The sequence below is a fragment of the Arvicanthis niloticus genome, chromosome 10 (genome assembly GCF_011762505.2).
Source record: "Arvicanthis niloticus isolate mArvNil1 chromosome 10, mArvNil1.pat.X, whole genome shotgun sequence".
Classification (NCBI taxonomy): domain Eukaryota; kingdom Metazoa; phylum Chordata; class Mammalia; order Rodentia; family Muridae; genus Arvicanthis; species Arvicanthis niloticus.
In genome coordinates this window covers 51495209-51567297 of record NC_047667.1, presented here as the reverse complement: position 1 = coordinate 51567297, position 72089 = coordinate 51495209, and the positions used below count along the sequence as shown (strand labels likewise).

General features: G+C 41.4%; 1 protein-coding gene across 1 annotated transcript; it reads right to left on the bottom strand.

The window, feature by feature from the left end:
• Positions 1–27927: 27927 nt before the first annotated feature.
• Positions 27928–57009, bottom strand: Dpt (dermatopontin). The gene is made up of 4 exons (XM_034513687.2): positions 56643–57009; positions 44161–44286; positions 32067–32174; positions 27928–29058 (listed from the first exon to the last, which is right to left on the bottom strand). The coding sequence occupies exons 1-4, from the start codon at positions 56945–56947 to the stop codon at positions 28992–28994; spliced, it is 606 nt and encodes a 201-aa protein (XP_034369578.1). The 5' UTR covers positions 56948–57009; the 3' UTR covers positions 27928–28991.
• Between the last annotated feature and the right edge of the window lie 15080 nt (positions 57010–72089).

The window sequence follows — 72089 nt, the reverse complement described above, 5'->3', positions numbered from 1 at the left end:
TCATGTTCAATACCATTACTGCCAATTAATTTTTCTTACTGTTAATACGTGGGTAAAATAGCTGCAGAAGGGACTCGAGAGAGGGTTCAGTGGGTAAAGTGTCTGCTGTTCAAGCATGAGGACCCAAGTTCAAATCCTTACCACCTATGTAAATGTATGGGTATGCATACCTGCACACACATGTGCACATCCACATAAATACACACATGTGTGCGCACACAGAGACACACACACAGACACACAAACACAAACACACAGACACACACAGACACAAACACACACACAGACACAGACACACAGACACACAGACACACAAACACACAGACACACACAGACACAAAAACACACACAGACACAGACACACAGACACACAAACACACAGACACACACACAGACACAGATGCACACAGACACACAAACACACACACACACACACACACACACACACACACACACACACACACGGAGCAACTGACAAGATACTGTGTCTGACATTCTGTCATCTCCTGGATCCATTCTGTTGCTGAAGCTTTTCATGGAGCTTTTGTTAGTTTGTTACAAACTTTTCATTTCCTGTATTTCGGACTGATTTGTTTTCCATTTTCTATTTGGTGTCTGTCTGGGGATGCAGAGTGTGCTGTGCCTTGTGGGGAGGTGTCAGAGGACAGTGCAGGAGCCAGTCCTTCCCCCCACTGTGTAATTTCAAAGGTTGAAGCCAGGTCATCTTGCTTGGCATTGCTGTCTTTCCCTACTGAGTCATCTCGCCAGCTCTCTTTACTGAATCTCATTTTCAAATCATGTATTGAATTTATTTCATTCAGCTGTTTGTTCATAATCTTTTGAATCTATTTGGGAGTTTAAACGCATCCTCTGATTTCTTTGAACACATTTTTTAATTAAAAATAATTTTGTGTATGGGTGAATGCATATTTGCGTGTGTATGTGTATGGTGTGTTTGTGTGGTGTGTGTGTGGGTATGGGGTGTTTGTGGTGTGTGTGGTATGTGTATGTGTTCATATGTGTGTGATTGTGTGGTATGTGTGGGGTATGTATGGTATGTGTGGTGTGTGTTTGTGTCATGTATGTCTGTGTAGTATGTATATGTCTGTCTATGTGTATGCATATGTGTGTATGATGTATGCGTGAGTGTGCTATGTGTCTGTGTGGTGTGTGTGGTATGCATGTGTGTGTGGAGTGTGGTGTGTGTTTATGTGGTGTGTGGTTTGTGTGTGGTGTCTGTATGTGTGTATGTGAGTGTGTGTGTGTGCTGAGTATTGGAATTAAGTCATCTGGTCATTGATTAGATTGTTTTCTAATTACCATTATTCTTTCATCGTATATGTTTGCAATCTTCAAGGGAAGGGCTTTGGAAGGGTTGAGTTAGAATTATGATTTCTTTTCTTATGGGCTGGGTTATGGCGTAGTAGCTGGACCTTGAGCCACATTCCCAGTCTCAGTCTCCAGCTCTACCTTAAAAGCAGAACACTGTCTGCAGGGACTATCACGACCCACATGTAGGCCCTTTCTGGAGATCTAGTCATCATCAATGAAAGATGATTTAGGGTATAGGGGAACACTGACCGTACTGTGCACATTGAGATCTTAGTTATGGATGGTGTGAGTGGAGAAGCAAGAAGCAGGACTACTGGTTAGCATTCGGAGGACAAGAAAAAAAAAAAAAAAAAAAAACAGAGGAGGAGAAAGATAGAAGTGCGTGCACGAGGGCCAAAGGGCGGGAGATGAGGTGGTTGTGGCCGAAGTCAGAATGAAAAGACAGAGGTAAAGAAATACCAGCAGAGGCCCTAAAACAACCCCGGTTCTCAGGAGACCAAAGCAGGGAGACCACAAAAGCCAGACCAGACTGTTTTCTTTGGGAAAGTGTATCAAAAGGGAAATGAAAAGATTAGAAGCGAAATGGGGGAAATAGAATGAGAACAGAGCAGGGCCAGGTTGGCTTACTAAGTGTATTGAGTATCAAATAGGGAGGACCGAAGGTAAGTAACCTGGGTGGGGTGAGAAGCCTGCGTGGAGAGCGGAGTCTGAGCATGATCTCCACCTGGGTACTGGTCTCCTCTTTGTCTTTATTCCTTTGCTGGCCTACTGGTGCCAGTCGCAGCCCTGGGTAATCTTTTGCAGCTCTCGGGAAAATGCTGTCCCTGCTGCCGGTAACCTTTCACTGGCTCCTGCTCCTGGATAATCCCTCCCAGTGGTGGGCACATGTGTAGAACCCATGTCTGTGTTCCTCGGTGGGTTGTGACTCAGATCACTCTTCCATTTACTTGATGCTTCTGACTCCGTTTCTCCCCTACTGTCTAAATTGACTTTTGCAGGTCAGCTTTCAAAGTGGTCCTATGACACTTGCTTTGAGCTCTGAGAATGTGGCCCAGGGAGGGTCCAGACTCACCAAACTGATGACCCCCTTTTCTTCTGCCAGTGTCACTGCCTGTCTTGCTGGTCTCTGCTCTGCTCCTGAAAGTCCACTAAGGACTCCCTGAGGCTGTGAGCTATGGTTCTCATACTGTCTGCTGTCCCAGACCCTCTCGATCCCCAGATAGCACCAGTACCTCCACTGGACTCTGGAGAAATAGACTCTATTTTGTTCTGCAAATAGTCTATTTCACTATGACTGAGTCCAAGAAGTTCAGGTTTATGTTTCTGCAATCCTTGCTCTGATAGAAGGGGCACTAGCTTCAGGAATAGTCACTGCCACAGATACATCACATATCATAGCAATAAGTCATGCTCACCATATTCATGTCCCTAACGCTGATACCGCTACATTGATGGCATTGCCATACATTAGGGACTTTATGAAAATACAAAGATACATGAGCTATACCCTGACAGGCAATGCCCTCTGTGATGCCATAGCAAGTAAGCACTTATGAGATGCTTGGATTTCCTCGCCTCCAAAATCGCAAGCCAAATGAGCTTTTATTTCTTACACTACTATTTTGTCTCAGATGTTTTGTTATAGTATCAGAAAGTAGACTAAAGAGATTAACTCCTGCTTAAAAGAATATATCCACGAATTGTGTTTTCTAATTTGAGGATTTTTTTTGACCTAATTCAGGATTAATGTATAGTCTCCTTTGATAAATATATTTGAGAGAATGTTGTTTCTGGTGAACAATGACGGGTGTTTTACAAGAATAAAAGTGATTTAGCCTTTGGAAGGATATAAGATCATCAACAGGTTTGAATGGGGAGGGTTTGGTGTTTTCCAATGTCCCTACTGTGTTTTCTGTATCAATACAGAAAGGACAGAATATGGGTTTTATCCTCAGGAAATCGATGTTGGCAACTATGAGATTAAGGTACCCTAAGCACCATTTAAGAATGTAAAAGAAGGTAGTATTTGCTAATGGAAAGACGTAGAGTTCTTTGAAGTAATTGAGATAATGTTTTGTCTAAAAAGTTAAACATCAGGAAAACAAAACAAAACAGTGAATCACATGACATTCGGTCAGTTGACTGGTTATCCGTCTCACTCAGGTGTGCCAGCCAGTGAGCACAAAAGGCCAAGAGGGACAGAGAGGTCATACCCCCTGCTGTAAGAGGCACAAGAGCTTGTTTATAGAAACAAAAATAACAACAAAAACAAAATGAAAAACCCCATCAGATGTTCCTGCTTACACTAGGCAAAGGAAAGTGGAGTTAAAAGATATTATACAGATATAAAAATCATAAAATTATAAAAATTATTTTATAATTCAGATGTGTCTTTGTTTACTTTGATTTTTAACCTGAAGCTCCTAGTCTTTGTTCATCTCCACATGCTGTGAGGTCACAATTCTCTTTCTCCTCCCTTTTGGACATGTTGACATTAATACTTTGTCTTTGTTAAAGCCATTGTTTTTTCTAAGAAAGAAGACTCACTGGGTCACTCCACAACTTCACAGTCTTACATAATTTCCTTGCTAGGAGCAACATAAGTTAGAATTTATGAACATAAATTAGGAGAAATAGGTCAAATGTTTTGAGATGTCAGAGAAATTATTTACCCTCCCATTCTTGCAGGCTCTGTGGATGACATGGAGATGCTGAATTCACTTGGTAAGAATTTGGCAAGGGTACATTTCCAGGTTTCTAATAAGTAGTGAGTCACTGACAACCATTATCTTTGTAAAATATTGCTTATAGGACCAGATTCTTTTCATACATTATTTTCAGGGAAATACATATCTTGCTGGCTAAGAGACCATCTAGATGCTTTGAAAATTACCTTATAATTTAAGATTTTCAAGACTTTTGGCCCTTCCGAGTTTAGATTTGTAATATAGTCATGAAACAGTCATGTTGAAAGTATAAATTACTGGCAAGTTAAAATAATCCTTGACTCATCTTTCAAGGTCACAGCATGGTAACAGTCGAGACATTGTGCCTTTTGCAAGAGGTTGAAGTTGGCCAGCTGCCCGACAGTGAGGTGAAGGACTGGATGGGTTGATGGCTACTTTCCCAAGGCTTTCAGCTCTGCACTCGCCTGTCCTGAGTGATAGTTATTAATAGCCCCAATTTCTGGAACTTCTGAGTAATTCACCCCAAAGAAACTTCTCAAAGGAAAGCATGAAGCCATAAGGTAATGCTTGCCAATGGAAGGGTTGGACATGTGAGTTTGAACAAAGCCGCTTCAAAACTGTGCATCAAAAGTGATGGGCACCCTCACTACATTTCTGAATAATGTCACATTATAATAACTGTCACATTCTAAAAATGAGAAATGGCATTCCATGGGGTATCTTGATCCAAAATGTTTATAAATGTTCTCTCCTTTTGTGTAAGGAACTGACTTTACCAACAGGCTAGCAACCCGATTCTTCTTATATGTATAGTACCTTTCAGTGTGCCCTTAATAGCCTTTTTCTCTCTCAGACGGAGACAGAAGAGAAAGGGATGATGACAGTGATGGTGATGATGAACTTGTATCAGAAGAAAAGGTCATGAAGAGCTTTGAATGCCCTTCCTTAACTGTCTTTCATGTAGATTGAATTCTCCCTCACCATAGGCTGAATTTTTAATGTGACATACCCTCCTTATTAGAGGCTGTGGGCTGATGGTTAGAGGAGAAGTTAATTATACACAGTATAGCAGAAACCAACCTGATTGTTTTATAGGTCTTTATAAGCAAGCCCAAACATCTAACAACAAAACTAGATAAAAATAAAACACAGATTAAATGTATTCCCCAGCTCTATCTTGGTTCTTTTGGTAAAATCTCATGAATAATAAAGCTGTTTTGAAAATTTTAAATTAATTACCTATATTAACAAGGTAACAGTATTTGTGGTAGTTTATGGTGTATATACAGAGTTAGGGTCAGGTGTAAAAATTCCTTCACTTGATAAACATATATGTGTTATGTATTTATGACTCTACAGATGATATATTGAAACAAGCATCAGTGATGAGTTTTCCAAAGACTTGGAAAAGGGGAAATAAAATTGTCATGAGTCACAACCTAAATCTCACAGATAAAACATGCAGTGTCATTTTCCTTGTTAGGATAGAAATGGTTTCCTGTAGCGATAAGCAAGCCTAATATCTCTAGGGCTTAAGTGTCAGACTTGGATTTTGCTTATGCCACGTCACTTTCTCAAATTTGATGGATGCCCATATTCCATACAGTTTGCACTTCGGGACCCAAAGCAAACCCCATCTAAGACATGGCTATGTTTTGGCAGATAAAAACTAAAGTGGGACTTACATTCATAGGTAATTTTTCCTGTCCAGAAGTGACATTTAGTTCTTGAAAATTATTGGCCAGAAATAGTCATGATGCCACACTTAACTCAAAGAAGTTATTAAAAAGTAATTTGGTTATATGCCCAGAAGGAGGCTCTGTAATGGCTACTTTGATTTTTAAAGGAAATAGTTGGCTCAAAGGCCAATGCCACTATCTATTATAGCCAGATTTAAAGAGTTAACATATCTGAAAAGAATGTCAGGTAAAGTGCATGTGAAGGTCATGGTGCTGATGGGCAACATAATCGTACCCACAGGAGATGGCAGTGTGCTCCGTGAAAACCTCATTGTGTCGGTTGCCCTCCTTATCCTATGGTCACTAAGTAATGTAATCCTTCACAGAAGAATTGAGTAAGGTGTTCCTACAGATAAATGGATGGTCAGAAGCATACCTTTACATGATTCTTCTACTATAGCTTTATTTTGATACTTGGATATTCTGGTTCTAGAGATTGATTTTATATGAGCCTACTTAGTTTGAATGAGCCTTCAAAGTTAAAACAGTTCTTGTGCACTGAATCAATAGCATCTTTGAGCCACTTCAGTTTAAGTCAACTCTAAAGCACAGAGAATTCACTAAAGGGAATTTTTTTTTTTTTTAGATTTGTCATCAAAAGAAATTAGCTGTGTGTTAGGTGGCCCTTTTAAATGTGACTTTTCTATATTGTCTTGAACACTGCCTGGTTAAGCATATCAAGAGCCTGTATGTAGCCAATTGAGTTGATAAGAAAAATCAAAAATTAGATTTAGTAGGAGGACTAAAATAGAACTACGTAAAGAAAATTATATATTATGTAGAAATGTAAACTCGATTCTTTTAATCCTTCCTCATAGAATAATCCAGAAAATGTCCTAGAACAATCCATAAGTGCAGCCATTTCCTCACTCCTCTTATGCACAGCTTTAGACATATAGATGTCTTCTCTCTGTGTTGTATATTTGAATTTGAAGGAATAGTATAATATTCTGGGAAATAATGTCAATGTTATATTATTTCAACTTTGGAGCCAACTCAAGGGACTGAAGGGCAAAATATGAGCCTGTCTCTCACTTCAACTTCTTTCAATTAATTATTGGTTATTTAAAGAAGTATTGAAAGGTGATATTACAGCTAATAAATCTCTACAATGCACTATATTATTTTATGAATAAAATCATAAAGTATTCACTTTCATGTGTGATTGTACATTTTCTATCAAATGTTGCAGTTGATGGTTTGGATGAGTCCATAAGCTCATATGTTTGGATACTTGACCCACAAATGATGGAATTGTTTGGGAAGTATTAGGAGGTGTGGCCTGTTGGAAGAGGTACGTCACTAGGGGAAGCCTTTGAGCTTTCAAAAAACTTGAGCTGTTCTCAGTGTGCCTCTCTCTGTCTCCTGCTTGCAGATCAGATGTGAATTCTTAGCTGTTTCTGCCACCATGCTTTTAATCTACCATTGTGGACTCTAATTCTCTGAAGCTGTAAGCCCAATTAAACAATTAAACATTTCCTTTATATGTTGTTTTGATCATGGTGTTTTGACAGAAATAGAAAAGTGACCGAGACAGCAGTCAAATAAATTATTTTTGTGAGCCAATAATTTCATACTATTATACAAATTTTCAAGCCAGAGAGAACGAATTATTTCACTTTAAGTAAAAATTCTCCTCAATAATCTGAGTTGAACTCATCTAATCAATGGAAAAGACTTAATAGAAAAATGCAACTTATCATAGTAGAAGACGTTTGCTTGAGGACTAGACTGTCAGCTCGATGTAAAGGTTTTCAGCATCTTTGATGGTCCCTACAATCACATAAGACAATTTCTTAAAATAAATTTCAATATCACATTGAAACTATTCTGTTTCCCTTTGTAGAACTGACATGGATTGTATTCTTAATATCAGGGAACAAAATGTTGTTATAATAGACATCAAAAGCTTTAGAAGTAGCATTGGAATTAGGTATTAGGCAGAGACATGATAGAAAAACCTGATATCGAGGCTTCATAGTACTGGAGTGTGTTACTGAGTTGCTGGGAGTAGAGATGAGTCACCATCAGCCTTACCCAGCTGTGAGCCCTGTCAGCTACAATAAGTGTTAGTTTGAATAGATATGCCCATAGGTACAATAGAGGCTTGAGCTCATAGCACCCATGGCTGTCTGCAGAATATCTGCATGGGATCAAGCCAGTTGGCATTTTAGCATGAAGTTGGGAAGAGTTCATGAGCCTCCAGTCATAGCTAAGGAACCACAGATAGTTGATTGTTTCTAGAAAAAGCAGAATGAGTCGTCTTTATGATTGTGGCCCATGGAAAGTTGATCACATTCCAGTGGATGGCCTCATATCTATGAGCATATGAGCAGCAAAACTAAACTCAGTGGGTTAATCTTTTAAAAGAGGACAAGAATGTTGGGGTCATGGGGATGCAGGCGTGGATCTGGATGGAGTTAGAGTGAGGAGGGAGATGACTATGATCAAAACACATTGTATGAAATTCTCAAAGAATTACTGAAAAACTTAAAGGGCAAAGAAATATCTAATACTGTCTCGAAGAGCTAGAAATACAAAGTAATCTTACGTCAGGTCCCAGAAGCAAATGCGGTCATACTGGAAAGAACAGGACAACATTTTTGATAAAGTGGTAGAAAATTTGGCTAAAGCATATCTTGTTATGTGGAAGCTGCAAATGATGAAGTTGGACATTTAGCAGAAAAGATTTTCAAGCAACATGTGGAAGGGGCTGTCTGGTTTCTCTTTGCCAGGTAGAGAAAACAAGAGAAGCAGGAGATAGTAAAAAGAAATCCTTAAGCATCAGCTTTTGATGATTTAAAAGATTTTCGTGTCATCCAGATTGTAAAGAATGCTGAAAAGAAGACATGTCCTGTTAAGCAAAATGTGCTCTGGAGAGGTGGCCAAGGGCACACGAGGACAGTCTTTGGAGTGATTAGGCATTCAACTCATGGATACACTCCCTCATGTTGGAAGTAGCCAGAAATAGTGAAGGGCTGCCTTTGAAGTATATATGGGAAACTATTGTCAGTCTGAGTGACTCCTCTTGGTGTACACACACGGCCTATGCTCTGCTGGAGCGTTATTAGACCCCAGAAATATTTTAATCTGAAGTTGAGCAGAATGGACAAAATAAAAAGGTATTTTCAGACTCTCTTAATTATATAGTCAGGAAATGAAATGATAAACTCTGCAGCTGCACACATGTGCCAGCCTTCAGGAACAGGAGTGACTCACTGGGTAGGGCCATGGACCCAGGGGCTAAGGATGATAAAGCAGCTGCTGAGGACACAGGCACTGGAGCTGTGGGCCCAGAGGATGGATCTGAGAACCAAAGAGGAGTGCTCATGGACACTGAAACCCAAAGGGATTTTTCTTGCTTAGTCTTCAACGTGTGTGAGACCAGAGGCCCCTTAATTCCTTCTATTTTCTCCCTCTGGGATGAAAACATGTATGCTTTACCTGTGGGTTTTTAGAAGCAGGAAATTTATTTTCTGGTTCATCAGTCTATCATAGGAGAATTGTCCCTACATTCAAGGTGGAGTGTACCCAGAGTTTCAACTATATGTGACTTAGAATGATCTAAGTGGTTATAGTGAGGGCTTTTGAGAGGTTATTTAGATAAAATTTTGTATTTAGACTTGTAGTGGATTAAAAAGTTTTGGGATTGTGCTGACTGGTTTGGCATTAACTTGATCCGGTCATGTAAAAGGAGGGAACCCCAATTAAGAAAATGCCTCCATAAGATCTGTGACCAATGTCCACTCAGAACAAAAGTTGCTCCTCTTCGAAAAAAGAGTAGTTCTACTGACACTTCCAGATCCAGGACTATGAATGAGTACACTTCTGCTGTTTTAAGCCATCAGACTCAAGACAATTGGATAGGGTGGTATCTTATTTAGGGTTTTATTTTTGTGAAGAGACACTATGTCCAAGGCAACTCTTAGAAAGAAAAACATTTAATTGGGGCTGGTTTACAGTTTCAGAGGTTTAGTCCATTATCATCATTGCAGGAAGCATGGCAGTGTGCAGGCAGACATGGTGCTGGAGGAGCTGAGAGCTCTACATCTTGATCTGAAGGCAGCCAGGAAGAGATTGTCTTTGGCAGGCAGCAAGGAGGAGGGTCTCTTCTACACTGGGTGGAGCTTGAGTACTAGGAGACTTCAAAGCCTGTCTACACAGTGACACACTTCCTGCAGCAAGGTCACACCTCCTAATAGTGCCACTTTTATAGACCAAGCATATTCAAACCACCACAGGTGGCTCTAAAAATTAATGCATAACCTTATAGAGCATATTTTTATCAGTTTATACTCAACTTTGTATTCAATATAAACAGTGAACATGTGGCTGCTCTTTATAAAAGGAATTGCTGCAGGTACTAGGTAGATACCTACAAACAAAACACATTCCATGGCCACGAAATAGTTACTATTCAGCAAATGCTTGCTGATAAGAATAAATTGATGAAGATGTAGGGGTACAGAGGAAGTCACAATTTTCTGGGTTGCTCAGAGAAGATCTGAGGTATTAGATCAATGACCGTAAGATTAGGGTATTGGAAATTGTTTGGGAAAGGGAAGGCACACACCTTAGAAACAGGAGAATACAGAATTTGTTCAAGGCTCCTATGGCTGAAATGCTGTATGATGGAAAGAAACATTAGACAGAGAGGAGGAAAATGGGGTCCAGCTCACTGATATTCAGCTAGGCACGGACATAGTGACACAGAGAGAATGATTTTAGCCAGGCAAGGGCAGATTGACAAGAAGTTACAAGATTGACAGTTACATGAACAGTCCAGACACAAAAACTGATGGAGCCCTTCCTGAGATAGAGAGAAATATAGGAAATTTAATATTTAATATTTTGAGTTTGAGATAAAGAGAAAATATCTCAGGTGAGATGTACAAGGTCTGTTGGAGTTTAAGTTCATGGGGTTTGGATAACACAGAATTCATTTTGTTCCAACTGAGGTGATATGATGGTTTTAAGTTGAAGTGGAGGAAACAGAGACAATTGTTTTAAAAAGCTCTACTTGAAAGAGGAAGAGATGCAGAGAAGTCACCAGAGAAGTGCTTCTCAATCTTCCTGTCACTGAGACCTTTTAATGTAATTCCTCCTGATGAGACAGCCCTTAAGTTTCTCATGTTGTGGTGACCCCCCCCCAACCAAAAAACATTTTGTTACTACTCCATAACAGTAATTTCACTACTGCCATGAGTTGTAATGTAAATATCTGGTATGGATACTTACATATTACCCCTCAAAGGGGTCATGACCCACAGGTTGAGAACCACTGCACTAGAGTGTCATTTAAGGATGGGTTAATCACAAGAAAGTTTTGAACAACCTTTTTTATGATGTAACCATAAAGACAAAGAAGATGACAGTGGCCCCTGTTGTCATCATAATAGGCAATAACTAATTAGCAGGTGATATCCACGAAGAAGCAGAAATGTAGGCATATTTTTTGAGCTATTTTACTGGGTTCTTATATTTATCACCCTCCCAAACCTTACTCCACTCCAATCCCTTCCAACTCCCCAACACTAAGTAGGAGAGAATGTAGGTTATGGAAAAAGGTAGGGCATAGACCCTTTAGACTACTTCCTGCTGATTAGGGGTGTTGAATTCCTTAGGGGCAAGTCCAATCTTAGTCATCAGAATATCTCCAATCAATAATCCAGTAATAGCAAAAGCAGCAACAGGAACCAGCAACAGCAGGGACCATAGCAGGGGAGCATCAGCTTGCCACAGGTCCTCTTGGTGTTCTGGCATTTATACCTTCTCAAGAGTTCCCAGAATTCCAAGCATAAGATATCTGGAGCTGGCAAAAATCATGTCCCTCCTAGAGCAAGAGAAAATTACAGTTAACTGCTATGGACAATCTGAAGCAGTCTAATATCTCACAGCTGGGATTAAATAGAAAACGTATTCACATAATATAAATGGGTTTTTAAAGAAACTGAAATTCTCACTACACAGAAGGAGATGGAGTCTGAGCAATTATGGCTTTGGCCAGCTGGCACATCTATCAAGTGTGACAAGAAGGAGGAGGGAAAGGATGGGCTGAATACTGTAACTGAGAAGGTTGAGTAACAGGAAGAATTAGAGAAGGAAGCACATTCTATCCATTTGTCACTATGTAATACATTCCCTTAAACTTAGCAGCTCAGAAGGATACACATAGACGCTTCCGTTTCCATGGTACTCCGTGGAATACTCCAGCCAGTACCTGTGCCTCAGTGTCTCTTGCAGGCTAGTCATCTCAGCACTCATCTGAAGAAGGATCTGTACCCAGAGTCCTTTATTTGGCTGTGGCCTGGGCTCAGTTTCTCAATACATGGACCTATGTATAATCAGCCTGGAGTCCTCACAACAGGCAGCTGGCTTCATCCAGAATAGGGGAGTCAAGAGAGATGGAGAGGTAGAGGGAGAGAGAGAGAGAGAGAGAGAGAGAGAGAGAGAGAGAGAGAGAGAGAGCGCATTCAAGATGAGAAGGGCAGAATTTACACAACAAATGTTCTGCTATTATATTTAAGTAATGAAAAATAAGTATAGTTCATACACAAGGGGGGACAAGTAATCTCTCTCTCTTGAAAGAAAAACACTAAAAGTCTCTTGGCTATAGTAGTTTTGGAGGACATGTCAAAATGTTGAAATGTTGAGCAACCATAAAATAGTTTTGTCTGGTCTATAACAATGATGCCCATCATTAAGACACACCTCTTATGAAGTCTCTAAGTGTACACATGGGATAAAATTGTCCAAAATTTACTTTTGTCCCATCTGCTAAATATGCAAGTAGAGGAACAAAATCTAATCTGCATGTGGATAAAATATTGATAATTGTTTGTGTCCTGTGGTTTCATTAAAACCCATATAATTCAGGGCTAGAGAGATGGTCAGCAGGTAAGAGATCTTGCTGCCAAGGCTGACTACCTGAGTTTGATTCCCAGAACACACATGGTGGTAGAAGAGAATTGACTTCTACAGCTGATCCTTTTAACTCCACATGTATACACACATGCACACATACACCCACATGCATGCGTATACACACACACACACACACACACACACACAGAGAGAGAGAGAGAGAGAGAGAGAGAGAGAGAGAGAGAGAGAGAGAGAGAGAGAGAAAATATAAAAATCCAAAATTTGAAATCAAAGTACAAAGATCTGAAGGCAAATTGTTTTGCTTCCTGGTTTAACGTGTATATTGATAAAGTCCAGAAGCCATATTTATTGGTCAGCCTAGACAAGATCAATTCTACATTGAAAGAGGTGAGTATATCTGTTATCCGAATTTACCCTTTAATTCTCTGATAGGCATTTAGCTGTATCTTCTGAGTACAACTGTTTTGATTTTATGTGGAAGTGGCAAGTCAGAGATGTAATGATAATACACACTCATCTATTTGGAAGCCCAAGTCAACTCAGTGGCCATTAATTAGAAGTGTACATTGGCTTCCTTCTACTAGTCAAGAACACTTTGATTAAATTCAAGGGCTTGCCAGACTTTCCATGTTTCCATCATAATTGGCTTTCATCTTGCATACATTCTTCTTTCATGCTGTGCAGTGAACTTTGTTGCTTTCTCCCCTAACTCAGTTGTATGTGTCCTTCTGTTTATCAATAAAATAACACAGTCCACTGGCCCTCTCTTTTGAGGTTGTCCAGTTTGTGATCATACCAATGCTATTACTATTTTTATATTCATTGTCTGAACACCTAGGAAACATGATTATAATAGCCAGAGCATTAAACCATTAAACTAGTATTTATTATCTAGAAATGTTATATAATAGTGTAAAGGCTATATGGAAGCATGCATTGGCACAGCAGTCTCTCTGGCTATTTTCTACTATCATCTATGAGAGTGTTTCACTCCACAGTAGAACCTTTGGTCATTGTTCTCTTTTCTTTGGGAGTTCCTTATAGAATTAGCTCTGCCTACTCTACATTATTCTCTGTGTGTCCTGTTTTGTGTCATTTGACAGAGATCATAGAGACTAGGGAACTGGAGATAAAGCTGGAACAAGATCCCAGTGACTATCAGACTAATATATTCCTCAACAACCATTCCAGAGGACAAGTAACCATGCTTGTTGACACTGAAAGGAGTCTTATTTTCTGTCATTTGTACAAACCACTGTATGGATGTTGTGCCCTTTCCCTCACTTTGCAACCTGTTGTTTGCTATAAGGACTTTCTGAATCCCAGGGAGGAGTTCTGGAGAAGTGAAACTTTCAGTGCTCAAATTGAAATAACCCCAAGTGAATTGAGATGGTTGGTCTTCTAGCGTTGGTCCTTGTACTTCAAGAGGTTTGATTCCATTTCTTGCAGATGAATGTGCATTGAGATACAGCCCTGCATTTTTTCTTACAACCTTGCATAACTAATCTCGCTCATGAAGAATCTGCAATGGAATCCTGGGCATTTTATTTAGGGAGTTATTGCGATGACAAGACACCACAGAAACTCTTATGATGAAAAACATCTAAGTGGGGCTGACTTAGAGTTCAGAGATTTGGTCTGTTATTGTCATGGTGGGAAGCATGGCAGCATGCAGGCAGACACAGTGCTGGAGTGGTAACTGAAAGTTCTACATCTGGATCAGCAGGCAGTAGGAAGAGAGAGTGACACTGGGCCTGGCTTGAGCATCTGAAACCTCAAAGCCCAGCTCCAATGACACACTTCCTCCAACAAGGCTACACCTCCTAATAATGCCATTCCCTCTGAGCCTATGGGGACCATTTTCATTTAAATTGCCACACTGTGGGACACCTTTCTCCCTCTGTGCCTCCCTTTTTCTCACTACAGCATTTCCTTTCCTGTTTCGGGGAAATATATAAGCATAGAAATTTTTTTCTGGTCCCCAGCTTCACAGCAGAGAGGAAGAATGTGAGTGTCATCTGAACAGTCTAGGCAAATATACCCATGGTCACTGTCAATTTGAATGTAATAGAAATATGTGTGGGTCATGGATAATTTGTACATTACTTTCTTATGCACATGAAGATACCTGTGCAAAAAAAAGTGATGATCTTTTTGAGCCACAGGACTCTATAAAATGCACCAGCTGAGGCCAACAAGGAAGACAGGACATTTCCCAAATCCAGCTGTCTCCCTTGGACTGATCTGAAAGGTCCCTTGGTGAGATCTCTAAGAACCATCTTTATTTGCAATTTTAAAGTTGTTAAGGATTGTTTTTTATCCCTCAAAGATCTCCCTAGGTGGGCCTATCTATACCTGAAGTCCCCTTTACTTTGTTGCTGGCAAGTTATGAACCTTCTCCCTCCCCTGGGGCCAGAGGCAGAGCAGAGCAGCTCCTTGAGGGCTTATGGCTCGCCTAATTTGCCATAGCTAGATCTCAACAGCTTCTTCCACTCTTTCCCTGGTCTGTATCTGCTTATTTTCACCCATGGTGATTAGGCATCCTTCTCTACTATTGAGTCTCCCCTCTTGTCACAGGTGTGCATTAGAGCATGACATCTTTCTACCTAGTTGAGTAGGAGGTTAAGTTTGTCCCAATAGGCTCATTTTCCTAGAGCTACCTCCACCGGACAGGCCCTGCCTGAGAGGGGTCCATTGAGACGTTCTAGACACACATTGGACAGCACCTTCCATTTCTTTATTCTGCATGTAGTAAAGCAGTTTACTGCTAATTAGTAGAAGTTTTGACTTTATGTGTTAGTATGTTTTACAACATATATCCAGGGACAAATTCTTCAGTTGAATACATCTGAAAGACAAGTTGATTAATTTATTGTGGTTTTTTTTTTTTTTTTTTTTGCCTTTTTTGAATCATTACATTCATATGACTTATAATCCTGATTAGGGGTAAGCTGTTTGCATTTGAAAATACCATGCTGTTTTTCATAAGAGAGATTTATGTGCTGTTATAGTGATTATATCACAAGCCAAGATCAAGGTTGGAAGCAGCTGGCAGATGCAGGTGAACATTGTGGTAATTACAGCCCAGCAATGACTTAAGAACAAATAACAAGATGGCTCCCAGGGCTGCACACAGGCCATCTTAGAAGGTCTCTTGCTGTAATACTTTTAAACTATTCTCATGAACAGTACTTTGGTCAACTAAGCTACAGTCCCTGTCTTCTAAGGATATCAGAAGTTTAGAGGACTGGGGAAAAGGTAAAGTTTTGTCTTCAATAGCTTCAAGGTATCTTTTAAAATTCTTGTCACAATGATTCAGATTAATAGCCTAAGATACAATTAGTGCTACAAGAAAGTGGAGAATTCTATTGAGATTTAATGTGCATGATGCTCAAATAAAAAAACCACTATACTCAGTAATTTAATATAATTTAGAAAAATATTGTATGTGAGTATAGACATATACATACAGGAAGCTAGAAGAGACCCGTGAATGTTTCTGAGTCATGTAAACAAATTTACTTAGGACATCTGACGGGCACAGTGCAGTTTTAATGAGGACATCGTGTTTACAATCAGGAACCTAGCATTTTAAATATGATAACTCTAAGGCTGAGATAATGTAAGCTAAGCTAGGACTCTGGCTTTGTCTCACTCTTGGTAGCACAGCTAATATGCTTACATCCTCTGATTAAACATGCCACTTGCATCATTTGTAGCTTCATTGCCTAAATATGTGGCTTGGTGGCTGAATTGATGGTGCCCATGGAGACTAGAGAGGATGTTATTTTCATATTAGAAGAATTGTTAAAGATTTTCAAGTCAATGTGTCCAACCAAATATGCCTTAACTGATGTAGTCTGTAGATTCATGGTGGTGGGAATTTGGAAGGACTATTAATTTTGGCAAAATGGCATTGCTAGTTCAAAGGCACTGGAAAGCTTGGATTTTAGTTTCAGAAGGCTTGAGTTTGAGCTTGGTCTCGTTTCATACAGCATTGTAGACTTGAGCTCCATAATTTCTGAGTATCCAATTTATACACAAAGTAAGTTGACAACAGACACCACACAGGTCTCTGGAAGAATTATGAAACTATTGTGTTCAGCTCCCTGGTGATAATCATGCACAGGGAACACGTTAGCATTTGGGAGGGAGAGAGGTTTGCATTGGACTCTCACTTAATGCAGATTTGGTAAATGAATCAAGTCACAAGTGAGCAAAATGTATGTTTAAACACAATTTAATAAAATATATCTATTGCCAGCTATTCAGATTCTTTTCTGAGTCCCACTTTCTCCATTTAACCTTCTTCTCATCAGATGTTTGAGTCTCAAAAACAAAACAAAACAACCAAAACACCAAAAAACCAAAACACCAAAAAACCAAAACCAAAAAACCAAAAAACCAAAAAAACCCAAAAAACCCCCCAAAACCTCCAAAACCCCCAAAACCAAAAAACACCCCAAACCCCCAAAAAACAAAAGCCCAAAACCCAAAAAACCAAAACCAAAACAAAACAAAACAAAAACACCTCATTTCATGATTTCCCTACTACAGACAATATTGCAGTGCCCTTCCAAGATGTTTTAAAGAAATATGTATTGATCAGTTGGCTAAAACTTTGCCATTCAATAGGAAGCAGAAAGCAATGAGTTGCTGTGTGCTATACTGATAAGTACAATGATGTCAATGTTATCTCATTGGTTCTGGAAATGTACACGGGAAAGTGCTTTGCAAAGTTACCTGCATTATGAAATCTTTGCATTTTTAAAATTATCTTTCGTGCTATCAGGTTTGGGGTTGTAGCAAACAGTATTAGAATATTGTCTTCAGTTGAGAACATCTAATGAGAAATGTTAAGGGCCAAGGAGATAGTTCAGCAAGTAAAGGCACTTGATGCTGAGCACAGCGGCCTGAGATGGATTCTTAGAACCTTCCTGGCGGAGGAAGAGAACCAACTCCCACGAGTTGTCCTCTGGTCTCTATTATACACCATCGTATACTCACACATACACACATACATAATGTAAAATGAATAAAAGTCATTATTTTAAGTGGTTTAATATTCTGGAAAGCATTGAACCTAAAATCTGCTGAAGGGCTTGATTTTTAATTGAAAATTTGCTTTCCTTCACAACACTCTGAAGTATTTTTTATGCCTTTCCACTATTATATTGTTAGATACTATTAGTTCAATGGTTCTTAAGGAACACGTATTGGGAACCGTGTAGACCATGAGCGGTGCAAAGGTAGGTCTGACACAATATTTCTCCACAGTAAACTCACCTTCTGGTGATTAGATTTGAAAGACATGAGCAAGAATGGATAAAGAAGACTAGACAGAAAGCTTTTGCCATAGTCTGGGGCAAAGAATGAATGGTCTCCACTTGTTATTTTCCACAGACTCTCATTGCTCATTCTTTAAACATTTGTTAGTTAGTGAATACCCACTATATTCTGTGTACTAGATACAAAGGGACCAACAAAAAGAATATTTAATTCCTCTCCAAACAGGAAAATGAAGAGGCCTGACAAAGCTGATCTAGCCATATGTTTGGTGGCACAGGCGAGGGACTATTAATTTGCCCCAGGAACCAGGAAATGTAGCTCTGAGACTCGTACTGAAAAAGTGTGAGCGGAGAGGTACCCAGGCATGAAGATTAGCATAGGGGAAGTGTGGCTCCTCCTGCAGCACGTGGATAGATTTGTTGAGATGAGAAGGAGCTGGGGATGCAATGAAAGACAATACAAAACTCCACGGCAGGAATTCCTTAGCAGGTAAAGGCGGTAACTACTGACCCCGCAGTATCCGAACATACACAGATGCATACGAAGTGTACACAAGAGGATTCCAGGGCAAGGCAGGGTTCAGCTAGAGTGAGGAGGTTAAGTGTGGCTCTGTGAAAAGATGGAAGATGACTAGCTACTTGTTTCTCTTTGATCTCTGCTATAGCTTATAGAAGCTATAAAAGCACAGAAGGTATAAATGTTTGGAACATGAGGATAAAAATAGCAGTATAAGGTTATAGATGGAAAGACTACAAATAAAGAGGATGAGAAATAGTAGATTGATAAAGTGTCTATACCCCAGAGTCCAATCAACTAATGTGATTCATTCGTGTGTGTGTGTGTCCAGAGAAAAACTACTGGCTCTTAAGTTTTAAATGAGCTTTGAAGCTGAATTGATTTGATGTCCATATGACTGTGTCAGAGGTGAGGAGAGATACAGTAACCCAAGGAGCCTGTGGCCTGACCTAAGGAAAGAAGCATGGCACAGTCTACACTGGAGTGTGAGGACAGAAAAGGATACACTATAATATTGTGCCTTGTACTTATCCAGGCCTGAGTTTGAGTTCTGTTCCAATGTGTATGGTATTTATTCCTGAGAAAGAAACTGATTCTTTGTTTCCTTGTTATAAAACAGAGTGATAGTACCTACCTTTAAAGTCTACTGTGAGTATCCAGGTGAGATTCCTGTATGTGCAAAAGCACTTGGTTATTGTCATCATCATCATTTGTTATGTATTTCCAGAGCCACAGGAGAAAGACCTGCTCTGATTTTACTGAGGCCAGTGTGGACAAAGCTGCCCATGACCTCAGGGTAACTTTGTCAATGGCCACAGACAATGGCACCATGGGAAAGGACCTCAAGGTTACACTATTGTAAATTTCCTTATCTTTTCATATTTAGTAAGAGAATTGTTCAGTGTCTAATAGAATAGAAGTGTGCTATTTCCCTTATTTAGGCTAGGTGTCCAGCTTCCTTTGCTGAAAATGAAAGGTAATAAATTAACTTACACGTCTAGAATCTATTGTAACTACCAAATACAAGCCATCAATGCTGTTTATGATGGAGGTAGCCTGTGAGCTCAAGATAAGCTTGAGAACACATCACGGAATGAGAAGGAATGGAGCTTTGATTGACAGAACAGCACATTTCTGCCAAAGGACTGAATGTCCTGAGGTCTCATCAGCTAAGAAGACAGTGGAGTCTATTGAGCATGCAGATTCCCTAGGCAGAGAGATTCTCAGAGCACACACTGCAAAGCTGAACAAAACCAGGAGTCTGTGCAGAAGCCCCAGGATTCAAGCAAAGGTAACCATTGTATTCATTTAATTCTGCTTGTCTGGGTCACATTGAGTTTCTCATATCTTATCAGAAGTCATCTTAGAAGGCAATCAGAAAACTGGCACCAAAGATGTTGAATTGCTCCTGTGTTTATGTGCTAGGCAGGGTCCCTTTGAGTGTGAAACAGCAGGAGAGCATCCCTCTGATTTGCAGACCACCCAGCTGGCTCTGCAAGCCTCCAGGAACATTCTCCTGATGGCCTCACATCTCTCTCTCTCTCTCTCTCTCTCTCTCTCTCTCTCTCTCTCTCTCCCTTCCTCTCTCTCTTTCCCCTCTCTCTCCTTTTCAGAGGAAACATTTACACATTTACAGTATTAAAACAATCATTTCTTCCTATTGTGTGTTCAGCCATAACAGTTTGAAACAGTACCTCTCTTTATTCTTGGAGGAAACGCTCAACTCCAAACTGGTACAATAGAAACAGATGAGCTTTGAGAATCACTCATCTTGAGTTTAAGTCCACTCACACTGGTGTGTGAGCTTGAGCAGGTTACCTCCTGCTTCAAGGATCTGGGAGTCTGTTTTTTAAATGGTAGTATGCCTACCTTTCTGTAGTTGGAAGGGCAGCTAGGTCATGGAGCACAAACACCTACAATGCATGTGCCATTAACTAAATCACCAGATAGGGACTTGACAGATTATAGTGTCCTTTAATATATGTATGTATTTTGTATTTTGTATTTTTTTTTTGTATTTTGTATTTATATATAATTGCATTTGCCTATGTATGGATGGATGGATGGGTTTATTTATTTTTGAAACAGGGTCTAGGTGTATAGCCTAGGCTGTCTTCAAATTTGTAATACTCTCCTCTCAGCCTCCTGAGTTTGAGGTTACAGATGTGTGTTCACACTCCTGGCTGCATGGAGATGTGAGTTCCTAACCCTGGAGTATGTATGAAGCATTGGCACACTAGATCCATCCCTGTGTTTTGAATACATCATTTCCCTCACTTGTCTTCCACCTGAGAGCTGGAGGCAGGAGGCAAGAGGTTCCCCTCACAAGCTTGAAGAGTACCCCCCCCCCATCTCCTAGCTTGATCAAGCAACTCAGCTACATGTCTCCTGTGTTTCATTCCTATGTGCTTCATGGCCTAGAGCCTTCTGTCATTCAGTAACCTTTCTGGGTTTTAGTCCTTGTTTCCTCGTTTAGAATTTTTTTTTTAAATATTTTTTTCTTTTTCTGCAAGGAATTAAAAAAAGTGTGGTCTGTGCTTTTCGGCTTTTTTTTTTCAGTTTGAACCAGGAGCCAGGGAAATGATTAATGAGTGACATCTTGCTGTGATTCATTATATGAGGACACATCCGTGTTCAGTTGTCAGTTTAGAACAGTATCAGCGTGGGAAGAGCTGAGTGCACAGCTGCCATCTGTGTTTTCTGATTTTTTTTAACCCCTCTGCCTTTGTACGTGAGTTTTTCTCAAAGTTCGCCCATGAGAATGTGACTACCTCTTATGAATTCTCCAGCACAGGCCGTACTGTTTTTACACTATGGGTCAGTTCCAGTTCCTTCCTCCTGGAAGCCTGTGAGTGGAACCAATCCTCATGACATGTTCTCTTGTGGTGGGGAAAAGACAGGCGTGACGCAGGGCATGTTTGGCTTCCAAGAACATCTCTCCACAGGGTACTGGCTAATGAGCTTACCTGTGAGTCTGCCAACAAAGAGGTCCACAGTCACAAAAAATTAATGGATTGATTAATGTGGCTCTTGTATGGGGATGGAGTTTCTACCCATGAAGCCTAACTCAGATATGACATAAGTTGATGCCTGGTCATGGGATGATTTGTGGTTTGGAGCCAGAGATCCTTCAGAGAACCCAGACACCTAACCAAACACTTCACTTTCAAGAACTTTACTCTTAAGTAAAGTCTAGTATCTGTGTGAAGTAAAGTGAATATTTCCTTTGAGTTAGCAGGCTTGAATAAATCCATATGAATGGTGGGCCTAAAAGCACTGGGCATACAGAACGCATATAGCAATGGTGCCTGTGAGTGTTGATGATTTTGGTGGAACCTCTAAGTAGGAATTTTTCCCCTTTTCCTTTGTGTAAGAAATTCCAGTCTACCAGTCAGGTACACCCCTGTAACTCCAGCCATCATGACGTAGGAGCAGAAGAATCACACGTTCAAGGGCAGCTCCTGTGATGAATGAGATCCTGGCTTGACAAAACACGACCCAGTGAAACCAAACAGTATTACAACAAGAAAATAAAGAAAAAGATCCCTTTCCCTCCACAGAGCCAGCCAGGACCAGCCAGGGCCAGTATTTCATCAGTCTCTGCAAGAATCCTCTCGAGATTTCATAATTCCTTCCTCCAGTCTCCTGAGATACTTGTTCATACTTCCATGGCATTATCTCCAAGTTCCCCCAGCACAAAGACATAGCCAGTTAATTTCTGAAGTCTTTTCACTGTGTATCAACCATCTGTCAACCTGAGCCCCATTGTCCCTCGGTCTTCAGCCTACTGGGGGATTAGTCAGTGAGGTTGATCTCATCTCCACCAAAGGCTGCTCAGATACTCATTTCAATATGACTTTTAATTCATTAAAAAATGGTGTTCAATTACCTAGGATAGTGGCATATGCTTTCTAAGTGTGTGACAGACTGACTGTCATGTTTTCCAACTCACCTATCATTAGTGATTAGCTTTTAAGAGGGTAAAAATGAATGATTATCATTACTCAATGATGCTGTAAGGAAGGAAGAGATGGGCATTGAACCCCCAGAACCGTAGCACCCCTGCAATGTCTTGCCTCTTAGTAAAACCGTGTAATGGCCAGACTGCTTAGACATCAATTTTGAATCATTGATTAGAATCCTGATAGATCTTCCCAGAGAAAAACAATCTGGGTTCACTTTCTGACTGTTTTCATTTACAGTGGTCTCTAGGTTCCCTTCTGCGTGTGTAGGCTTACAGTCCAGTAGCAGAGGAAAGAAGAAGTTACACATGGTAGGGTCAAGGACTGAACATGGCTCCATGGTACAATTTAAAGTTAACAGTTGGTTTGTAGTTGGGAGTGGAGCTGTTTTATTTTGTGAAAGGATATATGCTCTGTGAAATCTACTCTGTGCCTTTAAGGCACAGGGGAATGTTCCAGATGAAGGGAAGGTGGAGACAGCAGATCAAAGTCCCAGGGAAGGACTTTAGATTTGAGAGAGTGTAGAGAAGTGGTCTAAAAATCGGAGTCTGTCCTCAGAAACTGAACTTGGGTGAAGCAGACAAAGGGTTTCTAGTTACTGCCTTAAGCGTTAGTTTCTCACTGGCCACATGACAGGCTGAGCATATGTTCTGGTCTCTCTGGGGATGGTGAGAAATACTGGAAAAGGCAGGTAATTCTGCATATTAAATTACAGCCCGCTAGGCGGCTGGTAAGATAAAAGGGTCTGGATTTTTATAATCTCATTCTTTCCATGAGGTAAAGCATATGGTCACCTTTCAGCTGGAACACTGGCCCAGGGCTGAACTGCTTGGCAGCCAGTAACAGCTTTTGTTTCCTAAGATTTAGAATTACTCTTATTTTGATGGTAAACACAATGCTAATTGTTTTAACTTGGGAAGGAAGAAAGATATATACAAATTAAGCCGATATAGTAATGCTACCTTCCAAGGAATATCATAATTTGTACTTTTGGTTTTGTATGTATGGTGTGCATGCAAGTATACATGTATGTTTGCATGTGGGTAGGCTCACACGTGTGTGGAGGTCTTAAGTAGGTATTTTGTGTATTCCTCAGCTCTTCTCCACTTCACTGAGACAGGATCTCTTGCTGACCCAATGCCAGCTACTGTAGCTACCTAGCTTGCTCCAGGAACCCTCTGTTTCTGCCACTCAAGTGCTGGGTTTAAAGGCATGCAGTCATGCCTGCCCAGCATTTTCATGGGTTCTAGGAGTCTTGGCTCTGGTTCTCCTACTTGCTGGACAAGCACTTCATCCACAGAGCCACACAGCCCTACATTTTGCTAACCTTCTACTCAGCATTTGTCAATGATAGGCATTCATTCTTATCTCTAATCTACTGTGCAGAGCTTGCAGGTGTGTATTGTGGTAAGGACACTGAAGAGCCCACAGAATGGAGGGTGTGAATACTTTGCAAGCTCAGTGGCGTCTCTTAGGTACATTTTACAATTAATTGAGTTTTGGTTGGTTTTCAGATTTAAGCTTCTGAAAAGCTGTACGTCTCATGACAATCATGGCTGTGTGTGACTAGATTATCACTCCTTACAATGACTTGAACTCAGTCAGGGCTGGTACCTGGAGTTAGGAGCTGAGGTGGAGGCCATAGAGGGATGCTGCTTTGCTCGGTCTGCTTTCGTATAGAATCCAGGACCATCAGTCCAGCAGTTGTCCCTACTCACAATGGACTGTGCCATCCCCCATCAATCACTGATTAAGAGAATGCCTTACAGGCATACTTATAGCTGGGTCTTATGGAAGCAGTTCCTCAACTGAGGCTCCCTCAGCTTGGGTCAAGTTGATATAAAACCTAGCCAGTATACACAGGTCTGCAAATACCAACCCTTGCCTCTCCTCACTGACTTCCAGGAAAATACTCAGGTTCAAGTCCTTAACAGTGTGGTTTCAATAAACAGAACTAAGCTGATCTCATTCAGTTAAAGCTGAGAGAGACTTTATAAAGAAGGTGAATCAGGTTGGTTTATTCTGTGGACCACCATGATGTGAATCACCACTTCAGTGTGGACTTCACTGAACTATCTTTTGTCTGGTGAATGAGAGACTCAGTAGGCTTGGAGTTAGAGAGGCCCTAGGGAAAGTCCCTAAATAAGAATTATACAGAAGACAGACATGTCTAGAATTCTAAGTCTCTCTTACTTTCTTTCACTTCTTTTTGTAATTCTTTTGTTAGAGTGCATTCTTCTGGAGGCATTAAGGAAAGGTCGATACTCAATGTCTGTTTCTACCTTTACTAGCATTTTTTAATTGCACAAGTAAATGAGTGACCTTGGGACATTTCATGCATGCCTATAGAATATGATCACACTCAATCCCCTATTAGGATGTCCTGCTCCTCTCTCTCCAAGCCCGCCCATGTTTATTATTACATGTTGTTTTCTTCTTTTTCTTTAATTATTATCATTACATTTATACACACACATAAATATATAAATACAATCCACTGCAATGAGTCCTCTTTGTGATGCTTGTATGGGTATGTTTTGAGGGCTGACCACTTAGTATTGGAGAACTAATTATGGGGCTCACACTTGAAGAAGACTGATTCCTTCTCTCTCAGCAGTCACAGACATCTTTTAAAAAAATGTATCACAAGATAGTTGAGGCTAGAACACAATACAAGGGTTTCGTTATGGCCTTCCCATTCGTAGATATCATACTTACTCTAGTTTCTCCCACTGCCCTCCCTGTTTCATTCTGTCAAAATTATGTCTGAGTCAAAGAAGTAGAGTCTAAAGACAAACATGTGTGGATGAAGAGGTGGGATGAAAGGAGCACACAGAGAAATTGTGCACACACAAGGGTGTGATGCTTCATGTGTGTGTGTGTGTGTGTGTGTGTCCCTATGTCCTTAGATATTGTAGGCCAAGAGTTCAAGGAAAAATAATAAATTTCAATAACATGCACAAATAATGGCATGCTTTATGGTGTTGATAAGAGCTACCAGTTCTTGCTCAGATCTTTATGGCTACACTGTGAGACTCTAAGACCCTCTGGTGAAGCCCGTTTCTTAGAAAATTCTCTTTAAGCTCATAGATTGCTTTATACCCATCATCATGAATGCTGCTTACTCATCTTAAACCTTCACTACCTCTATTGAAACACCATGTGCCTTTGCCTTACGAAACTTTACTGTAAGGTTTTATTTGTTTTCCTGACTCTTAGAAAATGGCTATGCTCACCACTCTACCACAATGCTGTCTCTCTCCTTCTTTTAGTTCATCATCCTCTATATTTTAGAGTCTAAAATGTAGGAACCTTATTCAGCAGCTGGCTTATAATAATCATGTAATAATTCATTGTTTCAGAAACTGACCAAATGAATGAGTGGGAGGCAAACGTAAGTCCCACCCATTTTTCCTGCCATTGGTCAGGTTGATATGATTTCTGATAAGACCCCGCTTTCTAAGAAATTATTCTTCTATGTGTATGCATACTATTCCCTTCTTTTACTGCACTTACTGGGGGTCTTACAAGTCAATCATTATGTAATTGCATTTAATTTTTGTAACAATTCCATAATGCATATATTAGTTTCTCTATGAGTAAAGAAATGGAATCAAGAAAGGCGGGTAATTTAGTTAAGATTGTAAGGCTGGGAAATGACAGAGTCGGGGGGCATGATATCCATAGCCCTTAGTGTTTCTGCTCATTCATCCACACTGGATCTGGACTCAGCTTCCTCAGCTTCCCCTTTCTGCCTCACTGGCCTGCTTTGCCTCTTATTTCCTCAGTACACAGATGTCCTGTCAAATGGGAATCTCCTGTCTCTTCTGCTGCTCACTGTGCCTTAAATGGCAGCATCTTGTGAGGTTCTTGGGAAAGGCATTTTTTTTTTTTCTTCATTGGACATGGGAAAACAAGGGTTTGGAGATTTATAGCTCTATTCTGCCAGATTCTGGGGTAGGGCCTATGTCTTCAGGCACAGTGCCAGGCTGATTACCCCGGAGAAAATGCCTCAGGAATCTCCTTATCAACCATTTGGGAAAGAGTGCAGAGGATTCTGGAACTACAAGAAATGTAACAATCACCTGGATCAGTGGTTCTCAACCTATGGGTGGCGACTCTTTGGGGAGTCTAACAGCCCTTTCATAGGGGCCACCTAAGGTCATTGGAAAACACAGATATTTACATTACATTCATAAGAGTAGCAAGATTACAGTTATGCAGTAACAATGAAAATAGAGTGATGGTTGGGGGTCACTACGACATGAGGAACTGTATTAAAGGGTCACAGCAATGGGAATGCTGTGAACCACTATTCTAGACAACTTCCTTTTAGACAGCTGGTCTGGAAAATGCCAAGTTTCATGTCTGAGACAGTAGAGGTTAGTAGAAAGAATGATGGAGCAATGAGACCCAAGATTCCTCGTCATGTCTGGGACTTCTTCCTTGCTTGGAGTTTCAGCTCTTGCTGATTGACAGATAATATAAAATGTAAATGATCCATATCCAAGCCAAGCTGAAGATGTCTTTCCTGTCATGGTCCTTGGCTTGCATACAAAGGGTACTGTTTTCTTTTTGTAAAAGCCCCTTTTATTCCATCTGGCACTGTCTCCTCTTATTAGATGGCCTTCTGTTCTTTCCTTGACTTGTGCTTTTCACAGTCTCCTGACAGCTCCTCCAGCCACAGGCCTCTCCACCCCACATCTCATCCTCCGCCCAGCTCTTTGTCACCACCACGGATATGGCTACTGAGTAAGCCAGTCTGCGCGGTTTGTCTCCCTTCCCGCTGGGCTCCACACAAACCCAACTAAGGCCATTTCCTGGTTGTCATCCTGCACCAGCACTGCAATTGCTAAAATATTAATGGCACCCTCTGTGAAAAATAACACCAGGAAGCTTCTCATTATAAATGAAAACTGCAGAGGAGCAGCAGCAAAGAAATAACGGAACACAGCAGAAAGATGTTATCAAAGAGTTCTTAAGAATTAAGGCAAAAGAGTCCAACTTTGGAGCTTACTGAGGGAAATGGAGCCACTGTTGGCCAAGCTGTGCTATTTCACCATCTATCTGGGGTATATAGCAAAGTGTCTCCACTGGGGCTTTGCCCATCTCGTGCCTTTCCTGGGCCTATTCAGGGAGACATCGAGGGAAAGATAGCAGAGTTAAGAAAAGAACCAGCAAGCAATGTAAATCAATGAGATATGAGTTTCCTATGACTACAATTTCATGTGATGTATCAGGTCATGGCCAACTGGTAAATGCTGAGGGGAAAGCATCTAGGTTTAAAGCTAAAGAAACACGGTTCCATCCTCTGTCTGTTCCTAAGGTGACGGGAGCACTCTAAACTCTGTATTCTAATTATCTGATTCCTCCAATCACCTCACATGGCTCCCACCTCCAGAGTCTTCAAGCCTTCTCACAAATCACAGTGTGAACCTGTATTTTCAGAATGAATTAATGCATGATCAAAGGGGGAGCATAGGGAACACAAATTGACCTTTTGATATTTACAGCACATTGAATATTGATATTTTTATTTCTTTTTAAAGAAGAAGGTACAAATGGCTAGAGACAGAGATATTATAGGAGGAAAAAAGATGGTGTCATTTCTGTAGAATACACTTCCAAGCTCCATGGGAAAGGGAGGAGGATCCTTCAGGACCAATCCAGAGAGGTGCAAGCAGCATCCCTATGGCTTCTGGGATATAGCAGTCTTCATACTGTGTATGTCTCAAGCTGCTGATAACCCAAGTTCCCTTCTCCCTTGGCCACCCTTGTCTCCCCAGGTCCCCAATCTGAGTCTCATCTGCTCATCTTTCTTTCACTGTTTTTGTCTTGAGACTGATTCACACAGGTTTTCCTGGGCCTCATATTCACTCTCTTTGCTGGGTCTGCTGACATATGTCTTTGAATAGAGGAAGTTCCTTCAGTCTAAAGTCTTTCAGCTCAAGCCCTCCCACCTTCCCCTTTCACCTCCAAGTCCCCTCTCTACTGAAGTATATAGATCTTTACTTGAACTTCTAAGTATATGTGGCTCTTGTGAAGGGAGAGAGTAGGTACATATTCCCTCAAGACAGAGAGTGCCCCACACCACCACCACCACCACCACAGGTGTTGTCACTCTGGGTGTTGTCACTCAAACAGACTGAGCTATAGAGAACTAGAGAACATTTATCCTACCTCTCTCGAGTTTTCTTTCTCTCTCTCCAAGTTCACTAAGCTGAATCTGAAGCTCTAGTTATAGTAATCTGAGCTGCAGCCAGGTTGTGACAGGTGCTCCGGGAGGCAGGCTAAAAGCATGCAGGCTCTGTACATGTGCTGTGCAAGGAAGCTGTCATTAGCAACTGGAGATGGTTGTCTTGGAATGTGTTGAAAGGGAGAAACATGGCTTAATTGTGGGTTTATTTATATGTGTGATCATAACGAGAAAGGCCTAGGCACCTGACACCATAGTTCCCATCCCAGGGAAGAGAGCAAAAGAAAGAAGTACAGATGTTCTAATCAATATTAGCATATATGATATGATACCCTCAGGACACCTGGCCCCTTGCTTTTCACCCGGACTTCTGTTCATGGCGAATCTAAACGTTTTCGAATTCGCAGTCATAGTCAGTCATCCGGCACATTATGAACTTCCACTGGCGATCCCTGTAGGAGGAGAGCCAGAAAAGGAATGTCAGTGAGTATAGAAAGAGTCACTCCTGGGGAAAAGCACTGACAGGCTTTGGCACTATTTGGAGCTGTGGGGATTCTCACCTTGTTCTCAGAAGACTTCAATAAAGTCACTGAGAACTGATGGATTTGTAAAGTTAGATTGCCCGTCGTGGTCACAGGGCACGTGGAGGCTCTTATTATGGCTGATGGTCAGTCCTCCATGGTTCAACTTTCATGGTGCCTCCAGGACTTACAAGTTCAGCATTTATTAGCACTACCTCCATTTCACTGCAGAGAATCTTCCTTCTAAACAGCCATTCATTTTCCCATACCTCCTTTCTCCTGAGAACTCTCTGTGTGCCACGGTCCAGGAGATGCACTCTGTATTTCCCCTTTGAAACCACATCTAAGGTGAGTGAGGACCACTCACACCTTAAAGTGTGAAAGAAAGTGCCTCACCTATCAGAAACGGAATAGTCTGTTTGAGTGATGGGATAGATTTGAGAAGGCACAGAATTGCTCGGTTTTGGAAAACATGGTGTGGATACATGATGCTTGTTAAGCTTAGGATCAAGTTCCATTTTCAACCACTTAACAGAAATGCAGGGAGTTGTATACTCTGGTTAGCACTCTTGTGGTCTGATACTATTTAACAATGACAGTGGCCGTTGTCATTAGGAAGCCCCCAGTGCTTCCAATGTGCTCGGCCCTGCACTAAACCCTCTATGTGTTCTATCAGTAATCCCCACTGTGACTCTTTGTTTTGTGAAGAAATAGACTTAGTGTAATCAGACTTGCTTTAAAGAATTACCAGTGAAAGGTGATGATATCAGACTTCAAGGGTGCTGGACTCAAATATTGGTCTTTCTCTTGTACTAGGCTGCTTCCCTTGCCAGGTGTCCTTAATGCCACCAGAGGACACAGCTGCCATGCTTCTGGCATAACCCCAATAAAGTATGGAACTACTTATCCATACTTCAATTGAACAATCTCTTCCACATTACAGTCCTTCCTCCTTCTGCTCTTTGAACCTGCCAGGCTTATTTCTGATTCAGTGTATCCTAAACATCAATGGCTGACAGCTCCAGCACCCAGCTTCTGGATGGGAAGTAGGGATGGCCTGCTATTCTGAGTGGGGGATGGTGAGCAACTAGCCCAAAGCCAGCTTTCTAATTCTGAGTCTGTTTTTCCAGCTTGTCCTATGCAGTGCAATTGGGGATAGTGTTTTCTGGCACATGTCTTTAAGGGCCTGGAGGAATGAAATGTGTATTGATATTTGTTCTTGTATAGCTTACTTTAGGTGATTAGCAAACTGGTGCTGTGTGCTTTCCAAATGAATTTAATTAGCACAGCTAAGAAGTGCGTATCTATTCATGAAGAAGGCAAAAAAGATCCTGTGGCCAGGTATCCATAAAGTTTAAGAGGCAGTTAATGGATGCTGAGAAAAATTTAGACTTGATCCTAAAAGAATCAAGGGGTCTACCTAGGTTCTGTTTTCCATGCCAGACAGCAGCTTTCAACTAGGGTCTAAGTGACTCCATGGTATGTTTGGTAATGGCTGTAAAGAGTTTTGCCTATCACCCGGTAGGTAGATAGATACCAGTGGTACTTAGTGGGTGGGGCTAATGCCTAATCATAGAACAGACACTTGCAACAAAGAATTATCTGGCACCAGGATAAGAAACCATTCCATACACAAGTGAGTTTCATATGGAAAGAAAGCCCTTGCTCTGATGGTATTTGCCCAATGGGATTGGGGGTGAGCACCCCATCTTCAACAGAAATGAAGAAACTAAACCTGTGGGTTTCCAAACCACTGATAGTGACTGCATCGAAACTACCTGGGCATGCTAATTTTATTTATGCTAATTTTATTTTTACCTGGGGGAAGGCAGAAATCATTTTAAAATAATTCAGAGACACTACAGCTCAATCTTCAGTGATTCTGTACAAATTATGTAACTGATCATTTCCAAGCCAGCCAGAATTGGCCATTTTAACTGCCAAAAAATAATTTACTTAGCACCAATTTTAGGTGATAGTCATTCATTCTTTATTGTTCCCATTTCGTGTTATATTTTTAACCAGAAATCTCAGAATCCATTTCACCTTTAACTTGGGAATCTTTAGGAACACTTGATACTGGCACTGTGTTCTAAACTTTGGCAGACACTTTGATGCTCAATGACATTAGATTTCCATACCCTTTGAGTTCTTGGGTCTCTCTCTTCTTATATAGCTTTACTGTGTGGTATAACACTCAGTTGTTTCTCTTCATTAGGATGTGTTTATCCAAAGTACTCTTCCTCTTCTAAACTGTAGCTTTTAGCCAACAGGTAACCAAATATGTTAAAACCCTATCTCAAACAGAAACAAGTTACATATGAAAATTGAGGTGTTCTTCTATGGAGAAAGCAGAATCTTTGTCCATGGGACCTGGAACATACAATATGCTTTTCCAGAACTACTTTTAAGGTCTTTAAATTTTGTTGTTTCATAGTAAATAAGTGAACTGCAGCTAAGTGAGATAGATGTAACTTCATTTGGAAGCATATACACAAAAGGAAATGGCACTCAAATTGCTCAGTCTGTTAGCTACTGAGCATTTACTTTCAGTTTTATTTGGTTTGCAAAACATGTGTGGGCAGTCTTCCTGGAATTCATTTTTGTGTGACATTATTATCACTGGATTAAAGTTAGTCAAATAAACTCTTAACTTCTGAATTTCTCCACACTTTTCCATGAATTAATAGAGAGATAACCACAAGATCCATACAGTGATCTTGTCAAGGTCTCACTGCCTCGTGAGGCAAGTTCCCAAGAAGTCGTCACTTCTCACTGGCTCCTGCCGCCTAACCAAACCCACAGCTAATCTTTGATTAAGTAGAAAACTAGATTATTGGGGCCATCAGGTAAAAGTACCCACAGTCAGGACCCCAGCAAGGAGTGAACGCACACAGTCTCTAACCCTGAGATCACTGGACAGGGGTTACCCCTCTCACCTTTCCACTGCAGAGAAAGTGGTTGTTGCTCCTCGCATGTAGAAATCATAGTCATAGGAAATCATGTCCATGTCTTCACCATAGTGGCCTGGGTACTCTGTTGTCATCCTGTGTAGAGAGAACAAAGGGTTGGAGCAGACGGAAGGTCAGTGTGAAGGGGAGGGGAAGATCTTTGGAAACTGCAACTGAAGCTAGTGGTTTCTGCCGAGCCACAATGATAGACACCTTCCTCCATTTCTCCACTTCTTTTCCCTAGCCATTGATCTGTACACTGAGTACATGCAGCAGCAGCAACTATAGCTGTAACATAGACAGAAGACTCTCCTGTCTTTGAAGTCATGCTGAATTATTTCCATCCTATTCAAGTCAGCCAAGGTGCTGTTTCAGATTGGATCATGAATCATTCTTAGATCATAAGATCAATTGAACTGATTATGACTAGGTTTATGTTGATTGCCAGTTTGAAAGGGTCTAGAGTCATCTTGGAAGGAATTTTCTAGATTGTGCTAATTGAAGCTCAATGTAGACGGAACCACAGTGTGGTGGTTTGAATAGGTTTGGTCTCCCATAGATGCATGAGTTTAAATGATTGAATCATGGGAGAATAGCACTATTAGGAGGTGTGGCCTTGGAGAAAGTGTGTCACTGTGGGGGTGGGCTTTGATGTCTCCTAAGCTCAGGTACTTCCCACTGTGGAATCTAGTTTCCTCCTGGCTGCCTGCAGAAGATGGTCTCCCTCTGCTGCCTGTAGATCATGATGTAGAACTCCTGCCTCCTCTAGCACATATCTGCCTGTTCACTGTCATGCTTGCCACCATGATGATAATGGACTGAACTTCTAAAATTGTAAGCCAGCACCAATTAAATGTTTGCCTTTGCAAGAGTTGCCTTGGTCATGTTTTCTCTTTACAGCAATAGAATCTTAACGAAGACATACAGGCTGGGGTCTTGCACTAGATTTAATCGTGAATGCTAGCCAAACATCAGTAATCACCACTTTTTGCTTTGTGATTGGAGACAATCTAGAGCGGCATCCATTTCCAGATGCCACGACTTCTCTGCCATGATGGACTGTACCCTTGAACAGTGAGCAAAAATTAAACCCTACCTTCCTTAAGTTGCTCGTGATATAGCACTGAGAAAATATAACTAATACACCAGCTTAAAAGAGAATGCAACAGAACAGAAAGTATCAGTTGAAATGGTGCATTGCTTACAATAGAGTTTGTATGCATTTATTATGTGCACATATTGTGCGCTAGTTTAACACGTATTTCTTATAACTGGTAATAGTAAATGTGTTAAAAATATCTAGGAAAAATGTGAGCTCCACAAAGGTGCAGTTCTATTTGTCCAGTATGGTATCTCTGGCAGCTGAAACAGTTCCTGTTACATGGCAAATATATTCTGAATAAACAAATGGCTTTGTGAGAGTGATTTAATTGGTTTCCTAACCTATTCCAAATGAAAGCTGTCTTACACATTTCACTGCAACTAGTAAAAGTATGGGTGATAAAATGATCTAAGGCAGGTGTGGAATCATTAAACAGTATTCTCCTCCTCCACCAGCATTGGCCCTCCCCTCCCTTTTGTCATTCTTCCTTCTCTATTCTCAAAGATCGAGTCAATTCTGGGACAAATTTAGATCTCATAAAAACTTGCCACTGGGATTCTTCAAGACCAAAATAGGTCCATTCAGGATAAGAAAAGACACCAATGTCTTTCCCTAGATGGGTGTCATGTAACCTAAGCTGGCCTTGGATTCACAATGTAGCTAGGATAACTTTTGACTCCAGACACTTCTGCCTTCACCTCCCAAGTGCCAAGATTACATGATGTACCAGCACTTCTAGATCACACCTGTATCCTCAGGGATGCTCAAGAAGCAGCTAATTTGTGAGTGCCAGTAATCCCACTTGATTTGGGTGTACTAGGCTATTGTGCAATCCAATGGTCTTTTTTTAAGGTTGTGAGAATTTTTTAAAAATCCTGATTTACTAATTAAAAGGGCTTATGGGAGGGTCTACAAGGAATGCTTAGGTGCAGCAGGACCTAGGTTAACACACGATAGGTGGACTTAGTCAGAAATCTAAATTGTCTCTTTGAACTTTTCTTAGTCACTCCTTTGCCTGAACAACTCACTCCCCTTTTGATTTGTTTCGTTTGAAGAAATCACTAGGGCATCTTAGATACCAAGCCTGACCTCGTGTGGTTACATGCATTTTTAATTGATATGTTCATGAAAGGAAATTTTAAAATCTCTACTGGGCTTAAAGAGACCCTGAAACAGCACTTCCTCTGTCTAACAACAACAGCAAAAAAAAAAAAAAAAAAAAAAAAAAAAAAAAAAAAAAAAAAAAAAATCCAGCTAAGTGCTACATAAAGATTTGGGCCTCAGTCGGATCCCACTGGCTTGTGACCTGAGGATTCAGTGACAGCTGCTGTATGACAGTTTATCCAGAGAAAGGGGGTGGGGGGGTCAGACTGTTGGAAACACACATAATGTAAGTAGGATTTTGAGTGTGTTTTCTTTCTTTCATAAAACATTCTAGAACCTTAAAAGGCTGCATTTAGACACAATGTATCAAACGTCATTACCAGAATTTTTAATTCTGCCCTGGCACTGTCTGCATTCAGCGCTATTGTGTTGGGCTTCACCCACTTGCCCAACTAGTTGGCTGTTGTCTCTGTCAACCCTCTATGTCCTGCCCTCAGGTCACTTGCATAATTAAAAACAATTAGAATTAAGTGGGAAAAAATTTGCACTTAAAAATAAACATCAATAAGGCTTAGGTTCCAGGGAGGTGAATAGTTCTCTGCTGGTTGCTCTGGTGAGGATTTCTTATCCATTTAGTGAGCAGATGGGGGCCTTCTGCTCAGTGGACAGGTTTCTAGGAAGTTTCTCTCTGTGGTAGCAGTCAGCTGTCCGGTGACTTTCTAGAATTTCCCAGAGAAGGTGGGGTGTCTGCCATTGATATTGGTCCAAATTAGCTTTAGCTTTGATGTTTGGTTGTGTTTTGTTTAGTTTTCATCATAAAACCAGGAGAACAAGCATAGACTTTCTTCCAGAACCGTGGATAAAGAGAAATAGTGAAGGAGGCTGGAAACTAAAAATATGGAAGCAGAAATGGTCTCAATCATTGATAAAATGTGAGCCGTCCAAACTCTACCCGCAGCAAGAATTTCTGTTTCAGTTTACTCTAGGATTCCATGTTTTTAGTCCAATAGATATATGTCTATTTATTTTTTTATGATACCACACACACACACACACACACACACAATGTCCTAATAAATAACCCCCCAAGTAATAGTTAATCAAGAAAATAAAAGGCTTTAAACTTACAGAGTTAAAACTGAAACAAATTTTACATTCTTTTCAGAAAGTCAAGAGAGGCCAAAGGAAACTGGATGATAAAGTTTTATTGCACATAGTGTTGTCTTTCACAAAGCTAAAAGGGGTAAGATTCAGTGTGGTTTCAGATTTCCTGTGAATTACTATGCCATTTCAGACAGCTTTTTGGCAAAGTATCTCATACAGAGCATTACCACACATTTCTAGCCCAGTTAAAATAATCAAGTAGGCCTGTGGTTTAACAAGAAGAAGGAAAAACAGTGTATTAAAGAAATTAGTCTATTTTAAAGTATTTCTGAGAAATATAGGGAGTATATTTACCCTCTTTTTATTAAAAAAAAAAACCTACTGTGTTTATGTGTGTGTGTGTCCACATGCATGTGTGTTTACTTACTTTTCCTACCAATTTCAAGAAGTATCTGTTGGGGCACAGTTTCTCACTTCTTGTTCCAAAACTTAGAGAACTGGAAAAGTTAAGATTTGTATGACTTCTTGTGTCAGACAGGGCTGAACAAGATGGAAATAAATTAAATGGTATCTTAATTGTGAGCAGCCAAAAATCAGTTTGAACTGAAGGAAGATTGACACAGGACTTTCCCATCTGTGATATTTGAATCATGGAAATTTTCAACAGGTACAACCGGACTCAATGAACAGTTGCTGAGTGCATCATGGGATGGCAGGTATAGAGATCTCTTTGAGGCATCATTGGTACATGGCACCATACACGTATTTTATGAACTAGTGTTTACAGAGCATAGAAGAGGCACTAAGCAAGTATCGACTTGATGTGTCAAGATTGGCTTACAATTTCTATTTAAATAAAAGATGATAACTTTCTGACAGGTAAGTCGGTGGGGGACTTTCCTAAATATCTCTGTCATCTGTTCAAGATCAAGCTGCATGTATAATGCCTTTTCTGTCACACTCTAAGAAATGAGGACACTTCAGGGTAGATGACTTTGTTAGTGCCCTAAGATGCCTAATCTATACTACATCACAACTTGTTTGAGCTATTTATGCAAAGATAGAATGAGAAAACACTGTTGAGGTTTGGTCTTTGGCTACATATTGAAATGCTAGATACTGGCCGCCAAGGCCCAGGGATGACAGAATCTACATATACACAAAGTAATGCTATGTGACCTTGCTTCTGAATTTAAAACTATTGGTTGGGCTGGGGAGATGGTTCAGTAGATAAGAGCTCTGACTGCTCTTCCAGAGATCCCGAGTTCAATTCCCAGCAACCACATGGTGGCTCTCAACCGTCTGTCATGGGATCTGATGCCCTCTTCTTGTGTGTGTCTGAAGACAGTGACAGTGTACTCGTATAAATAAAATAAATAAATCCTTTTTAAAAATTTAAAAAACATAAAACTATCAGTTGAATAAAGATGCCAACAGCTTTTAGCTGAGCAGAAGAAAGGAAGGGGGAACTCTGATTCTTGGGTTGGGTGTCTGAGGAGGACCACAAGGGGAGAGAGAAGGTGGAGAGAGAAGACACCATAGAGTAGGTAAGTCATGAAAGTATGGCCACGAGGGCTGGGCAATTGGAGTTAAGAGCAGCCCAGATGGAACACAGCAAGTTATAACCTGGGGTTATTGATAGGGAAGTAGATATAATAACATAGAGGGTAAAGATATGCCCAGCTCTAGTTTATTTATAATAAAGGCTTATTATAAATATAAAGGTTGTGTTTCTTTTATCTGAGAACTGAATGATCAAAGGCAGGGTAGAACCCCTCAATTGAAATTAAATATTTACTACAGCAAAACTCAAATGGACTTATATATAAAAAATAAATATAAAAAGACACAGGCAAAGAAGCAGGTGTCTTGGTTCCTACCCAGAGAGCATTGGCCAAATGGGACCACATTGCCATGTCCTCTACAGTCACATAAATGCCCTTCTCTGTGTAGACAGACTGAATTCTGGGAACTTGGGCTTCGACAGGGAACATAAAATGTTAGTGTCTATCCTCTGTGGCATTTGGGGGTTTATATTTCAAACGGTTCAGATATGTATCACCACACAGCGGAAGCATCGTTCCCAGGATGTCTGTGACTTAAATAGAAGAGGAAAGTCCCTGAACTTTTTTCAAATTGTTGTTTTGGAAGTGAGCCTCGAGCTCTTGCTTCAAGCCCAGGGCTGGGTGGCAGTGGTCACATTTGTTTTGATTACTGTTGACAGTCACCAGCCTGGCTACCCTGAGCTGTACATCAACAAGGACAGTTTCACCTCCAACTTCTTCCTCCCTCTAAATAAAGCAAACAACCCCCCTTCCCTTTGCCATTAGATGTCTGTTGTGTCTCGCTGCCAAATGCTTGATCTGCATTGCTCTTATTTTCTTCCTGTGATAAAGGTAATTGGCTGTACACATTATACATAACATGGGATCTGGAGGTGGCTGAACCTCTCTGAATCAAGCTCACTCTTTTGAAGAACGTTACAACTTCCATATCTCAGGTCCTCCATGAGCAAAGAGAAGATATCACTTAAATAAAGCAATATAACGGCCACAGTTAGGAACTTATCCTGAATCTGTGAACTGTACTTATTTTCTGTTCTTCCACATTTAGTAACCAACTAGTTAACTGAATGAAGAAATGATGCGTGGCTTCTAGAGTCCTGTGCATAGAAGGGTACTTGGTCTGTGATTGACAGGTTTGCTTTGTTCTTTGTTTGATACACAGACAATCAGATACATCTCTAAAGTGTCTGTTTTTGAAGGGAGGCATCTCCTATATGCAGATAGCAAATAGACATCAGCATTATGAATAGGGGTCAGCAAGTGTGACAGCTGTTCCAGCTGAGGAAAGGGACAATTGATTCTGCACAGGCTCAGAGGAGCTGTGGTCCTCTAGACTGAGTGCATGCAGGGCAGGGTGGTGGTTGCTTGTGAAGGACGGGACGTTCACATGCAGTGTGCACTCTTGAATGGTAACCTCCAGATTAGTTTTCTCAAGATATAGGGGCTTCCATCTCTGCACTAATAGCTCCTAAGCTTGCTCGGATCAATCCGTGTGGACAATCCCTCTTTTCATCAGGCCTCTGGGAACCGTGCTACAGGAGACCATTCAGCCAGAGCCGGGTGACAGACTCCCTGAGGAAAGGCCTATGAGCTCATTCCTGACTTAGACACAGCGTCACAGGAATAGTCTTGCCAACAAACCTCATCTGGTGTTAAAATCTGGACAACAGGGCCCGAGTTCACAAAGATTTTTCTTTTTGACTGGATTATTTACAGTGGAAGAGAAGAGACAAATGTTCTCTTTAACTGACTTTTGTTGTTGTGAACTAGAAATGTCCAGGGATTAAGCAAAGCTACTCTCTGCCTTACAAACTGGACAAGGAGGATCAGGGAAGGAGGGCAGTGGTAGAGAATGCTGAGTTTGAGTTCACAGAAAGCCAGTGACAATGAAAGACAATGTAAAGGTCATTTAAACAGGCAACTGTGTCCAAACAGATCATTCTTCAGACCTACTGAACAGTCCCAGATCCATAGAATCATTTAGACAAAACAACAAACAAACAAGTTACTAAAACCCCTCTGTTCCAGGATGCATATGCATAACTTAAATCCAGCTGGCCAACTGACTGGATGTAACCTGGAGGAACTGGAGCTGTTTGAGGACAGGGGATGAGGGAAAAGGTCTCTGAAGGCTTGTTTGTGGCTCCTTCGGTGACATGTGTTGGTTGTTAACAGACCATTGGACTACAAACTTGGATTCTTTCAGCTAAATAAATATGTGTTACACTTACATACTCATCTAGTCCAGTGGATTCCGATTAGTAACGGCATGTCTGCATGGAGCAGGAATTCACTTTCTTGCCAGGTTTCAGTGATGCTATGATATCCAGAGAGATATTACTCTTGAAATCAGAACAACACCTTGGTTCCCACCAAACAAATAAATCCCACATGCATCTGGGAGTTGGTGATGATTTTGTTTTCCTATCCCAGAATGATGATATTTCGGAGTCTCTAAATGCTTGAAAATACAGAGGTGCCAGACATCTGCTTGACAAGCGTCACACGTATGCTTCAGTGTATAAGGGGAGTGGGCTATGGTGGAGCATGCCTGCAATCCCAGCATTCTCGGGATACAAAAGCAGGAAATGTTTGCTGAAATTCTGAAGTAATCCTGATCTACAAAGGCAGTTCCAGATCAGCCAAGGATACATAGAGCTTGTGTCAGACAAAGGCATAGGACTGGGGAGGTGTCTCAGTGATGAAAAGCACCTACTGTTTCTGCAGAGGACCAAAGTTCAATTCTCAGCTCCCACATAAGGTAGCTTTCAACATCCTATAACTCTACATCTAAGGGATCCTTTGGTCTTATCAGTATTCCATGATGGCTGGACACACAGACACATAGACACACACACACACACACACACACACATAATCACACAGACACAGAGACACACACAGACACACACAGAGACACACACATACAGACACACACATACACACAGACACACACACACAGACATAATCACACAGACACAGAGACACACACATACAGACACACACATACACACAGACACACACACACACACATAATCACACAGACACAGAGACACACACAGACACACACATATAGACACACACATACACACAGACACACACACAAACATACACATACAGACACACACAGACACATATACAGACACATAGACACATACAGAGACTCACACATACAGACACACACACAGACACACACACACACACACGTAGGTAGAAATGTCTATCTATCCTTTCATGTGTCTAGTTCTACTGTTTAATTCAAGTCAGCTAAAGTGATGTAAGAAAATGTACCAAGTGCAGGGATTTCCAGCATGGCATGTGGGGAAGGGAGGACATAGCTGTTGATTGACCATGCAGGGCTGTTAAAGGAATCAAGCACAACGAGAAGCACAAATTAAGGTTTTTTTTTAATTATAATTTATTAAAAAGTCACTCTAACAATGTCAATTTCACTGTGATTACTGCTCAGAAGGACTCATAACATATAGTTATTCTTTTGGCAGCTTTTATATTAAGGTCCAGACAGCACACTGAGATACTGAAGAATTGAAAACTTATGACCTTGGGGCTTCATTCAATTTAGAAGGGTATAATATAACACCATGACTCAGGCAATTTAAAGATTCCACTAAAATGTCCAGACACCCTTGGAACAGTGAGTCATATGCTGTGTTCTATGGAGTTTGGTGCACATTCTTTATGCCACTTCTCCAGGGAAAATGTATCATTTCCACAGGCCACTGTATGAGCTCTCAGCTCTGATCCTACGCTGTCTGAACTACACAGCCAATCACATTGAAGCACTCATTTCGTAGAATCTGCTTCAAAGTCAAGTTGTGATGTCATTCTCACTACCCTGTGACTCTGACCAATGGTGATATAATCTGGACCTGGGTGGGGTGAGGGAGAATAAGGGGTTGGGGCTTAGGAAGGCAAGTGGAAGATCACTGAAGACCAAGGCTTGGGGGTAAATTTTATGAAACCTGAATGTTTCTGTCAATTCAAGAAGAGTTGCCCATCTCATTTAGACCATTGTTAAATTAATTAAGGCCCTCTCTGTTTCTTATACATACCTTTTTATAGTCATTAAATTCTTAGTATTATAAGCGATGAGCCGTATCTAAGGGGGAATTTTGGAAGTCATTTTTAAAGAGAGAAAGGGCATGTAATATTTGTGGGGAAGCAAGGCAGATGACCACTGGAATCTGGGGCATTCTTAGATTGATAGTGGAATTTGGTACACAGTAATTTATCTTTATCAGGCCTTGGTACCCCAGTATACAGGGTAAGCTTCAAGCATCAATGCTCCAAGTGTTGACACACAATACAGAATGTGTATCATTTTTATTGGTTGCTCAATTAGAAGACAAGGATTACAGAAAAGTTAGATGCTTTCTCCTTTGTCCCTGCCTTCTCTACATCCATGTTCAACCTCTGTTGTCAGTAAGATTTTCTAAGACTAGTGAGCCTTGGGCCCCAAGCCCATTCTGTTTGCCTGATGGCTGAAAACCTTGGGCCCCAAGCCCATTCCCTGTTATTCTGTTTGTCCAGGACCGCAGGCAGCAGGCATGATGGTCTGTCTGAAGAGCTACTGCAGGCTGTCTCATTCATCCTGGCAGAGACCCCAGGCTCTCACTGTGATGGAAAATGTGTCTATCCCAGAATCCTCTTTCTCTCCCTGGGCGAGCATGACTCAGTGCACCCCTGGCTCACCCCTGCTTCTCTATATTAGCCATCTCCTGTCACATGTTCTGTTTTCTGCAAGGCAATGCTTGGCCTTGCTGGGTGTTTCTGCCCTTGAAAGACCTATTAGAAGTCCTCTCCTGCATTTGGGAAAGTGGAAGGGACTCTGCTTTAAAAACAACTCAGCTTTGTGTGATCATGGCCCATGGCAATGCCAGGATCCTGTTATCACATAAAGCTAGGGCGTAGGCTAAAACATTTATTAATTGAACAAATGGGAGTATCTTCTGTGTGTCTGATGTCACCAAAGGGCCTTGGGGCTTGGGGAGAGACATCAATCCATAAAGGGCTTACTCCATAAGCACAAAGATTTTGAGTTCCAGCATTTATGTCGAAGTCTGAGCATGGCGGCTCACATGAATGATTCCAGCCCCAGGGAAGCCAAGATAGGAGAGTACCTGAGGCCCACTGGTCAGCCAGTCTTACCTAGAACTGCAAGATCCAAGACCCAGAAAAGGACTTTCAGAAGATAAGGTGGATGTCTCCTAAGGGGCTATATCCCAAGTATACATCTAACATCCACGCACATGTGCACACACATGTGAACACATGTTCATCCACACAGAGGCAAACACACAGAGAGAAAACTGTAAAAATCCCTTTTAATGGACTTGACATGCATAAGTACAAAGATCTAAGATCTCTGTGAACTTAGAGCTTATAATGCAGGGGTGAGAGGGTGGGGTGAAGACTTAAAGTTCTATTTAAGTTTAAAAACAAAAACAACCTATTTTTCTGAAAAAAAAAAAAAAAGAATTCTCCTCCTATTAAGGAATCACTTATGACTGGGGATTTGGTACAGTCCTGAAATGCATGCTTAGAAAGATGGATTCCTGGTACTGTAAGAACACAAGAAACTTCTACCCAGTCTGTCCTTCTCTCCCTCTCTTTCTCTCTCTCCCTCCCTTCCTCTCTCTCTCCCTTCTCTCTCTCCTGTCTACCTCTCTCTCTCATACACACACACACACACACACACACACACACACACACACACACACACAGGAGTGTACACACACACACACAGGAGTGTACACACACACAGGAGTGTACACACACACACACAGAGGAGTGTACACACACACAGGAGTGTACACACACACACACACACACACACACCACTAAGATCCAGACAGTCATTGGCTATACAAAGATCAATGAGTTTTCCTATACCAGGTACTCAAGGTTTGAGTAGAGTGAGGTATCCATATACAGATAGAATAAAATAGCATGTTGTTTCCATCCATACAGATGGCAAACTGCAGTTTTCATCCATTTTTTAAATGGAGACACAGTAAATAAATATTGCCATCATTTTCAATGGCACATTGAGGTTTTTATAAAAGTAAAGGTGTCTTTCCAGGGACAGAACAGTTACAGAGGGGACAAAGAGGAAAGATATTACAGTAAAAAAATGGCATGGAGCCTGTGATTCAGGATGCACTTGTGTTTACCAGCATTCCTTGGGTCCAGCATAATATGCAGATCTTTGATCTTTGTTTCTGGGTCTGCTTGGGCTCAAGCATCAGTTCTTGGTATACCTGCTCACCTGCTGTGGTGGGATAAGAGGCAGTTTTGGTGAAGCTAGAGGAGGTTTCTTTTCCATCATGTAGCTTCAGACATCAGCTGACTTTGAGCTGTGAATTTACTGTTACTGCTGTGAGAACTGTCGGTCTCTAGAGACTTTGTGCATCACTGGGTCGTCTGAGGAGTAGCACCATGATTACAGAGAACAGAACCCACAAGGCTTTCCACCCAAGCACCAGACAATACAGAGACAAATCCCTTGAATGAGCCAAACTTCAAATGTTGATTTTGGATAGCTATCCAAGGCTTAAATGCCTGAGTTGTTTGTAGGCCAGAGAGTTTGGGATAAGTTGTGTGGTTAACTGGTGTGAGTTTTCAGGATGACTAAATGTATGTATACTCTCATAGAAGATGGGAAGCCAGAGTCAGGGAGCACTGGGCTTCATCCCAGGGAGAGACAAAGAAATAGGACATCCCAGGCTGTGGCTGCCAAGCAACTCAGAAAACACCAGCACTGTTTTGCTGTTGCTGTGATTGTTGTTTTGCTTTCTGTCTTTAACTCCATATCAGAGTGTGGCCCATGAGAGACTTAGATACTCCAGGAAGTGCTGGAGGAATACAGGTCCCAAACAGACTCAGATGTGAGGTGGCATCATCATCATGACAGAGGGAACAGGCATGGAGACAGGAGCCACTAGAAATCCTAGGCATTGTATCTTTTATCATGGCGAAGAAGGGTACAGGGACATCGGGTTGGATAACCTGTAGGGCTCTTTCCGGGATGAATGGTCTCCCCCAGCCTTTCATTCCCTTCTATATTCTAGCTGTTGCTTATCAAGCTGGTTTGTGACATCTTGGGCTTATTTGAAGGACCAGGTCATTGTAGGCTCCCATCCACCCCCAGGAGCTCTGACTAATAAGGTTTAGCTACCAGACTTACCAGCAGGAATATGGACACCTCTTGCTATATCGGCAGCAGTAAAATTGCCACTCTCGATCCAGCACTGACTCGAAGTAACGGCTCTGGAAACCCGCCACCAATCCGTTGTTAGAGCACTTCTGGTACCTGTAGAGAAGGAATCAGGGCACTGATAAATGAGGACACCTTCCTCAGACCCTCCTGACAGAGTTAATACTCTCTCATTGACCCACACCCTTACAAATTACTCTAGTCAATACAAAGAATAGATGTTGTATTGCAGAAATTACAGGCATGCCATAAAAGTTCTAATGACTCAACAACTTTGAGTGGAAAGAAGCTTGGGAGACCCTGTTCCTAATAACTTTCCATAAATGTATAATCAGATGAAAGAAAATTTGTGACTTTTACAATTGAGGATGCTATAAATCATTTTGCTTGAATTTAAATTAGAAAGCTGACAAAGATCTATGATGAATTGTTGAGCTTCAAATTAACATTTTACTCTCTCCCTACACAGCACACAAAATATAGATAGACACAGTGCTGTTCTGGGGAACTCAGTGGGAAGTTTGGGATTACAGTCAGCATTCTGTCTGAGTATCCAGGAATCTTTCTACCACCTTTGAGGTGGGTCTCTGAACTTCACCCCTAGCACCTACAGATGAGCTAGGAACATGGGAAAACTCCTCACAGAAAATTCACAGGCCAACTGAGTTCAAACTCTCTCCAGAGGCCCCTTTTCTGTCCTATCATTTCTGATTCCTCCAGTAAGGTGAGCCCTCCATCCCGGTCCTAAGTGAGGAGGGAATTTTCCCTTTCATCTACCTGTGCTGCTGGTCTCTGAACCCACCCCTTCTGTCTTTAAGGCATCTCTCTAAATGAAGGACAGTGAAGTTCTTTCCACCTTTCCCTATTCAGATAACTGTCTGAAGGTTTGGTCCTTTCTGCTTGGACAATGGCTGTTTCCTTCCTGGCCTCAGAGCTTCCTTGCCTTATGTAGAACATGATATTTTCTAAGTTTTTCCAGACTGTTTTATGTTGTTAAGACAGAGCAGCACACCAGTTTGGGTTTTATTTTTTCTGCTTACAGAGAAACTAATTCTATCATAGGGCCCTTATCTGTTTCCCATTACCTTCCAAAGAACTTATGTCCCAATATTGTCCACACACAAATTCAAGGATTAAGTTTATAATACATGAAACATATTCAAACCACAGTACAAGTCCCTCCAAATCAGGTCTTCAGCGACTTCTGTATCCTTCAGTTTTTTAGGCACCTGGAATATCAATCTGTCTGTCCTCTCTCATGTGAAACCGAAGGTGAGTGGCTGATGGTACATAGTCTGAAGCCTGCTAGATTAACCCTGATTTGCAAATAAAACTCTTTCTAGCAAATATAAAAGGAGGGTTGTTCCCTGTACTGACTACTGAGGTGGAGGGACTGAAGAGGAAACTTAAGGGTTCTTTGGAAAGTCAGTTATGTTGGATGGTGTTTTTCTGGGACAGACACGTGAAAGAATGTTTTCATGAAGCAGGCACAGGTGAAAGAATGTTTTGCTAAAGCAAGCACATAAAAGGACCCATGATGAATTCTTCACTAATGACATGCATGTATTGGTTCTCCTTACAATGTGTAGCTGAGCACTGTTTATTCTGACTCTACAGAGAGAAATGCACCAAAACACTTCTGGTGGTGCTCCGGTGGTTTCTTGTTGCTTCTTCCAACTTGAGCTGATTGGCAGAGTGATGTCAGCTGTTACAGACTCCTGTGGAGTTTTGCTAAGACAGACTCATGTACCTAGGCAACACATATGGTGAGGAAAGACTTGTGGAGGACACGTGATATTTGGAGGGAGTATAAATAGGACTCAACAGACAGTGACGGATGGGGCTTGTTTGCATAGCTAGCTTTCCAATGCTTCTTGGTCTTGAGTCTTTTTTGATCTCCACTTCGTTGAGAGAGGTACAGCAAAGAACTTCTCCTGGTGTCCCTAGTGGTCCTGGTTCCTCCTGCTGACTCATACCTATTCAGCTGAGGCCTGGCTGTCTCTGCTAGGTTGTACCACCACTGCTGATTCATGTTTGCTATCCGGACTCTACCAAACTAGACTTCTGGTGTATCTGTGAAGTATTTGTGAGTGGATTGAGCTGCTACTGCTGACCTGTAAACTGAATGGTGAATTTCCTGACAATGCAGATGAGATTTTCTCCAAAGAACCATTTCTGAACAGGTTCACTTTCCCTGTATCCTAATAACCTTTCTTTTCCACTACCTCTGTGGGTGGTGGGATAAAGCATTCAAGAAGCGTTATTAAAAATAGGGCTTGAGAAAATTTAAAGTCTATAGACAACCTAAATGAACTGTAATATTGAGGCATTTATTTGTGTCATTTTCTTTTCCTCCCCCATTGGTGGAAATTAATTCATGTATCTTTCCTTTTTATTCATTTATCATTTATGTGTGTATTCATTCATATGTACATTTAAAAATATATTCATTCATCAACAACTTATACTTTACTACTATTCTGTTTCAACCACTGAATGCTATGATGAAAAGGGAATTAAGAAATGGGCTGGGTGCTTACTCAACCATGTTCTCAAGAGTGGTACCAAGTTTGGAGTAGAGAATTCAGCTCTGTGCAATCAAAAAATAAAATCTATATGTAAATTGAGCCTTTTGATTATATAGCCTTTTTTTTTAACCTCAAGAGTATTGCCACTTTGGGTTTATACATTTGACATTCGACCATGACTGTCACAGTGCAATGGAAAAGTAACTTTCCTCATGTGTCTCTTAGGTGTGTCTACTCATCTCAATTCCAAGTCAGTGGGGGTGGGAGGAAACCAGTATAAGCTCTAAGAGTCATAAGCAAACCCTAAGGTCTTTAAAGGAAAAAGGCAGCTCACACTCATCCTCTATGAGAGTTCCTATTGTGTCCTCATTAAATAACTACCTTCCTCCAAAACAGAGCCTTTTACTACCCATCTCGGGTGTGGCTTTATCCCCCTGATACTCTTCTATCCTTGTGTTCTGTGTACACAGCTTCCTATAAGGAAAAGAGTTCCCCTTGTGGTGAGCTCCTTTATGTAAAATGAATGTCAGAAGGTAAGCCGACCCATGTCGTGGAGGCCCAGTTCTGAAAGCAATCCAAGTTCCACAAATTCTCCTCTGGCTCTCTTCTGGTTGCCAGCCTCATGGGCCTTTCAAGAAGAATGCTGTCATTTTCACATGCCCCCTCAAATAATGCTTTCCCGTGAAGAGTAGTTGCTCCCTACACGCCCCCAGTCTCAGACCATTTGGAGAAAGGTAACAGAATATCAGCACTCCTCTAGAGCTTCAGCTATGTTGCCTGCATATTTTGGTAGTGCCTGATGTGAGTTTGGTAGTGTGGAATTGTTTCTTCCAGAACTGGACTTTGGTAGGGCCATGTATTCACAATGTAAAGACAGACATGGCAGGGGGTTTGCCATCATAGGCTATGCTGCTGGACTGGTGCCTCACTATTAGCTGAGTCATTTAGAACAGTTACCATGCCATCTAATGACCTAGGTTTTCTCCTCTGTAAAATGAGCAGGAGAGTGATATATATTTGCATTTCTCTGAAGACAAAATAAGAGAATGCATTGAAAATTCTGAGAATGTTGGAGTTTTGATGATACATAAGTCACTTACTGTCATTATACTTTGGTGTAGTCTACACAGAGAGCTGGAGTCTACTTTGTGAGAGCCATTCCCATGTTGTCAATGGAGCATCATATACCTGCTCTGAGCTGTTGTGCCCATAGGATGAAGCTCACTGAGAGTGGATACTCCCCCCACTCTGTACACAGATGCTTTGTTATCTCTCATCACCCCAAGTGGATAGTACAGACCTTGTGGGAAAAGGCTATTTAATTTTTATTTTGTATTCCTTGTAATGCCTGAGGCTTGTCCAGTAAATGTTTGATAGTTGAATGCATGTAATGGCCTATCATTCGAGTCTTTGAAAGGCTCTGCTTCTCTTTCTAGGTTGCCCCTATACAAACTGGAGCAGTGGTTAATTTTCCTGTTCCTACCTTCTGCTTCAGGAGCATCCCCACTGGAGGATGAAGGTGCCAAATGGGCGTCGCTTCATGCAGTACTCACATGCCCTGTTTACACTTTCAGTCGCCTTCTCAAGAACCTCTTAGGAAACAAAGCTCATGTGAGCATTGGGTATAGCTGCAGAATTCAGAATTACAGGCCCAGGCTCAAGGCAGATGAGAAGAGGTGTGGGCAGCTGACAAGGCTGAGAGAAGGAGCAGGAAGGTTCTGCATTGGCCCACACACTCCAGCTCAACCAAAGAAAACAGTCAAGGACATGTCAAGGCCCTGGGACACTTCACAGCACTGGCTTGCTGCTTTTGAATGGTCTGCAGATTAGAGTGTGTCAACCCCAAGGCTGTAGCTTTACTGATGAGTTGTGGCATGAGCTCAAGTCCTCAGCAGACTCCAAGAAAACGTTCCCTTGGCACTCGAGGGCCAGGTGCTCTGCTCCAGAGATTTCTCCTCCCACTCTTTTTCATTATCTCTTTGCTATTCAATTTCTTCAAACACAAGAATAATATCAGTTTCACACCTCTTAAGGCTGGAAGTTTTCTGGAAGGGAAAGCATGAGGCTATTACTCTTGCCGTGACAACAACATTTCCTCCTGTGTTCTGAGGAAAATAGCCTTTCTGAAAATGATTCATCTCAAGGCCATCACCTTAGAAGCAGAGACAGAAAATGTACCCCTCTGTCTGCAATGGTAAGACAGAAATAATAGGTCACAGGAGGACCTCATCCCGAGGAATCTGTAGGTGGGAAGTCTCCTTTCCACTTTGATGTGAATGTGCTCTATGGGTCCTCATTTACAGCACAGTGAGGACTCGATGAAGTGACACCTGAACAAGAGTGGCCAACCTAGTCATTAACTAGAAAGGGATCTAGCTTGAGCTTGTTTTATACTTTCATGCATGCTTCCCTTCAAGGAAGTACAGAACAAACAACAAACAAATAAACAAACAAAACTGGCATTACACTGTCCGTCTGCTCCCAACAGCACCGCAGCTAGACTTTCCCTTTTTATATGTGAGCTTCACCAAGTCTAGAATGATCAGACAGGAAGAAAGAACACCAGTCAGAGATGGGAGGGGGAGGGAGGGAGGAGGAGAGGGGAGAAGGGGAAAGGAGGAGGGAGGAGAGGGGAGAAGGGGGAAGGAAGAGGGAGGAGAGGGGAGGAGGGTGAGAGAGGAGGGCAGGTTTTTTTTTTTTTCTTTTCTTTTTTAAAAATGGTCTGTGGAGTTTTAGTCTCTTCCTCAGATCTCTGCTAGTGTGTGTTCAAATGTGTAGAAAACCAAAGATTTCAGTTAACTGAAACTAGGATTGAGTTGGGTATAAAAGTGAAGGCCACAGTACCACCTTGGTCAGTGGCTCTCAAAAAAAAATTTTTTTTTTAACTTGGGTGATCTGGTTGTGTTAGTCTTGGCCTATTTCATAACACACATATTTTCAGGGCTGTTTGCCTGTTTCCAGCGTCATGGCTGGGATGGACTAAGAGTAGTTTTGTCCATATTCTACATCAGTGGCCAACTCCCTGCATTGATGGACCCATGTGACACAGCCTTCTGAACTTTTCCAAATTTCCTTCCATTCCTCAAAATGGATAATTGTAACATACAATTAAGCTTTAGGTTTTAATTCTGTTTTTCCTGAAATAATTCTTTGGTTACCATTAACCATTTAAAACACAATCTATAAAGCTTTAGAGTTCCGGGTCTTCTTCTTGGATTCCTTGCAGATCCTCTGATAGTGTAGCATTTTAAAAAGCAAGTGGGACCAATGATGAAAGAGCACAGGACAGGGGACTAGATGGGTGTCAGGGCAGTGACCTGCTAAGGTTGACAAGGTAACAGGTCGAGATATAAACTTAGATGGAGGATAAGGCTATTTAATCTAAAAAAAACTGAATTTCTGAATTTTTATATTTAAAACTAATTATTTATTATTATTTATGGATTTAAAAAAACCCTGTAATCTTTGGGTCCTTCATGAAGAATGGTTAGTGTAGAACTCCCCCAGCAATGTGCCCAGTCTCAGAGGGTAAGATGCAGTTTCAGCCTCCACTCCCTACTAACTCTCACACTTTCTAATTCAGATTGACGGTTTCCTTCTTTGTGATGTATTCATACAACCATCACACATTTCGTTTAAAATAGTTTTTATCCGGCTGCCCCGACTTGTGTGACAATGCAAGCTCTGTGAAGATAAATACCACACCACTTATTTTCTTGCCCTGATGATGGGGGCATGAATGGTCTTTTTAAATAAAGTTCAGCTGTATGCAGGCTGCTCTCCTTTTGCTGTTCCTGGATATGAATTCTATCACCAGGCTGGATGTGTTGGAACTGCTGGATTGTCTACCAACAATTAAGCAGAAACAACCTATCAGACAGACAGATCCATTGTAGGAAAGCAGCTAGTAGTGACTATTCAAAGGGCCTCTGAGGAGATTTAGTTTGTTTTGTGAGAAGTCCTTATACCCAGAAAATTTCAGACTATGCAAGGACAGAAAGCAGGCTTAAGAGTGGAGGGCTTATAATTAAAAGTTATTAAGCTACTTTTTAACCTGTTGACATAATGCTACCCTAGTATCTATTAAGTTGTGGCAAGTATTCAAGATGCTTGAAATTGTTCGTTTAATATTCATAGATTCTAATTGAATTATATATTCCAAAAGTCCATGTATCCTGCCACTTCTATTTTGAAACTTACCAGCTAGGTGTGGCTTGTCTCAGAGAGCCTCAGTTTCCACTGAGTGTCCTAACAGTGAGCATGAACAACCCTTCACAAGGAGTTACGTGGGCTGGGTAGTCTGTTAAATATGGAATCTGTGTTAGTCATTTTAATCATCAAAACAATTCTATGAAATGGGCAAAAATAGCTAGCGTTATCTTCCCTGCTTTATACATGAAATGTGATTTTAGAGATGCTAGGTAACTTATCTAAGGACACACAGATATCCTTTAAAATTCTTGTGTTTTGATTTTCAAAACTGGGTTTCTCTGTATAACAACCCCAACTGTCCTGAAACACTCTTTGTAGACCAAGTAGTCCTTGAACTCACAAAGATCCACCTGCCTCTGCTTTCTGAGTTCTGGAATTAAAAGTGAGTGCCTCAGTGCCCAACATCCTCTAACATTTTTATAATAATTAATAGGACACATTTCTGTTGTCATGGAAACTGAGGACATAATAGCTACAGAGCTTTGTTGTGGGGTTGCCTTTTGAGAATTAGTCCTCTTATGTTTAAAGTTCAAAGCCTTGAAACACACACACACACACACACACACAGGCACACATGCACTTGTGCATACACACACACACACACAGGTGCACATATACTCACAGGCACACCCTAAGGTTTCCAGCTCTCTGGAAGTCTTTTATTGCTTGGAAAGCTGACATCAGCAGATACCAGACAGAGGCAAGTCCCACACTGGGAAGAGTGAATTTTATCATCAAACTTTCTTTAAAGAGAAAAACAATATCAAGTTCCCCCAGACAATTGATTTCCGGTACTTAGTAGAATGACCTAGAAGGGAAGTTGGCCCAGATCTTCGGTCTGCCACAACTACCTTGTTTCTCACACTCAGCTTTGTCTTCAGAAGCCATTCTTACATGGAATCTATTTTAGCTCAGCAATATGGCTTATCTTAAAAAAAACAAAAACAACAAACAAACAACAACAACAACAAAAACCAAGAAAAATTTCATACCCATCTGTGGTATGGGGTGTAAGGCTTGACTGTTTCTCCATCACTGGCCATCAGTGAGCATTCCTTAATGCTTAGACATTAAGAAAACAAAAATCCTGAATACCTTCCTCCCAATACTGTTATGGAGATCGAATAAGATTGGCTTGTGAGTAACTCACGGACATAGATTTGTGATATTAATCTTCATATTACCAGAGTCTAGCAAAGTTTATAGTACAAACCACAGATTGGGCAGATAGATATAGGTACAAGCCCTAAAATGCCACATAAATTAGGGCATGGGTCATCCAATTTTTACTTCCTATGATGATTTCATTGACTTTTCAATTGCTGGACTTCTTGGGGTTTTGTTTCTAACCTATGTTGTAAGAAGGTTGGTCTATATTCTCTGCAAGTCCTCTTCCAGGCCTGGGGTTCTTGAATATTGTTACATTCTGTTTGTCTTTGAATTTCCTATCATGCAAATAGACAGCCTGAATTCTTAACTTTCAACCTTCCACTTTGGAATAACTTTAGATTTAAAAATGATGTTAAGATTCATGTCTGTCCTTCATTGAACTTCCCTGGTGCTATGTCCCAAACCTGAGTATATTTCTAAACACTAAGAAATTACATTAGCAGAAGCTTAAGCTCTAGAAATTATTATGATTTACAAGTATTTCCATTAATGACCCTTTATTGACCTAGGATTCAAGCCAAGATATTATGCAACATTTAATCCTTATGCCTTTTGAAACAAAGAGTTCTCTACGAAATATTTTAGTTTACTGAAACATTAAAATTATAGAAGAATGTAAATCTAATAACAAGTTCATCTGTAGTAACAATGTGGGTCAGCCAGGCTCTGTACATGTTTAAGAGATTCTTAGGGAAACTTAAAAGGTTCCCTACCATTCATGTTGGTGGATACAGTAGGCTAAGTGAAATATTGGACTTTGTCATATAAATGTGGAAATACAAAAATTTAAAGACATAAGCAATGTATTGTCATGGATTAATCAATTCAAAATTTCAGCTCTAATAAAACAGATGCTTTTAAAATGTCTTTGTATATTCTCTGAAGTACAGGGAATAGAAATGGTACAAATAGACAGCAGTCTGATATTGCTATCTCCTGAGAGGCTCTGCCAGAGCCTGACAAATACAGAGGCAGATGCTCGCAGTCAACCATTGAACTGAGCATCGGGTCCCCAATGGAGGAGTTAGAGAAAGGACTGAAGGAGCTGAAGGGGTTTGTAACCCCATAGAAAGAACAATAATATTAACCAGACACCCTCTCCCCCCCAGTTCCCAGTGACTAAAGCACCAACCAAAGAGTTCACATGGAGGGACCCATGGCTCCAGTTGCATACATAGCAGAGGTTGGGCATCAATGGGAGGAGAGGCCCTTGGTCTTGTGAACACTGGATGCCCCAGTGTAGGGGGATGCTAGGGCAGGGAGGTGGGAATGGATGGGAGAGTGGGGGAGCACCCTCACAGAAGCATGGAGAGGGGGAATGGGGAGGGAATTTTGTGGGGGGGGGACTGGGAAAGGGGATAACATTTGAAATGTAAATAAGGAGAATATCCAATTAAAAAAAAAAGAAGTAGTACAAATACCTAGAACATCCTTCCTCCAAATACAGGCCTCACACAAGCCTGGTGTGCCCCAAATAAGTTTGTCAAGTTCCATATTCACTAAATCATTATTAGTGGCCCTTAAACAAGATGTTAAAGTGCCAAATGTTTGTTTTAGATGTGGATTTATTCTAGAATCCCTTTCTTCTCCTAGAAGCATCACAATTTTTATTTCTTTTTTCTTCTCTCATTGATTCTCTCCCACCCCCACCCTCTCCAGAAGAAACTGAGAACCTAAGACAATACAGAGAGAAGGCGTGGAGAATCCTAGCTCAGAGGGAGCCTGCCAATATAGGCAGTTCCCACTCGCTACAACTTCCAGTTTCATCCTGCTCCACAAAATACTTGTGTATCCCATGGTATTTGGTATTTGCTAACCAAAGTCAGAGGACGCCCCTGAGAACACTGCAGACCTGTCCCTGAGGAGGTATGAATATTCACAGGGGACCAGCTAAGGCCTCGCAGAAATGTCAGTGGTGGAACCAGGCACCCTGCTTTATTCGAAACTTTATTTGAAACCGCGGTTTTCAGCACGGACACCATGAGTAATAACAGCACTCCGCTCTGATGGTAGCGCACAGAAAAGATGGCTACCCATTAGCAAGTTTTCTTCCGTGGATCCTTTGTATTGTCAAGTTTGTGTTTGTCCCTCCTGCCTCTTAAAATAAACCTGAAAGCTAATTTACTTACACAAGACAGCCAAATTGCAGAAAGCTCGTCAACAACTCCACCCCACAACAGATTAAGAACAGGCAGCCAGTCGGGGAGACGTAATTGCTTCCCATCCTGTGAACAATTTTTTTTCCTTCCAAATTTTTCACTGAGACTGGAGTCTGAACACAAAGTCATAATCGTCTAGGAGAAATTGCCTAGGGAGTAATTGGGTACCAGTTCTGGGGTAGCTAGGTCGGGTGGTTTTTATGTGTTCATGACTTTCTAGCCCTGTGATTGGTGGAGACGGGAAACAATGAACAATGGAGGGTAAAAAGGAGGAAAGCAAAGAAGTTAGATCCTGGACATTAAAAAAAAATCACATTTTTTCCTTTTCTTCTTCTTTATCTTTTTTTTTTCTCTCTCTCTTCAACTTTGGGAGTTCATGGCAACCAGCTGCAAATGGGCACGTTTCAAACTAAATGGCATTTGGCTTTTTTCCTTTGCTGGGTGAACACATGGTTCAAGAGACTGCAAGCAAAAGCCAAGAGCACGCTGAAGTGAGTGGCTCCTTTGTGTAGAGATTGCAACGTCTGAGGGTTCATCCTCCAAAGGCAGCGGCAGAGAGACAGCTGAAGCTTGGCCTGAGGGACACTGCATTTCAGCAGCAGCACCAGAACCAAAACCCAGCTTGTGACTCAGCCCAGGGCTCTCCCGTTAGGGGTTAGGCAATCTTCACCCACTGCTGTCCTAACAAGGGGTTAGAAAGCAGGCAGTGATGGTCCCTGGGGTGGGTGAACTGGACAGGCAGTTACAACTAGGTCATTTCTACCCTTGAAGCCAGTCAATGAGCCTGTCTGCTGGGACTCACCAGGGTCTGCTCTATGTCCTCAAGACAAGCTTGGTCTGAGTCTATGTGTCTGAAGGGGTTTTGGATCTTTTTGGCAGAGGCAGAGGTGATAGATAAGCATGGCCTAACAGCCTGTTCAAGAAACCTCTGCAGTTCCTCAGTCTGCATCTGTTCCTGTAATGCTGTCTCCACAGGTGGGCAGGCCCTGTCCTCAGGGGCACTAATCAAACTGACACCCAACATAAGGCCAGTTCCTGTAGCTCCCACCTTCTCCCAGGATGACAAACTAGCTTGAGTGTGGTTCTTGGGCCCTGGCTCTGCTGACAGGAGTAGGCTTGGGGTGAAGGCAGCAGGCTCTTGGGAGCCCACTGCTGGAGCTCAGCATGTGTTCTTTAAAGCTGAGACTGTCTCAAATCCAAATCTTGTCTTTCTAGCTGTGGAAACCCACCTTATCTCCAGACCACAGTTTGCCAACCTACAGCCTGATTTATAGACTTGCTTTGAGCATTAAATGAGATAATTGTATATAGTGTGTGGTGTGATGTATGCTCATGGCATTTCTTCTGGATGGCTGGAAGTGTCACCACTAATGTTTTATGATGTTCCCTCCTAGATGCTCATGCTCATTCCATCCCTGCCCTTCAGGAGCCCCTCACACAGTTGTCTTGCTGAGCAAGACAGCACACCTGGCAGCCTTCCAGATGGGCTACCTCCTCCCTCAGTCTGCCTCTCCTAGGTCAGCCTCCACCCTCTCCCTAAGCCCTGAAGTTTAGGCTCCATTTGGACAGCTATGAATGACCAGTCTAGCCATCACTGGCTCTTAAGATGGGTTTCTGAGCAAATGCCAGGGCTGAGATAGTCTAACACGACAGAGAAGCACAAACTGGGACCAGTTCCGTTCCATTGATTAAGGCAAAAGGTAGAGGGCAGGACAGCACCTGTAAAAACCTTTGGTAAACTATATTCTAGCAACAGAGGCTACTTTAAATTCAGGAGACACGAAGAGAGAGGGAGGGGGACATAGAGAAATCCTGATAGTAAAACCCAGCAGAGCAAACTTCACCAGACCAGCAGAGTGCTACTTAACTTCACTACCCTTGGCTTCTAGCTGAGTCCTAATCTACCCAGTCACTTACTTTGAATCAATATTGTTCAGAATATTGATGCTGAAGACCCAATTGTTTATTTTCTCCCAACCGTCCTGGAGTAATATTTTTGGGAAACAGTAAATCATTTCAAAATGGAAATGTTATTCCAGTGTCACAAGTGATGCCCACTTTCTATAGGCTCCTTAAGAAAATTTCAATTCTGGAAGTTTGGTAAATATTCTGCATGCACACACCCAGCTTGCAGGACACACTGAGTGTAAGGATGGCCTTTGAAGGACTAGAACCAGAGAAGTCTATCATTCGTGGGACGTACCCTGTCCTGGTTTTTCACCTTACCGTGTCATCTACATTGTACAGATCTGCCCACCAGAGCATGCAATAGCAAGTTTAGGATGTGCCCAGGCTATGTGCCATGCTATTCCTTGAGAACCAAACTTTCCCATGAAGTACATGCACAGATGTTTCCATCCCTAGAGCAATGGCTGCCTCTTACCATTCCATGCCAGCCCTGTTGATCTCCTCCCACCAGCACTCAGTGGGCTCCCCGAGGCTTTGGGGTGTGGGCATGCAGGCATAGTTCCATTGTCTGTCAGAGCCTTCCTTCTTGTTAAAGATGCTCCTCACAGCTACCACCACTTGCCCGTGGGGACACTGGAAGCTGAAGCCTTGCCGGTTCAGATTTACCCATCCATCATCACTGTAGTCCTGGTACTGTTGGTATGGGTACCCGTAGTCACCATACTGGCCCCAGGCTGTGGTCACCAGTGGCAGAAGCACCCACAGAAGAGTGAGGTCCATACTGCCCGGCTTCTGGCAAAAAAGAAAAAAGTCACCCTCGGTTTGCTGGGCTGACTTTTATACAGCTGCCGCTGACATGTGGCTCCCAGATGTGGGTGAACTGGATCCAACGGCAGTGTGTCATTGCTGAAGCAAAAAAGCTTTTCCACGTTGAGAAATTGGCTTTGCTTGAGTCCAGCTTGTTTTAAGGTGGAATTCTATGAACAGGCAAGAAACATGGAAATCAAGGAAATCTCCCTGGAGAATCACTTCACGGAGAGGCTCCAGAGCCAGCTGCTCCACTCTGCTCAGAAACACCTGAGAAAGACCCCTCAACTGCCTACCTATCCCTCATCTCCTGGCATCCCGCCCATCTTCCACTCCCTTACTAGCAACCCCTGTATCTGTTCTCCAGCTTAGCTCTCTAGAATCATACAGAAATCCAGGTGGTGATTTCAAAACACACAGCGATCCTAGGAGCCTGGTTTCTTTTACGTTCTTGGTCCAACATCTTTTAATTTGGAGTAGAAGCAGATGTATGCATCTTCAGGTCAGCTGTTAAAATTTCTAACTTGCAGGGAGAAGTGCTATTGGTCCATGGAAAAAGCAGCAGGGCATTATCTCTGCTTCAGCATCTGCTTGAGTTGGGGAATTGATCCCTTCAGCTCTAGCTTAAGTATAGAACTGGTTAAGCTCAAATGAACAGTGATTATTATCAGTTGGTACTTTCATATATACATTGACTTTTCTTTTTGTTGAAGTACAGTGTATGAAATAAAGGCCAGCTTTTTAATTGTGTAGCATACAGTCCTGCAGACTGCACTGAAATCATGCTGTAGTGTAGACTGGACGGGCCAGAGCATCTCTCATATTCCCCTGCATCCTCGTCTTTCCCAATACCTAGTTCTGCTCCCCAACAATCTGATGTGTGTCCCTACAATTGTGTCTATTCCAGATTGTAAATAAATGGGGCCATGCCAGACGAGTCAGTCTCTCACCCCTGCTTGCGAGACTTGACTGTGCTGTCAGTCACCCACCTCTTGTAATTTCTCAGAAGGGTTCCACAGTATGGGTGTCCCATTCAAATGTACCATCTAAAGCACATGCGGAATATCTCATTTGTAAAAATTATGCATATGTAAAAATTATGCATAACTATGCATAAGTACTTATGAACAAAGTTTCTATAAATGCACAAAGGTTTTTGTATAAAGTTTCTTCTTCATTTCACTTCAGTAGACACTTATGATTGTGATGTCCAGGACTCCAGGTAAGAGTGTGTCTAACTTTAAAAGAAGCTGCCTATGGTATGGCACCACCTTACCAGAAAATGATCATTTTTTTTTTCATTTTGGTCATTTTAATAGGTATATAGTGACAGTTTGACATGAGTATTTTTGTCTCTTGGCTAATGATTTTGCATTTTTTTCATTAGTTTTTTGGTATGGAACACATTTTTTTTTTAATATCTTACCTGTTCTAGTATTTTGAATCATCATTTGGGGTATCTCTTTTTAAATTTTTAATTTGCATTTATTTTATATTTACAATAGATTTTAAAAATACAATATAGTATTATTATGATTCTCCTCCTCCAACTTTTCCCAGATTCTCCCCACTTTCCACCTACCGAAATCTACACCATTTCTTTCTCTCGCTTATAAGGATACAAATACAAATCTAAATAATAATGATAATAATAATATATAAAATAAAAACAAACAAGCAAGAATAGGTTAGAACAAACAAACAGAAGAAAAAGAGCCAAAGGAAAAGTACATTTAGGATTTGCCATGTGTTTGCAGATAGGTTATCATACATTTCCTTTATAAGCCCATGATCTATACTGAGGAACCATTCTTAGGATTATTTTTTCACTGATGAGGATGTTATAATCTGAGAATTTCTTGACCCCAATTACTAGAACTAGAAATGTATGTCTTAGGTCTTTTGATTTTATTACTTAATCCTTCTTATCATTTTATCAAAACTGCAGTTATTTTTTTAAATCAGCATTTGGAGATTGCAAATAAAATATTTATAAAGTATTTTACATTAACACACATAACTAATTTAAACTATGGATTTCTGTGTTATTTGCAAAGTATGTCTACAGGCCTAGGGGACTAAATACTATATCAGATTGTGGTTCTAAGACCAGCAGCATAGTTGTTACCAAGAGACTTGTTAAGAATCCAGACTCTCTGCTCTCACTCAATCCCCCTGCTTCGGACACTCTGTCAGTGGAATACAGCCAAGTATATTTTGAGAAGTTCCCAGAAGGTCTGATGCACACTGACGGCAGAGTCCTTATACTGCACCCAAATTCCAGAGTCCACACTGTTGGGAGAACACAGCAGTCCAGAAACCTATCTAACCCTGCTCAATCATTATGACTCCAGAGCTGCAGCTCACCACTACTGGACTCTATCTTCTCCTGGAAACTGGAAGAACCCAAAACATTTCCTCTTAGAACACTGAAGTTTATTGGCCTTAAAAATATTCCAACACAGAGAAACTTTCTGCTTTTCTCACTGCTACCTAATGACAGGGCATTAATCATTCCTAACTGATGATAGCTTTATCAGCTCACAGCTAGATGCCAGTGGGGACTGCAAACAAGCCTTGCTTCATTGAATTCTTCCATATATTTGCTCTCCACTGTTTTCCTCTGTTTAGCCATTCTCTTATGTCTAGTCTCTACCCTAAAATTTATTACTCTTTGTTTACAAAGTAGAAAAGCATCTTGCTTTGGACATTTTTCCAGACTTCACTGTCTTGTGGAAATTTCCCAGACACATAAAGTTAGTAAAACTTGTATGCCTCTTCTCGTGTTAATCTGCCTAAAGATAATTTAATTTATGAGCAGATCTAAAGATCAGGTAAGAACTAGGGTGAGGAGAGAGAGATGAGGCTTTCCTCCTTCATATTCCTGTTAACTTGGGATGCTTTGAAGAGATACAGCCAAGAGACATTCAAGAAACTACACAAGCCTTTTCTTTGGCTTCACTTCTTCCTTCTTTTTCTTTCTTTATTTATCAGTAGCTTTATAGAGATCTAATTTACATACCATCAGTTTAGGTATATCACTCATTGACTGTTAGTATATAGTCAAAGAGTTCTATAACCATCTTGGCAATCAGTTTGAGGCCATTTCAATCAATCATCGAGAAATCTTGGGCCAATGATTTCTCCTCAACTCTTCAGCCCAGGGCAACAAATAATCTTCTATTTCTATGAATTTTTATACTTTGGATATATTAATGGAATCATTCAAAATGTGATTTTTCATGACCAAATTCTTTAATCTGGTATGTTTTGAAGGTTCATCCAAGTTGTGGCACTTATTTGTACTTCCTTCCTGATTCTACTGTGTGAATATATAAGTTTTGTTTAACCATTCCTAAGGGTAACGTCCAGTTGTTTCCACTCTTATGCTGGGCTAATGGTAACGTTGTGTTTAACCTGATGAGGGACTACCAGAATATCTTCCAAAGCAGCTGCATCATTTTACATTCCGAGCAGCACCAGATGATGGTTCCAATTTCTCCATCTCCTCGCCAGCACTTGTCATTGCCTGAGTTATAGAAGCTGTGGAAACCCACAAGCACTTAGGTAATACATTTTTGGGGCCTGAATTCACACTGATCTGACAGTTACTTTTTGCATGATCCATTGCTCTTCTGTTGTGGAACCCACCATTCAAGCTTCTGGACTTAGTCCCAGCAGTTTCCAGTGAGGTGTAAAATGCACATACTGGAGGCAATGAGAGAATCATGAGAAGTGTTGCTGAAAAATGACCGAAAGATGCAGAATAAGATAGAATAACTCTGTAGTTGATACCTACTCTCTATGTGGTGGACCAGTTAGTCTTCCAACATTTAGAAGCTAACCAGTTTGGGACTGAGACAATCAGTGGTTGGGATGAAGAGATGGTTCAGCAGTTAAAAGCACTGACTGTTCTTCCAGAGGACCTGGGTTCAAATCTCAGCACCCACATGGCAGCTCGCAGCTGTCTGTAACTCCAAGATCTGACATCCTCACACAGACAGGCATCCAGGCAAAACATCAATGCACATAAAAATAAATACATTTTTAAATGGTCAATGTTTTCTTGCCTCTATTTTTACAGGTAGGACATTGTGCAGACTTGAAATAATCAGTTTCGTTCTCTTATTGAGAACCAAAGAGAGGGCTGTAGAGATGGCTCAGCCGTTAAAGGCTAGGCTCACAACCAAAAATATAAGAGAACCAAAGAGGTTTTATTACCCCAGGTGCCCAACTGTCACAATAGAACCATAGGACAGTGCATGTAGTCCTGAAGGGAAGGATCCAGCAGCAGAGTTAGAACCAGCAGAGTAGAGTCCCTGTAACAAAGCTTAACGACCTTGCCTTGTTTTTCCCACTTCAGTGCTACTGATGCATTAGAGCAGATGAATCTCTGATGTGGATGATCCTGCATGTTGTGGCACTTGAACATCATGTCTGGCCTCTATCAATAAGATTTCAGTAGCATTCCTATTGTCTCCATCGTAACGACCGGAAGGGCCTTTAAATATTGCCAAAGTCTCTTGGGGGACAAAATCATCTCTGATTGAGAATTATTGAATTACAAAGACCCACAAGCAACTAAGAAATGCTGAGAATTAGAGAAATGGTCTTCCCTTAGAGAAGAGCACACTGAAAACATGCATATGAGTAACATTGCTCAGACTGAACAGGTTATATGAAGGATCATATTTGTATATACATATACACATATGCATGTGACAACAATTTTAAAAAGAAGCTATGAACTTGAAAGAGAACAAGGAGGTGTGCATGAGAGGGTTTACAGACAAAAAAAGGAAAGGGGGAGTGATGTAATTATAATCTAAAAGAGTAAAGAAAAGAGATTATTCTGAGACCTCTATTAAAGAATAGTCTTTTAAAGACATTATGAACTGCAACACTTGATACAAATGAAGGTTGACATTCTGACCTCAGAGAAGCACTAGACACAGGAGTTGAGGGCATCGTCAAGTAAATCAGTGTAATGAACAACCCCAGGGCTCTGCGTGCAGTAGAGAACCCGTGTGTAGAGAAGTAACTGCAGGGTTTAGGGAAGGAACAAAGCGTGATGATAACTCTTCTGTCATCCTAAGAGGTTCCATTAATCATGTGGACGAGTGCAACTGTCCAGATGTCTGAGAGCATGCTTCCAAGAGGAGCCATCATGAAAACAAGGACTGAACACTAAAGGAAGAGCATGATGGGGGAGGGGGCACTCTGGAGCACCTGGAGCAGCAAAGAGATAGAATAGCCATTTTCCTGGAAGAGAGGAACCTAAACTACTCAAGTGTGTGTGTTAGAGTGAATAGTGATACTAACAAGTCAAGTTAGCTGAGATACCCAAGGCAGGAAGCTCCTGTGACTGGTTGTTTAAATAGATGTCTGGGATCTGTGAGGATGAGTAGAGGTCAGAGATTGACAGATGTGTGAAGATCACGGCGTTAGTAAATATAGCATTTTCAATGGAGCAAACAAGATCGCAATGCCTAGTACAACTTGAAGCTCTTGATGAAGAGCTTGCTGACGGAATGTCCCAACATGAGTTCTGGATTCAAGAGCGGGAAAATCAGGGATGGATAGTATCCAACCAGAAAGCACTCCTGTGATGTCATTCCATGACAAATCTCCTAATTTGGAGTCACCTCTACAGCAGCTCAAGCTTAATAGGGTATAAAATAATAATAGTACCTTTCATGTGTGCATCATTTTATATAACACATATAGACACCATGCAATCCAGCAGGCACCAGAGAACCAAGAAATATGTATTTGTCTCTGAGGCTTAATGTGATTCCAGTTCATGTTTGTTCAAAATTCACCTGTGATCATTTCTATTTAGTCAGCATAAAGGCACAAGTTTTGAGAGGTTCCGTGGCATTCACAGTTAGGAGATCCGCACATACAAGCTTATGTCACTAGTACAAAAGAAGATCTCAAACACCCTTCCCCCTGCCTTTTATTTTGGATGATGAATCCCATGGAACTAGACAGGTCTCTCAGAGGATGTAACATCTTGTTATTGGGTGAATATCTCTTTTAGGGAACAAAGATGGTCCATCCTAACTTTGGGAGAGGCAATTCATGTATTTACTGACTTCTACCTTCTGTTCATCCTGAAGATGAGGTGGTTGAAGCCAGATGTTACTAGAAGAAACCCCCACCCCACAGGCTTTCCATACCATCATCGACTCTGTGTCCTCTTGTTTCCATTGGCAGAGTACTCTGATCACATCTGGCTAACCCTTTAACTAAGACCCATACTCACACTCCTTTAACTATGTGTAGGCATTCTCCCATTGTTATACCTATTCTCTTAACATCTTTTCACACTGTACTTTACATCAGTGGGTTTAAATACTGTACCTGGTCACCAGAGAATCTTCCTGTCTTCATCAGCTCTACACCCACCACACTTTACTCAAAAGAATCACACTGAAGCGAACAGATCACTCCCACATCCCTGAAGAAGTACTCGAAAAGACAGATAACTACGTCCCTGGTCAGTTCTACTGAAATGAAGTCCTTCGCTGGGGCCCAGGAACCTGCCTCTTTAATGAGCTCTGTGTTGGCTGTTAGGCACACTCAGGTCTAGAAGCACAGACTAAGGTGCATGTTTATTCCCTGAGAATGTTTCTGAGCTTCTCAGTACAAGGCAGAGCAGGGAACAGCTCCTTGGCCAGTGTCCCTGCTGTTGGTCAAAGTACAGACATTCCCGTGGCTTCCAGGAGCAGGCCACCTGTCTCCTGATCACACGCCACCCACGCAGGCAGTGACAGAGCAGAACTGAGAACTGCAGCAGAGGCAATAGCTCAGCCTGCCTCCTCTCCCTGTCAACAGCCTGGAGCTCGGCACACTGCACATTAATGAGTCCTATTTTCTACCCCAGCTTCTTTAAAAGCTGCAATATTAACACCTACCGAAATAATTTAACTCTACGTCAGTAGGCTGCCTTCATCTAAGCAAGAGAGACATTTTTACTGCTTTGCTAGAGAAATTTAACACCCTCCATCTGCGTGTGTCTATGCATATATATGCACTCACACATACATACCTATACTTTGCTTTTAGGATGAAAAGTGAAGGACACAATCCATGTCAAGTGCTTAGAACAAAGCCAGTCACTAAAACAGAAATGAAAAGTCTGCCTCTTCTTTGCTTTCTAGATGTCTTCCTTCTCCTAGACTGTGGCCTGGGAGGCTTTTATGTGTTGTCTTCTATGCCCTGTTGTCTTCTGGATCCTGGGTGGTCTTGGTCCACCAGAAGTCTAGTCAAATGGACATGCAGGTTGTAAGGAGTCACAATAACAGGTGACAGAACAATGACTTGATGGGAACACCAGCCTCCCTGGGGGAAGGTGCCTTTTCTACTAACTTGGAGGCAGAGTGGTCTTTTGTAACCTCAAAGCCTATCCCAATGACACATTTCCAACAAGGCCACACCTCCTAATCCTTTCCCCAACAGTCCACCAGCTACACCCCAAACATTCAGACATATGAGCCAATGGGGTCCATGCTCATTCAAACCACCACATCCCAATGCTTTGGGCTAGGCTTTCCTACTGGATCCTGCTTCCTTGTGCCTCCCAAACCAAACACACCATGCCTACCTGCTTGCTTCTATTAGTGTGTCTGTCTGTTGTGCACACTTTTATACTTGATTTATTGAATGTCACCTTCATAGACTTTAAGGAACATATTATGCCAATGTTACAAATGGGACCATTGATGCTTAAAGGAAAATTTGTCCAAGGTCACCCAGCTAGCAGTCAGGGTCTGTTTTGAAGTATTTCAGGACACAAAGCTTAGGCTTTCAAAATAATAATCTCTTAGGATTGTGTGTGGAATCATTCTGGAGTCTCGTGTTGACTCTTCCCAGACCCAGTCACAGACAGCTGCAGGACCTGGAAAAGAGAGCTACGTTGAACATTTCTGTTCTCTGCCTGGATTGCTGTTCCTTCCTTCGGTCCCCAAAACATTCTCCACTAGTATATTTGTCCTCAGGGAGGTCTTCCTATTTTGCCTGATTCAGAAAACTCACCCCCTCATCAGTCTCTTCAAACCCCTACCTCACACTCTATACAACCCTCCACTTCTTACTCTCTACACACCCATAGTTCACACTGTACAGTCCCCTACCTCATGCACTGTTCACATCTGCTTCAGAGCCTTTCTCATAGTTGCAACTGTACTTATCTGTGAAATGAGGTGGTAGCCTCTGACACCTTACACTAGACTATAAGCTCCGAGAAGGCCAGTACTGTGTCTATTTTTACACATTGCTTTATTCAGGCTAGCGTACTGTTCCTTGTACACAGTTGACATTCAATACGTATCAGTCATCTTCAGGCCTGCCTGTGAGGTCATAGTCAGTCTTTTAAATCTGTTTACATTCCATTCCTGTAGGAGCAAGGAATGAGTTATAGCCTATGTCTCCCAAGATACAAAATTCAGAACAAGAAATAATGCTGAAAGTACAGATCTTCTGACTTATTATTCATTGACAAAGGACTCCAGAATATCTGGGCAGATTCTGCCCACTGAGCTAGACAGCTCACCATTTGAAAGAAGGCCACATGCTTGTTGTGCACACAACTGCATTCCGGGAACTTAGACCACAGATTGGCACACTGATGGTAGCTGCTGCGTCAATGTCTTCTTGCATGGATGAGTTGATAGGCCAATATAAGTGAAGGAAAAGAACTCTTGTCACCTTTTCCTCAATTCATAGCTTCTTCCCCTCAAAAGTGCTTTTAGGAGTGGCTGAAGCAAGGCTTCTGGCAAATGACATTACAAAAAAAAATTATCAACAATGAAGGACACCTTGTGGCAATATATAAAAAAAAATTAGATGACGTCTTCAAAACATTGCAGTTCATGGGGTAAAGAGGCAAAATTATAAAAAGTGTCAGAATGTGTAGGCCAGAGCAGCCAGTGGCTTCAGATAAGTATCAATTGGACAGAAATGCAAACCTTAACTTTAAAAAGTGTGTGTGTGTGTGTGTGTGTGTGTGTGTGTGTGTGTTGTAGTGTGTGCATGCATGTCCATGCCACAGTGTATATAAATGAGTCAGGAAACAACTTTCTGGAAGTTTTCTCCTTATGCTGTTGGTTCTTAGCATCAAACTCAGGTCACCAGAATTGTGTAGCAACGTCTTTTACCCACTGAGCTACCTTGCTGGCCTCTCCTTCCTGAATGTTTGAACACGATGACACCATAAAGGATGCCCTGTGAAACTCTGGTTCTTTTTACTGTGTGTGTGTGCATGTGTGTTATACATGTAGAGTGCATGAACCCGTGTGTACTCTAGTATGAAGAGACCAGAGGAGAACGCTAGTCTATCACTCTCCTTCTCCTTGTTCCCTTGAGACAGAGTCTCTCAGTGAACCTGGAACTAGGATGGTAGCTATCAAGTTACAGCAACCATCCTGTCTCCACCTTCCACAAGCACGAGGTTATAGATTTGAGCACATACGATCCTGACTTTTCATTCAGGCTCTGGGGATACAAGTTCAGGTCCTCATGCTTGCACAGCGAGGACTCTCTAACTCTGAACCATCTCCCCAGGCCTCTGTCTCTGAAACTTAGAAGTGACACTTAAGTCATTGGCTATAAAAAAGAATAAGTTATTGAGAAATATCAGGATCTGTCTTCTCAGAGTCTAAGAAGGAATTCAGCCACATGGATTACATTTAGGAAAAGAAAACCAGGGCTTATTCTCTTTCCCTGGCTTGTGCTTCCTCTTTTTACACTGCAGCAAACTCTTAATGTCTCCATCACCCCAACACCTCTGCAAGTTTTAGCTTAGAGGAACAACCCGTTCCCCAGATGACCTTGCTGACACCCTAGCGATATTATCTGTCTTGCATGTTCTTGTTTGAGGTGTCCCCTGTAACAACTTCCACGGCCTTCTTGTGCTGTTCTTTCTTTTCTAGACATACGCTGTAGACTACAATAGCCCCAGACATAGACATGCTGATAGTCACCTTGATGCTCACATGTAGAAGTCTATCTGCATCCTAATGGATTATTCTTTGTTGCTGTTATAGAACTTGAACCTTGAGCAGTTTTCAGCCGTGCACACAGCCTCTGAGCAACATCCTGATACTCATGGCTGCTGCCTGGGTTTTCCGATTTTCTATAAATTATAGCATGTCTGGATTACTTGACAGATATTTGGGTATCAAACTATGATCAGCTGAAGACCAGGTTATTTTCCATTTTCTATATTGGAGAATAAAGTACATTTTTGCAATGTTTTCCCCCAAATCATTTTATTAGGATCATGGCATTTTTCTCCTGACTCCTTTGTAGGGCCCAATACTTAATACAATGTAGGTATCATTTATTGATTGCTTCTTGATGGTGATAATCAATAGTTATGAAATTTTGGCTGTTCCTTTGTCATTCTCTGATGAAGTGTCCTGTAGAAACCCTAGCTAGGGCAAGATATTTCCTAAGATGGTCCTAGTCTTCTTCCTTTTAAAAAAAGAAGTATTTAAGGTAAATCCAATATAATGTTCCCTAAACCTCACTAGAATTAGTGCTTCAATCCAAGCCCTGAGGATAGACAGTAGTGCACAAATTTTGACTTTAAATCCTTTAAAGTAATGATCTAGATCAGGCTAAGTCATGTTTGAATATATTAGATTTTGTTATTGGTAAGCTCCGTGAATGTTAACCAATAATTTTTATTCATCCTTTTGGTCCCTTTACTGTTTTTGTGTCTTTGGCAAAGGTTCTTCATTTTTCAAATATTTCTTAAATATTTAAAATTAATTCTTTGGGAATTTCAATAGATTTTTAAAATCATTGTAACATTGCTATGCCAACTTTTCCTCAATATTAAAGATCCAATTATAATTTACAGGCAAAATAACATTTAAAAGGCTAAATCTAGGAGCCAAGGAGATGGCTCAGTGGTTAAAATAACTGTCTGTTCTTGCAGAGTATCCAGGTTCAAATCTCAGAACACACATGGCTGCTCACATCCACCTGTAACTCCAGTTCTAAGGGGTCTGAGAACGGGCACCAGGCACTCACTGTTGTGCACAGACATACATTTTTTAAAAAGCACTCATGTAGATACAATGAATTAATTAGATTTTTATGAAAAAAATGCTTCCCCCCTTTAAAAGCAAAGGAGGTGGGCAGTGTTAATGATAATTCTAATTCTTGCTTTCTTGGAAGGCCATAGAATTCTATCAAAGCTTGGACTCTGCTTGATGTTCATATTCAAGGTTAGGCAAGTTGCTTAGGCATTTCAATTTGACAGTTTAAACTTGAGAAGGTTCTACACTGGAAAAATGGGGTAGTTTGGTAGTTGCATTGTTAGGAGAGAGATATGCATGTATTGTATATGAATTGTTCTAAAAAGGTGCAATAGCCCAAGTCCTGTGAAACCTCAGGTTGCTATGCTGTTCCTCTTCTTGCTGCCTCACCCTGAGTCCACACACAGGTCCTACTCTAAAGCACTCTTTCATAATATTTCATGACTATGAATTCATGCCAAGGGCGGGGCGGGTAAGACAAAAGGACTCTGGCATCCTACCTCAAAGACATCAGACTTGAATTTAACATTCCAGAAAAAGTATCAGAATAAAAGATGAAAACAAAATGTGAGCTCTTGAATTTTAATACACACAGTATTATAAAATTTTAATCAAATGAATCAGAACTATTACCCTTAGGTTCCTTTCTTTGTATTTAGAAATACCTTTTCCTAATGAATCACATCTTCGACTTGCATTATGATTTCAAAGCATTGTCCCTAGGAGAGATATTTTGACCATAGACTGAATATACACTAAATAATCACATTTTGATGAGGACTAATATTCACTTGTGAAGCCTCGTGGTCCTGTCTTTGCCACCTTGATGTGGCTATTGCTTCAGAAATTCAGAAAAAGAAATTCAAGGACTGGTCACTTAAGTGTGTTGATTCAGATTCCTTTCTAAAATTCTTCTTGTGACCTGGAGCCTTTTGAGGAATATTCCAGCATGTCATGTGTGAGACAGGCCAGGTAGGAGGGAGGGGTGGCAGAGTAAAGTCTTTTATAGTAGTAGACAGAGGCAAGACAATAATAGTACAGCCATGCAGTGGCCAAAATCTCCAATTGCAGTGAAAAAAATGACTGTCTTAATACCTTCTAAAATTTTTTTCTGCTTAAAAACTCTTCTCTGCCAGCATATGCTTACTGTGAAAGATGATGGCTCATTATGATATCTTCATTTGAGTATATCATGCACTTTGATAACACTATGCAGCCCAGGCTTTGCTTGAACTTGGGGATTTGAAATCATCCTTCTTTAGTCTTCTGAGTACTGGGATACATGTGTGACCCACCAAACCCAAATACTTATAAAAATCAGATAGTATTCTTCAGTTATACATTTTCATAATCCATATCACCATCTGGCCTATTGTTCTTTCACTTTCTTCTCTTTATTTTATTATTTTGACAAAAAGTGTCAGGGAGAAAGAGGAGATACACATCTATTTCAGTGGCCAAAATTCTTTAAGGTTCAGTTCTTTAGGCCAAAGACAGAGGTCCTCAATTATTCTCTTTGGTAAGTATTGTTTCCTTCAGTGGCTCATACTCAGGGTGACGTGGGATAATGTCTCTCTGTTTACTTTCTCACAGCTACCTGTGATGGGCATTGGGAGAACCAAAGAGAAAGTGAGTTAGCAAGGTCCCAAAGGTGTGTGTGAATGTGTGTGTGTGTGTGTGTGTGTGTGTGTGTGTGTGTGTGAATGTGTGTGTGTGTGTGTATGTGTGCATGTGTAGATGTGTGTGTGTGTGAGTGTGTGTGTGTGAATGTGTGTGTGTGTGAATGTGTGTGTGAATGTGTGTGTGTGAATGTGTGTGTGAATGTGTGTGTGTGAATGTGTGTGTGTGTGAATGTGTGTGTGTGTATGTGTATGTGTGCATGGGTAGATGTGTGTGTGAGTGTGTGGATGTATATATGCAAGTGTGTGTGAGTGTGTGTGTATATGTGTAGGAGTGTTTATGTGTGCACATGGTTTGTGTATGTGTTTTATGTATGTGAGTGTGTATATGATGTGTGTGTATGTGAGAGAGATAAACAGATAGAGATAGAAACAAACAACTGAGAACATCTGTACTGAGATGGGACAACGATAGCTGAGAAGAAGTAGGCTGGGGCAGAACACTCAGAGGACAAGTGTAAAGTGCACATGCAGGCTTCTTTAGTTCATTTCAAATAATTCCAATTTGGCTGACAAAAAAACATTGTATGTACCACACTAGTCTGAATGTGTCAGTTATTTTATTTTGAAAACTTTTGCACATGGTAGGCAGTAAAAATATTTGTGGAATGAATGAAATTATCACCAACACCCCTGAGCCATATGAGAGCTAAGCTTAAAATCCTTCTCATTAAAATGCTGCTCTGCAGCTTAGGGCCTCTTAGTACTGACTCACTTTTATTGGTAACAGTGGCCATCTGTCCGGGCTGACTGCTTTGAAGGTCATCTTTGTCATTCTTTTCTTGCTGGTCGTAGAATCTTCCTATTTTCTTTCTTTGCTTCTCATTGTGACTACACTGGTACCGCCCTGCCCCTGCCGCTAACCGTATGCAGTATGTCTACGGAATAGCTAACCACTATGGAAGAGTGAACACTGTGTTCTTTCACTTGCCTGGGTGCACATGAACAGTATCATTATTTTCCAGGCCCAAATCTTTTGAGTTTGAGGTCATTCGGGCAGCAAGCAGTGGAGCAGGTTGCATCCAAGGCAGGGCACTTGAGCCCAGTGTGGGGCGCCATGTGTTCTGCAGGGAGAGGATACTTAGTCAAGGTTGTTGACAACTGACAACAAACATCTGAAGGCTCCTGAGGAATGAGCACCAAGGCCCTGGTGCCATGGGTGCTGTAATCAGTGTGGAATTAGAAAACTTGTGGTCTTCTGGAAGCTATGGCCACTACAACCTGCTGCTTACCAGAGATGATACATGGGGGGGGGGGGGGAGGTGTACTAACTCATGTTATGGGGATGATGAAAAGAAAAATCTGATGTCTGCCAGCAACCTTAAGAAGTACACTCTTTTCCACCCCTGCATCTAGTACTTTGGGGACTGTACATAGCCATCCTGCTTGCTGCAGCTCTCTGTGTGGGTGTGGGCTCCCCAGTGCCCTTCCCTGGAAAGGTCTTTTGACCTCCAGTAATACCTGCATTCACTGCTTCATTTCTTTCAGCAAGCCTGACAGAAACTGTTCTCCATTAGTTAGTGAACCAGAACCATTCCCCTGTCAGTTCCCACAGAGCCTCAGAGGCAAAGTCTGACCTGTGCCAGGCATAAGAGGGCCCCTGAGCCATCATGGGCCAAGCTGCACTCTTCAAACAAGCAGTGTGGCTTTCTGTACCCTGACCTTTCCAGCAGATCAAAAGCCAAAGTGGGAGCTAGGAGATGGCCAAGAGGCATGGTTACCTGTTCCCCAGTGCCAGCTCTGCTGTTGGCATTTAAGACCTACACTCTCATTTAGTCAATGTTGTTTGCTGATGGGGATAAACAGAATACTCCTGTTTCCCAGCTTAGAAGCCAGGACTCAGAAAGGTGGAACAGTACTTCATTACGCCCAAGGCTCTACCTTTGACAAAGTGACATGATGTTGTCATCTACAAAGTTTGCATTTAAGGACTGTGTCATACAAACAATGACACACACACACACACACACACACACACACACACAATCTTGTTTTAAATAAGTGTATGATTTTTGTGTTGGGCCAAGTTCACAGCCATCCTTGGGAACATAGGAGCTATGAGCTGTAGCTTGAATACATCTTTCCTAGAGAGTGTCCATAACGAATTTTAAAGCTAATCTGCCCATAAAGCTGCAGTTTCTCTTATGCCACACTGCCTTAGTGCCTGTCTCTCACGCTTTCCTCTGCAGAAATGCAAGCAAAAGACACCAGTCCTCACTGGAGAGATGCCTCTGTCCAGCTGTGGCTTGCATCCTCACACTGTTCATTTCACCAAGCCACAGGTTTGTAAGCTTCCTCTCACACTCCTATTTTCCATAGCAACTTACATCTTGTGGAGACAACAGAACCCTGGATTTTGTGCAGCTGCCTTTGACCAAGGTTAAA

Coding starts and splice junctions, on each gene's coding strand:
- Dpt (XM_034513687.2), bottom strand. CDS start 56,947: ATGGACCTCACTCTTCTGTGGGTGCTTCTGCCACTGGTGACCACAGCC. Junction 44,287..56,642: donor AACAGGGCTGGCATGGAATG/GTAAGAGGCAGC, acceptor CCTTCTCTACAG/GTACCAGAAGTGCTCTAACA. Junction 29,059..32,066: donor ACTTTCTCTGCAGTGGAAAG/GTGAGAGGGGTA, acceptor CTCCTCCTACAG/GGATCGCCAGTGGAAGTTCA.